Source organism: Thunnus maccoyii, chromosome 6 (genome assembly GCF_910596095.1).
Source record: "Thunnus maccoyii chromosome 6, fThuMac1.1, whole genome shotgun sequence".
NCBI lineage: Eukaryota > Metazoa > Chordata > Actinopteri > Scombriformes > Scombridae > Thunnus > Thunnus maccoyii.
In genome coordinates this window covers 2,140,852-2,212,940 of record NC_056538.1, presented here as the reverse complement: position 1 = coordinate 2,212,940, position 72,089 = coordinate 2,140,852, and the positions used below count along the sequence as shown (strand labels likewise).

At 40.2% G+C, this 72,089-nt stretch overlaps 3 protein-coding genes and 2 long non-coding RNA genes across 5 annotated transcripts; 2 read left to right on the top strand and 3 right to left on the bottom strand.

Annotated features, from left to right (window-relative positions):
- The first annotated feature begins 19,077 nt into the window (after positions 1 to 19,077).
- On the top strand, positions 19,078 to 33,032 carry LOC121898564. The gene is made up of 3 exons (XR_006096507.1): positions 19,078 to 19,404; positions 27,125 to 27,195; positions 32,945 to 33,032. It is a non-coding gene; the product is annotated as an uncharacterized LOC121898564 (long non-coding RNA).
- On the bottom strand, positions 31,572 to 39,542 carry LOC121898563 (dehydrogenase/reductase SDR family member 13-like). The gene is made up of 5 exons (XM_042413756.1): positions 38,125 to 39,542; positions 36,589 to 36,707; positions 35,700 to 35,823; positions 35,228 to 35,554; positions 31,572 to 33,165 (listed from the first exon to the last, which is right to left on the bottom strand). Exons 1-5 carry the CDS (start codon positions 38,249 to 38,251, stop codon positions 32,906 to 32,908), a joined length of 957 nt encoding a protein of 318 aa, XP_042269690.1. The 5' UTR covers positions 38,252 to 39,542; the 3' UTR covers positions 31,572 to 32,905.
- On the top strand, positions 37,943 to 43,676 carry LOC121898566. Its single transcript, XR_006096509.1, has 3 exons — positions 37,943 to 38,106; positions 40,359 to 40,387; positions 42,948 to 43,676. It is a non-coding gene; the product is annotated as an uncharacterized LOC121898566 (long non-coding RNA).
- A 1,243-nt stretch (positions 43,677 to 44,919) lies between these two features.
- Positions 44,920 to 50,184, bottom strand: LOC121898909 (dehydrogenase/reductase SDR family member 13-like). Its single transcript, XM_042414427.1, has 5 exons — positions 49,448 to 50,184; positions 47,721 to 47,839; positions 47,263 to 47,386; positions 46,483 to 46,809; positions 44,920 to 46,255 (listed from the first exon to the last, which is right to left on the bottom strand). Exons 1-5 carry the CDS (start codon positions 49,572 to 49,574, stop codon positions 45,996 to 45,998), a joined length of 957 nt encoding a protein of 318 aa, XP_042270361.1. The 5' UTR covers positions 49,575 to 50,184; the 3' UTR covers positions 44,920 to 45,995.
- A 3,120-nt stretch (positions 50,185 to 53,304) lies between these two features.
- On the bottom strand, positions 53,305 to 65,994 carry phf12b (PHD finger protein 12b). Its single transcript, XM_042414759.1, has 15 exons — positions 64,767 to 65,994; positions 64,275 to 64,456; positions 62,286 to 62,358; positions 61,703 to 62,159; positions 60,866 to 60,986; positions 60,640 to 60,772; positions 60,381 to 60,545; positions 60,121 to 60,264; positions 58,802 to 59,504; positions 56,455 to 56,559; positions 56,143 to 56,325; positions 55,960 to 56,055; positions 54,906 to 54,988; positions 54,663 to 54,801; positions 53,305 to 54,487 (listed from the first exon to the last, which is right to left on the bottom strand). Exons 1-15 carry the CDS (start codon positions 64,830 to 64,832, stop codon positions 54,039 to 54,041), a joined length of 3,099 nt encoding a protein of 1,032 aa, XP_042270693.1. The 5' UTR covers positions 64,833 to 65,994; the 3' UTR covers positions 53,305 to 54,038.
- Between the last annotated feature and the right edge of the window lie 6,095 nt (positions 65,995 to 72,089).

The window sequence follows — 72,089 nt, the reverse complement described above, 5'->3', positions numbered from 1 at the left end:
AGCTACTGACACACACAAAGTGCTCCCAACTGACTCTCCATAACCTGTTGTTCCCCTTCTCCTTTCTACAAAGTTAGGTTGTAAAAAATAGGCAATAAATGAAAAATGCAAAGCAAGAATCACCTTTGAAGTTCTTCTACACGTTACACGCTGTGTTGTCTCTGTGTTATGGGTGTAAAAATAAATAGAGGTCTGTCTGCACGCCAGTGATGCACTTGGTTTTAGCTCAGTAGTCAGCGCAGTCGTCTATGATCTGGGAGACTTGAGTTGGAGACCTGGTGTGGGGACCTCCTTTGTAAGATAGTTTATTCATAAATACTTATTTTAACACTGTAATATCTTAAAATTAAAAGCGTAATAAAAACAAAAACTGGATTTTTATGGCTATTTCCACTTTTATTCAAATATAAATACAAATACTGGGCTCTCTGCTCATCCCTACTGTTAGGCCAAAAGGAATCATAAGGTTTTTGAAAGAATGAAACTTTTCTTCTGTTCCTGGGTTTGTTTTTCTACAAAGAACATCCTCAAACAGTTACATAAAATAACACAAATAATATAACAGCTCAGATTACTACACAACCCAAAGATAATGATTCAAACAACATGCAAGTATGTGGTTTCAGCGAGCACATTTCTCACTAAATGCACATTTCTCACTAGAAATGTTATCAAAACACATTCTAATGCTGAAACTATCTTATAATATTGCATTTTCCACTGAGAGTAAAAAGAAAGGCAGCCATTTTGTTTGTTTGAGCAGACAAAAAACTTGACGGTCACATGATGTGGATGCAGGCCGATAGAAAAGAACAGGCCAAAAGAAATGTAGGTATCTCACAGTTTTAGAGCCATTATTGTGAAACTAATATGTTTTGCGCTGTGGACCAACATAGCTATTACACATTTTGATGTGAGACTGGGTTGGCTATAGCTCTAATTGCTATAATTTGAATTCTCAAAACTTTTTCCCTCGATGTTCTGACTTTATTCAGAAATTCAAATCCGAGATAAATCTCAAACGTTAAATAATTGTTTTTATATTCCCAGGTTCCTTTTTTTGTAATAACATCAATATCAGTATTAATCCAAAACTGTGCTTCATGTGCTAAATATTATAGTCCATTGTTTGAAAATGTGATTTTGCACTGGCTGAAAATAAATGACTAATAACACATACTGTCCACATTTAGCTGTTAATATTTCCTTAGTGAAGGAGATGTTATCTAAAGAGTTACAACCCCCACCCCTCCCACCAGTCTTTGATTTTTCACAGCACCTCTGTTGTTTTAGTGTGTGAGACAACACAATGCGTCACAGCTTCAGGCATGCAATCAAGACTGGGGCCCCTCCCCGCTCTAATTAATAACTATTGAACATGCCAACAACAATCAACACTAATTAAAATGTGTGCTTGTTGACAAGGGTACAAGCCTTATCAAAAGACAGGAGGGTGTGTTTTGGAGTATGTGTGTGTGTGTGTGTGTGTGTATATTTCTATGTGTGTGTGTGAGAGAGAGAGAGAGAGAGAGAGACAGAGAGAGAGAGAGAGAGGGCGTTGGTGAGGGCCTCTGTTTTCCATAATAAGTTAACGAAATGCCCCAAGCCATTGGCTTAATTCAAAAACTGCCGTCGCTCTGTGACGCTAACTATTGGCAAAGGAGAGCAGGAGAGCTCCAACAGCTGCAATGGGACTGACATTTACTGTGTGTGTGTGTGTGTGTGTGTGTGTGTGTGTGTGTGTGTTGTGATATGATATTCACAGGGATCACTTGTTTAAACACAGACAACCCGCAATATGTGAACAAAAGACATGTTTTGTCCATGGTGATCCCATGACACTTCAGTTTGTTCCTCTTAACAAATCACACAACACAGAGGAAATGTGTCAGGCCACAGAGTGTTCAATAATATGGCTACCACTTTCTAATAATGAAATTTGAGTTTTAACTAATAGCTTTATTAATGGTAATAATCAATACTAATGTTTTATAGATCAGTCATAAGCCATTAATAAGAGCAACTGTTGGGTTGTCAGAATGTGGAAAAAAAAAATCTGGTTGGTGAATCATTACTAGTTAAGTCGTAAAAGCATGACTTACACTAAAACTTAGTAAGGTGTAGAGTCACTTTATTATACTATCAACAGATTCTGGTCCTAGTCCATAGAGTTTATTGCAACAGCTATTTATGTCTCTTTATCTGGGGGAAATTAAATAATTCTGACTGCAGGACCAAAAATAAGAAACAAAAAAATTAAAAGTAAATAATCTTTGCAGAATATATACTCTCAGTGGTGTGAGAAGATCTATTTCATTCCTCTTGACCACCACAGATGGTGGACATACAGGTATTACACCATCTCTGGTGATCATCCAGAGTTCATAGTGCCATGGTTGCATACTTAGCCTTCGTTTGTTGTTGTAATTTTAAAAAGAGATCAAGAGCACATGACCAATAGTATTTTGGTTGCAGTTATGCGTGAGTAAAACATGAGCTGTTACATCACAGCTGTGTTGATTTAAGCATGTGGTTAGCCTAGCTTAACATAAAGACTGGAAGCACAGAGAAATAGCTAGCCTGGTTCAGTCCAAAGTTCAAAAATATACCTACCAACACCTGTAAAACTCACCATTCAACTTGTTTGATTCATAGACTTTGATATGCTGGAACTGTGTCTTGATAAACAACAGTTTATCCTTCTGCACAGTATCTCTGGCCATAGCACGAGTTATTAGATACAGTCAGTGATCACAGGTTTTGGTCACTGTACAGGCACAACAGTACCAAACATGGTTGCGCACAGGCACTGTGCCCAGTATGCCTATAAGGAGGAATGGATACCAGGTTCAAAGATGCTGCCCCATTGATTCCTACGAAAGTTATTCATCGGAATGAAAGAGTATGGGCACTGGAGTCTTTCTCCAGCTGAGCCAGTTGAGAACATGTGTCCAAGATTTCCACTGGCCAGCTGGCTGACTTTCTGTTGGCTACCTGCACAAATTAATGAGATAAAATAATTTAATCATACAGCTCCTCTGTTTCCAAATGTTATTGGACTGAATGGACTCAAATTCTAATAATAATTAAAGCTGCAAGCAGCGATGATCGGGCCCTCGCACCCCAGCGCATGTCGAAGTGACGCTCAGTCGAAGGGCTTTTGTCAGTGACTTGTTGTGTAAAGTTTGAGGCAGATCCAACCATGTACACTCAAGTTATATCAATTTCCTCTGTCATGGCGAAACATCAAAACTCAACGCCACGCCACGGCCAAACCATCATGATCATACACTAGTCTAGATGACACACACTGATTTTGAAGTCCTTACGATGAAATCTGTAGGAGGAGTGCGTTAAAATACAAGGTATGCGAAATGGCCAAAAAAAGGCGAAAATTGACCAGTTTTTCAAGATGGCCGACTTCCTGTTCAACTTACAATAAGGCGTCAACAGACTTTTTTGTGCGTCTTGACATTATACATGTGCCCTGTGAATTTCATCTCTCTACGTTAATCTGGAAGGCGGGGCTTCAATTTTGAAATTTTAAAGGGGGCGCTGTTGAGCCATTTTGTTACGCCCATTAAGAGGAACTACATAGGTTTTTAGCTGGTGTCTCTCCAGACATGTGTGTCAAGTTTCGTGACTGTAGAGCAATCCATTCTCCCTGTAAAACAGTATTGTATTTCATGGCGAAGGATGTGTCGCCATGGTAACAGCATTCAGTTTTGGGTCATGAGCTGCCAAATGTAGCATCACCAAGGTCTTGTTTATTAGCTGACTTAATTTCAGGTGCATCAGCCAAATTTCCTAGGAGTAATTAGACAAAGTACGACACGTGTTACTTCATGTTGCCAGTAGGTGGCGCTATGACTTTCGCTAAATATGAGACTGAACATGTGTTCAGACCGAGACTCTTAACAAGCATATGAAATTTGGAAAAGATCAGACCACGTGGAGTCAAGTTATAAGGCATTGAAATTTCATGGCGTCACATCGAAATTCGCCGCGTCACCATGGCAACACCTTTCAACGAAGGGTCACCAACTTCATAATATAAGATCTCCAAGGTCTTGAGGCTATTCTCAGTAAATTTCAGCTGGATTCGATCACCGTGCTGCCCACAGGGCGTCAGAGCGTAAAACATGTAACTTCCTGTTGCCAGGAGGTGGCGCTATGACTCATATCCTGTATTGTCACATGGACCCGTTCAGGGCGGGACTCTAATGAAGCACAAAAGGTTTGGCTCTCTTAGGATCATGTATGCCGGAGTTATAGCCGTTTCATTTTTCATGGCGAAGGATCGAAATTCGCCGCCCAGCCACGCCCCCTAGGAAAGACTAATGAGAATTGTTTTAGCAACTTTTAATCTCCTATGCCTGTAGATGATACGGACCGAATTTGAAAGTCCTGGGGTCAAATCTCTAGGAGGAGTTCGTTAAAGTATGCGGGCTGGAAATGACAAAATCGGTGCAAAATTTCAACTTTGATACAAAATGGCCGACTTCCTGTTGGAGTTAGGCTATGTGTCCTTGAGACTTTTTGGTGCGTCTGGTCATGATACATATGCATACCGAATTTCGTTCTCCTACGACAATCTGTATCGAGGGGCTCAATTTTCTTGACTTTCTAGGTGGCGCTGTCGAGCCATTTTGTCCCGCTTTATTTCGAGACCCATAAAATATCGAAATTTTCGCCAGTCCTGACATCTGTGCAAATTTTCATGAGTTTTCGTGCATGTTTAGGCCCTCAAAAATGCGTTTGTTTCGGAGGAATAATAATAACTCCTTCAGTTTCAATAGGGCTTCGCACCGGTCGGTGCTCGGGCCCTAAAAAGTCATTTTGGGAGGTTTGTGATGCTCAGCAAAAACATATACGTAGTTTTATAGATTCTTCTTTTACAATAACTGTGTATGGGAAAAATGCTTTTTGTGCCTCTTTCACAAACTGGAAACCCAAAAGTTGTCCTTAATAATGGCTTAAAATTGGTCTGTAAAAAGTATTTTTAACCATTAGTAACAACTGAACTCTTTATAAAGAGTATAGAGGGTGGTACTCTGAGATGACATGTCATATAAGGTCATGCACATATGTATTCAGTGATGTCACATGAACCTACAACCTCCAGCTTCACATTCATTGAAAAATTGATTATGAACATGACCTAGAAACCCTTTCACAGGCCTGCTGAGGCCAAGTCTGATTGTGCCACATTACATCCACTGACAGTCCACTGGGTGCTGCAGTCCCAGTGGAGCCTCAGTAAATGAAAAACAAGTAGCTTAGCCTGTTCAAATGGGACAGTTGAGGGATTTAAAGAATCAAGGTCAGTGACACACAGAGCAGGACCACAGCAAACAGGTGCATTTGTTAGTGTGTGTGTGTGTGTGTGAGGAGAAAGAGAGGTACATAAAGTCTTGAGGGGTCAACAGGGAGTCTGGAAAGCCAGCGAGTTGTTTGTGTGCGTGCGTACAGTAATTGCTTGTCTTGAGAAACATGCCGGAGAACTCTAGGATCGTACAGCTCTAATATTACAACTTGTGCTTGGATCAACAAAATCAAAAGCCCTCAAGTTTACAAGTGAGACACTTGACCTCAACATGCTTTCACTGGGCTTTATGGGCCTGAAGGCTGAAGCTAATAAATCAGCACTTTCCCTCAGACTGAGGTTTTAGTAGTCTAAGGAATAGGCAGCATAGGGTTAGACAGTAGCCTATACTGCATTTTCTGAAAAATCAAGGATGGAGTTGTTTTTTAAGCCGTGAGTCTAGGGATGGGGATAATTGTTGGTCTTTGATTCAGACTTAAATATTGGAGAATTACCATTAAATTAAAAGCCCACTGAATTTGGTGATCCCTTAACTTTTCATCAAGAACAGAACAAAATTATAGTTTGTCAAAGCCTTTGGTTAATGACCAATTACCTGCAAAACTAATGACATCCACGTCAACCTCAGCTATATGCTGTTTAGTGCTATTAGCTCATGTTAGCATGCTAACACACTTAGTTGTCCTATACACAGGTCTCTCTTGAAAAAGAGATTTTGATCTCAAAGATGTTTAAATAAAGGATCAAAAGAATTAAGATGGTGAAAATTACACCTGCTAAACTGTATTATTACTGTAAGCAAGTTAGCATGCTGAAGTTAGCAATTGGTTCAAATCTAATCACAGTACCTAAGTTTGGCTGTTAGGCCTCTAGTTTCACAGTAGTGTGGTATGGTGGAATGTGCTGGTGGCAAGAGCGGCAACAGTATGTGCAAAGCCAGCGGTAATGAGACTGAAACATTGGACCTAATTAAAAAATAATGCGCTGTGTGTTCTTCTACCAGCCATCTCAACTATTGATATCATGAAGCTCATCACAGTTTTACATTTTATCTGTAAAATTTTAGTTCACCACTGAGATCTATCAGCCTCCAGACAAACTAATATTTACTTAAGCTGCTGTCTAGAGGTGGAAACTATGAATCACTTATTCAAATCAAATAACTTTGTTCAGTTTGTAGTCGCTGACTATGCAGTTCGTCCACTTCATTCTTAAGCTAAGCCATTGCAACATCGTTCGAATGCACTTCACTATGTATGTCAGTAAGTGAACACATTATAGTTTGCATGGCCCAACAACCAGCTCTGATTCTGACTGCCTTTAGTTCAGTTGTATATTGTCTGTTAGTCCAAGCTGTCCATACTTGCCTATACAAGCACTGCGCAAAGCAGCCTGTTATTTATGATAATCAGAGTTATCAGATTGTGGTTGTTTCTGTGGCTTTTGCAGTCTTTTAATATGCTTTAACGAGGGTGTAACTTACTGTGAATCAGCTACTGATTCAGTCAGTGACAATGGTGATTCAATAGAGTCAGTTTACTTTGAATAAAAATGTGTTCATACATGTACTGAACACCTCTACTTCTGACACAAATGTGACGACAAACTCAAATCCATCACACCATCTTGGTATCTCATTTCATTTAGCAGCTTATTTCAGAATCAGTATTTGAAATCCATTCCAGTTCCAGACACATAAAAGCCTTAACGTGACATTTTTTGATTATGCCAAATATATTCCATGAAGGCAGCAGAGAGATGAGGGGAAAAAAGCTGAAGAACTTTGCTTAATTTATTATTTCAGGCACTGAATAATATTCCTACAGGGACTTAGAACATATGTGGCACATAGTTTAGTCATTTACAGCATACTTAGATTCTTGCATTTCTTATGTCACTTGAAATATTTTCTGATATTCCTATTTCTCTGTCATATGTATTGTATTTATGTGTTGTGTTTTTATTAATTTATCTCATTATAATGTGACAGGGACTGTCAGTCTGTGCAGCTTGTCTAGATATCTTGCTCTCCATATTTTGTGGAATAGTTGTGTGCAGTAATCACAGGTGCAACCACACTAGTCAAAATTGTATGTTGTAGGTGAAATATTCATAACACCTCCACATCGCGATCAACACACCCAGAAAAGGAGAACACCTGCCTGTTTATCAACGTGAAACTAGAAGAGTTTGTCTCATTTCTCAAAAGATTCACAGCACAAAAAGGTGTAAGCTCTGAACATAGTTCCTACTGTGTAATGAACTCATTTTAGTTTCTTTTTTTTCTGTCCTGCTGCTTATCTGCTTTCATGTACCTCTATTTTCTCCTGACAAACTTGTACATGTAGCAGTTTTGCCCACAAGCATTTAACCTCATTCTTCTTCTGTAAAAAGAGGTTGAGACAGCATTTTCAGCATTTCAGTTCTAACTCAGAAGAGCAGCACATGTACGGTATCAGCAGAGATTGATAGTGTACACACTCACCAGCCACATAGTCTTTCACTTCTGTCCTGCTTGTGCTCAGACCCATAAATTGTCAGCTGTTCAGATGTCACGTTTGGTTTGGACAAATCCCAAAAACAGTGCCTATGTGAACAAATTTTTACTATTTTTTTTACTATGAATCAATATGTATTTGAATAAACGTAACTTGGCAGTTCTGGGCATCATATTTAAAATCAGACATGTCTATACAGCACAAACTGCCCCTCTCAGACTGACCTGGCCTACTAACAGAGCAGCCTCCTGGCACCGAGCCCAGACTGGAGGCTTAATTCTGACTGACAGCTACCACATGGACAAAGTCCCCCAAGTATCGACATCAGCCGCTTGTTCCCATGAAAGGCCCCGGCCACAGACAACTGGGTTGGCCTGTGACCCTGAATAAACAGCCCTCCCCCCTTTCTCTTCCCACCGCCACCCAAACACACACACACAATGCCCATCCTCATCAATGAGCTAATCAATAGCTAGTGACTGATATTGATGACTCTTCCTCATCTGCTGTCCATTCTCAGCTAGTGGTGGTGGTGGGGTCACACACACACACACACACACGCACACACACACACTTGTTGACAGTTATGCTTCTGCTGACAAATTTACAATATTGAAGGTGGACAGTCACGCAAATCCTGAACTGTGTTCTTTCTCACACACACCCACACACGCAGAGAAAGAGAGAGAGCGAGAGAGAGAACACACTATGAGTAAGAAAAGCAGCCTTTTATTTTGTTTTATCTATCTAGTACATTTATCAGCACCCCTCTATGCCATTCCAATGAAGCACTAAACTTATAATGGGTAAAACATAATTTTTAATAATTAATTCACAGGTATTGGCAGGCAGCAGGTGAAATTAACAGGAGAATGAGGAATGAAATAAAAAAGAAATGAAAATAAAGGTTTTTTTTAAATATCTAAACCAGCTGATTCTTACTCTTTCACCACTCAGTTCACATTCGGTCAAGTAATAGGACGTCACTGATGAAACAGCAACGTCGGCTAGCAGCTAGCAGATCAAAATTGATAAACTAAACACATAAATAGCCAGCGGTGAATACAAAATTGTGGACAATACATCGTCAAAGGCCAAGTCAGAAGTACAGGAGAAATTTGATGTGCTGAGCGACTGTGAGAACGAAATTGTCGGTGGCATTGCTGCTTGTAAAAATTACCAAGAAGTATTAGCTTTTGATAGCCACAAACTAGGCATGTTGTTGTTAAGGAAACACACCAACAACTGCAGGAGCACAGGTGCTGCATCATTCAACAGATACTTTTCCAAGAACACAACTCTAAAACCACCAAAACAGGAGGACAAAGAGGCCATGACTCAGTTAGCGGTGACATTTGCTGTTGTATTTTTGTATATTTAAGCAATGTGATCAGACATCTGTTTAGCCTCAGGCTGTTGACAAATTGAAAAATTGGACCCGTGCAGAACTCTGCCTTGCCACATCTATACAATTAATAACAAAATTAAGTATATACACTGAAAAAAAGAAAAAGTTGAAAAAATCAAAATTTCAAGACAACAAACTTCATTAAAATTTTAAGTCAGGTGATTTAACTTAATTGCTTAAGTTTAGGCTTTGAGTTTATCCGACGTAGAATTTTTACTCCTGTTAACTTACCCCATGTTAGAGTAACATTATTTTATATCATCACAATTCAGAATTTCTACTTCTGTTATTTTACTTTAAGGTCCACAAGAAATTCTCAACTTTCATAGTAAGTAAACAAGTCATTGGACATTCAGTCAACTGAATTCATGTTTATAAGTTCTGGAAGTGATAATTAACCAATTTAAACTTGAAAGTGACAAACTTGCCTGATTACACTGAGCTGATAATGAAATAAGAGAAAATTGTTTTTCCTGCAATTCAGGAGAAGACAGGAAAAAGCCATATATAAAATATCCAGTAAACAGATTTTAGTGTTCTCAGAAGAGGGTTGGTGGCAGGTCACTAAAAAAAGGAAAAGAAGAAGAAAAGATAACATTTTATTCACAAACCATTCTGGTGCCCTGGTCTACTCCATACAGTGGTCTAATAAGATATGGGACTGTGGATGAAAACATTGTCTGAGCTCTCAGGTGCACCAGGTGGCTATGTCAGAGCTCATCTACAGCAGCTGCCAGAGTCAGAGCTCATCCAAATATCTACAAGGAGGTCCCAAAATGAAAATGCAATTGGGAGTTCAGCTGAGGGAGGCACTCATCCTGTTGCCCAGGTGCATCCTTGTTCCACATTCTCCTCTCAAGCTACTCCTCATCCCATGCTGCATATGTCCAAGCATGGTCTCCCTAAATTAAAGTTCTAAACAGGCTGAAGAGGCCGACATTGCAGAGTTATTAAATCATAAATCTAAAAACAGCTGGAACAGTTACAACCAATTAGCGGGAAATTAAACAGGGAATGAAGAGGCAGTACAAGATTGATATGAAGGAGCTGCCTCATTTGTGTCTTAGACTTCAGAGCTCTATGAAAGAGACTGGCAGTTGGTATTTGACTTGCATTGAAATTGAAAAATGAATCAACTTTAGACAATTTGCATTTGCTTGTTTGGTTTACTTCTGAATTAAGTTGAAATAAAATAACTGTTAACTATAGAGGGACAAGAGTCTTTCACTGATTGGTGTGACTCCTGTCAAAGCAAAGTTTTGAATTTTGCAAGCTTTCTAGATCCTTTAAAGCAGTGGTACCTAACCTTTTTGGCTTGTGACAACTTGAAATGAAGTAAGTCAGTGCTGTGGACATGGGTTTTAAGAACTTAAAACAAGAATAATTTTTCCCTCTTGGACTGTTTCATCTGACAGATTTTCAGAGGCCTGAAAAGGTGAAAATATCCAGTATTTCACAACAAAAAAGGTAAAAAATAAATAAATAGAAAAAAATTAGAGACAAGTCAGATATAATTTTATGTAACAGAAACAATTATTTTTTTCTTTCCTATCCTGATCTGGTGACCTCTCAGATTTATCTTGGGATACCTTTGGGGACTCCCAGGTTTGGAACCACTACTTTAAAGGTTCAGACTAAACAGTGAGGTGAATTATAGAGGAATTACAAATAAAGTCAATGCATGAACATCTGTTTACTCTGGGCCACATGAACTTAGGTGAAGAAATGTTCATGCAAGATTCAAGATGAGCAAAAAAAATGTATCATTACCCAGAGACATTATACCTCCGATTCATTAACGTGCAGCTATAATTAGTAAAGGAGAGGGAGGGGTCTGGAGGAGTTCAGGGCTCCACTCTCCTCCATTTACATAAAGCCCTTTGAGTCTCCAAAGGGAGCTGTGTGAAATCTGATAAAATACCTCAAGTGATGTCACTCGACTCAGTGTCGGTTGGGGTTGAAGACTACAAGTTTGAAATTAATCTGGTTGTGGAGATAGAAAGAAGTAATGCCGGGATTCCACCGGGCGCATGTGCACCGCGTTCTGGCTCCGATGCGGTTTTGCTCCGTCCTCTGCACGGCGCCCTATCCCACCGGGAGCATGTCAGAAGCGGAGCGTCTTGACTGTAGGGAAGCCATCCGCCATTTAAATTCAGTTGCACTCCTACTACAGCAATTATAGCAGCCTAGTCAAAGCTGATAAAGTGCCTTAAGGCTACTGTAATTACTGCAGTAGCAGGGCAACTAAACTGCCCAATTTTGTTAACTTGCTCAGCTTTCATTGATTTGGTAATTTTCCTTGATTTTTGTGCTTCTACTATGGTTAAGTAGGCTATGTAGTTAAATGGTTTCTTTATTCATCTGTTTTAATTGCGTTTATTATTGATATACGATCAGGAGTCTGCACTGGGTGTTTTCTTTTGAAAATTGACCGGATGCTCAATGCTGTTTCTGTGTCTGACTTCCTGCCCAGCTCGATCTGCTCTGTGCTGCTTGACGCGGCCTCCATCAAAGATAGACGAGGTGCCTATCTTTAGTGCAGCGGACGGGATAGCCGCTTCTGGGACGCTTCTGAAACGCGCCACAGCGTGCCCGGTGGAATTTTTGAGTAAGGTTACCAGACCTCTATAGTCTGCTCTTCATCTCTGCTGGAGGCTAGCAGCTGCAGGCTACATTGGCTGCTACAAGCATAACAGGAAGGAAGAAGGAAGAATTTGTGGAAAAAGATGGTATCCCTGACAAATTGATTGTTATCTTTTTTTCAAACTGTCCAACGTGAGTCTGACAATGTTATGAGTGTAATGCTAAATTGGTGGAGTACAAACTACATAACTGTATGGGTGAGTTCCGACTTTTTCGTTCCATCTACAGAATTTAATTAAGAATCAATTTTTTAGATTCTTCCTCCAAAGAAAAGAGGAAATTTTGTCAACTTATATAGACCTCATTTCAACTGCAGCACTGTCAGCGGACAAAATTACTATGGCCACTAGATGGCATCTGTCACTCAAACGTAACTATATGTCGTTTTTGGGCAACTGATATTATGACCTATTATATTGTTTTTCTTGGAAGGGCAGTCTTAGAAAAAAAGAATCGTGATTCTTACGTTAATCTTTTTTTTCCCCACCCCCTACCAAAAAACTCCCCTACCAAAAAGACCTGATCTGACAGGTCAGTTTTTATCTGTTAGCACTGGCCTTGAGCTAATGCCTTTGTTGTTTATGCTGTAACTAAATGTGTTGGCAGAGGACTTATGTTACCCTAACTGGCACGACAAATGCAGTCTGAGTTATTGTACTAGCATTAGAGGTGCCAAAGTGCAAAGTGGCAAAAACTGCTACACAGTGTCAAATTTTATGAAATGTCCTAGGTGTGTACATCTCAGACAGAACTCCATTTGTGCAACCCTGTCTCCTAGAAATTCCATTTATATATGACTAAATTGCAACAGCAAATACGTTTTGCAGGAATCATAATGCTAAGCGAATTAGCATTATGATTTTGCATTATGTTTGACAAAATATTTAATTAATATATTTGGCAAGTTGCAAAAATGTTAATACTGAACTAGGTGTCGCGATATACCTGTATCGATGGGATGTTTAAAAAATGCAATATTGATATCATGTTCATAATACACATATGATAATACCGTGTAAATAATACCTTAATGTTCTGACAGCCTGTCCATGGGCCGTCACACTGTTAAGTACACAACTATGCTATGTACATAACTCCTGTCTTTAAGTAAGTACTCATGCAACACATCTTTGGAAAACTAAGATTAATGTCTTTCCATTGATGCAAACCATTTCAAGATACAATCACAACAGCAGGTATAATCAACGCCTCTGTCAGACCACCAACAAACAAACAAACAATTACAAAATGTACGCTACTCACCTATGAAGACTTGTATTATTCCACTGACTGATACAACTAGATTGGCAAAGGTCTAGTCAATCCAACCCAGTAAAACATTTAGTCCAAAACACATTATTACATCAATAAATGTCCATGAACGGCTGTTGCGTTATTTTAAATTAGCCGGCAGATGTCCTAATCTTCCCACGCATTCTCCATCATAACTCACATTAGCATGTAAACATTAGCCACATCTCTGTATCAAAATGGCGGCTGCACTCTGACCTTTCGATTGACACCTCACTTGACCCAATAGGAGCTTCCACGTCCTGTCCACAGCCTACAATATGCAACGAGAGTCCGCGCTGAAAGGAGGTGCCTGCCCCTCTTCTTTCATGTAAAGACCAAGCCAGCAGGAACAGATTCTGCCAATGACTAGCACTCCAAATAGCCAATGAAATTCCAAAAATGACCATATGCTGCTTTATTGCTTTTTATAAAACCACAACATGGAAATTATGTAAATATAAATAGAATTTCCACCATAGCACTTGATTTGATTCTTTTATATGCACAAAGTTTAGTTTCAAGAAAGGAACAAAGCACTATGATGTGTTTATGCTTCAGTTACTCTGAAGTCTCTAAATGGTCTTATTTTGGAAGACGGTCAGACATATCCTTAGAGAAACGTGTAAAATATTAATTTTCTGTAGTATGTACAATTATGATTACCGACTCTTTCTCCACCTCCCTACACTTGTATTTTGAGTGTTATTCATTTGCCAGAAAAGAGGCAAAACACACAATAAACAAAGTTAAAGATTATCTGAGTGACAGCAACTCAATGTAATTGGGAAAAGAGTTTATGAATGTAATTTCTGGGGGAAAAGGTTCATTTGTGCTGATTGCCACAGAGAACACAGCAGTTAAAAACTGCCCAACTAGAGCTGAAATTGTTAAAAACCAACTCATCACAAACCAAAATTCAAACGTAGCCAAATTCCACAGATTGAGTGCGAAGTAAGAGACAGTGTGAACCAGTGGAGGCTGGTCCATAGAGGCAGAGGAGGTTGCTCCTCCTCTATTTTTTGAGAGGCAAGAGGAAGATCAAAATATAAAAAAGAATATTTGGTTGAGATAAACCATTACCAAATCTCTGTACTATATATAAAATATTTTTTCTCTCTTCTGTGGAAAAAAATCCATTATTGACATTCTGGTTAAAATGCTTCAACAGCGATACCTGCAGGGCAGGAGGAGAAAGAACAGTGTGTGTGAAGTGGTGGTGGGGAGCAATGGGGGAGAGTGGGGGACAGAGGAGGACGGGTGTCTGCTGTCCTCCTCAGGGCGGGATCTCTTACATCAATGTAATGTACTTCATTTTTTTTCATGCTAATCTATGATTGGCCAAGACACGTAAAATGACGCTCCAATGGAGGCTGTCCTCCCTAACCAATTAACGTTGGTCCAATGATAGTTTCCAGATTTCATCTTCAATTCTCTCCACTGTAAGGCAGAGTAGCAGCAGTAGATAGCTTGTTGCGTTAGCCAATGCAACAGTTAGCTTGTTGTAGCAGCCTGAAGGACTCTTTATACATCCATGGAAGGACTGTTAAGGACTGTTGTTAAGCTAACGGGAGAAATGATTTGGACTGTGCAGAGCAGCAGTGGCAGGACACCACCAGGGAGGCTGGAGAGAAGTAACCGGAGAAACAACCAGGAGAGTTAGCTTGTTTGTCATTGTTGCTAATGATATCCACAGACTGTATAAAAATATGGACATAGTTACCATGACGTCACCCGTTGGTTTCTGAAGAGCGGTTTTGAAGCTCAAAGTTAGCCGCTCCGGCCGGCGCCATCTTGGCAGTACGTGACTTTGCCTAACTCCCAGCCAATCAAAAATGGGCAAAGAGGCGGGCCGAATAGCTGAAACAACCCACCTAGCGGCTGGCGGACCTGTCACTCAAAGCAGCCATGTCCTTCATTATGCATAACTTTACGGCTTAATAAAATTTAAACAGGTGAGTTATAAAAAAATTCACCCCACGTACAGTTGTCATGAAAGGGGAAATTAGCTATAGAGACCAAAACCATTTTTTGTACCAGGCTGTAAACACGTTTATTTCTGCTGTAAAGTTGGGCATTTTAGCATGGGGGTATATGGGGATTGACTCGCTTTTGGAGCCAGCCTCAAGTGGCCATTAAAGGATCTGCAGTTTTTGGCATTTCCGCATTGGCTTCATTTTTCAGCCCTGGAGGTTGCCGCTTGATGATATCAGACGAGTTAACCAGCTGCCATAAAGTTCTGTTAACTAACAAACAAGATGACCAACAGCCATAAATGGATGTTATGACATGAATACTTCATCTCCATGATAGAAAGAAGACATTAGATAACGTGAGTCAGATACAGCTTGTCTCTCTCTCTCTCTTTGGTCGCTAATTTCATCTCTGATGGTTAAATGTCTGTGTGGCTGTTGTGTGAATTTATCTCCTTAAAAAGAATGCAGCAGAGATCATATAATGTGCTGTAGGTAGTTTGCTTTTTGAAGTTACAGTGAGCTGTCTGGACTCACTCATTCATTTGGAATTGATCCAGTTTTTAATTGAGTGGTTGTTCAGTCACCTGTTGATGTTGTGTGATTAGTGAATGAGTGTGCAGGAGGTCTGGCTGCTTGTTGTGACAATTAATTCAGTTTTTTTTTTAAGCTGAATCTATATTGAGTAATAAGCTTAAAGTAACTAGAATAACAAGTGTTAACATGTCAGCTTTGCACACTATATTTTATATGTGGTGCATATAGATAAGAGTAAGTCATGTATTTGATACATGCATTAATACTTTTTGCGAACCTACACTTTTAGATCTGTGAATGGTTTTAGTGTTCAGTCTTTCTAGTATTCAACACTGATCTGTACCTGTATCAGATTATAAGCTTTGTGGTACTTTATATATTTCTGTATACTAAGAAAATATATAGGAAACACATGTAAATAATGTGATATGCAGTCTGTTTTTGATGAGAACATAAATCTGTTGTCACAATTGAAAAATACTATAAATCTAAATTTCACTTTGTTGGTAAAATGACACATTCTGAACCACTCCACAACAAAACTTTTTTGTTTAGAAACAATATGTATATGCTAAATGTATTTAAAGAAGCAGCCTTTTCACCACTCAGGGATTTTTTGTTTTTGAAAGCAAATTGTTTTATTGGCATATAAAATTGCCCTCCACCCCTCCGAATTCATCAGGTGGGGGACAGTGATATAGTATGATGCGATTTGTTGTAAGATTCCATGTTGGTTTTCCTCTTGTCCTCCCCAATTTTTTGAGTCACCAGCCGCCACTGGTGTGAACACACAGTAAGACCAAATGGATGTTTTGGTGATGTTAGGTTTAGTCATCTTATGAGGTGTGGCTTTAGCTGTCTAACCTTCAGTTCTCTAAATGACACATCTTTAAAGGAGACTGTCCTGAATTTTGGACACACAACATGCACTGCACACAAAGAAAGTGTGCATGTTTATTTGTGCACATGCTGTATGTCTGTCTGTGTTTCTGAGTGTGTGCACAGTTTGGTTAACTATGCTTCTTAACCAAATCAAAACAACCCAAACAACTAAAAGTGGAGTTTCAAGGCAATGTCTTCATTATACATGTTCGTCTGATCTATAATGCTGACCTAGTTTCAGATGTCTTAACTGATAGAAAGGCGGAATGTGAGCTGTGTAAACAAGCCCACTTCACAAAGGGAACAGCATTCCTGCACTACACTCTGAAGAAAATAGGCCAATAGCTACAAAAGGACACTTTTTCTTTCAGGCCACTGTATATCCAGCGTGTTCATTGCACAGATAGCTGACTTCGATCTGTGACTGCCAGCTTGGGATGTTTGGCTTTTCACACCAGGCATAATCAGGTGCGAATTCACAAAGAATGGATTGCAGCTGCTGATAGCACCATGATTTGCACATCATTTTCAACCGCTATCTGTCCTGTCTCAAGGTCCAATTCACAAAACATATTGTGCTATTGATATGCCGGTGCAAACACACCCATAAAGTGCAATTTTGAGTGCAATTTGCCCTTGTTTTGCGTCTGTTTGACTGAGTGGAGGTCCCTCCACCCTACTACCTCCACCCTAATCTCTACCTCCACCTAATTCAAACTGCAGAGAGCACAAAAGAAAACCAACTTCTTTAATTAGCAAACCCACTTTCATGTATTTTCCTTATTTACCTCTCTAGTATTTTGCATTTATAACATAATCTACTCAAATGTCAAATATCAAACTACAGCTGTTAATATGACTCAGGCAGGTCTGAAGCGTGTTAGATTAATGTCTGAATCTTACAGTAATGTTGTTCAGGTGTCACTGAATGTATCCCGGATTTCGCAGAAATATCAGTACTGATGTTCTGTTTGTTGCCCACAGCTGACTGTGTGTCACAGCTAGCTGCAGCATCACACAGTGCATCTCCAAACTGAGAATGAGGCTGTGCGCATTTACGCACGCGGCACAGCAGCGGATCTGATGGTAATTGATTATCTGTTTTCTACATCTACACAGCTCAGCTGCTACACACAGATTTCAGGTTTTTTATGGTGGAAGCGTTTGTAATAAAGCAGCTCTTTTGGATGAATCCTGAGCTCCATCAGAGCTGTCAGGATATTTTTAAGTAGCTGAAAGTCCGAGATAAGCCTACCACCCTGTACCCACTTGAACGCCCCCCAACCCCACCAGCCAATGTCTGACTGGAGATTTCGCCCCTGATATCATTCAATATCAATTCAATATCATTTAATGCCTCACAAGCTTAAAGACTTGAAGAGAAAGAGAGAGAGTGAGAGAGAGACATTTCTTAATAAATAACCAAATTTTTAAACATACTACAATGTCAGTTGTATCAGTTGTCCTGATGCTAATATTCACTATCTTACTATCTTCATTTTGAAATATACTGTTCCCTCAAAATGTCTGTTCTTGTCAGGCACTGCCAGGAAGTTCCAGTCACATCTTTGATTGACAATTTAGATCAGTGAAATTTTCATTTATTAGGCCACATTTTCCATCCACAAGACTCTTATCAAAGCTTACATGTGATACATATCTGTGGACCACAGAAACTAGTAGATTGTTATCAATTCAAACTGACAGATCTTTAGTCTTGTGTTGCACCTCATCACCATTTTGAACAACAAAGGATCCAACAGTTCTCAGGAAGTGAAGCTGTTGTGACTGAACGGAAGGACGTTGCACAAACAACTTGACAAAGACATTTTTCTGTGCAGCTAATTGGCAATTTGTTACCATAGCAGCGGACATAACAATATCATTTCTACCTAATTAATAGCTATTACAGCAGTAACCTATCTGGTATGTTGCTGTTTTACAGTCTCTGCTCAGCAAGCAGCATTTTCTCATTAGATTATTACAAATTGCAAAAAGCATGAGCGCAGGCTCATTTACCTAAGTGCTGAAAACGAAATGTATGTTTAAGAGCCTTTTATAAAACTGGAGGTTGTATTTCTCTCCACGTCTGTTTCACGTTGTTTCCAGACACAGTGGGTAACAGGCAGGATAATTAAAATACCAACAAGACAAATGAAAAGAGTTAACATGATTAAAATTTCTATTAACACCTGAACAATGAGCCAGATACTTTTATACAGTCATTTGTCAGATTATCCCAAACTGTTCGTTGATTCCAGGTCAGATTTATATGGAGCCCCTAAGGGGACATGGGGGAGAAAAAAAAGATGGGTGAAAAAAAAGATTAACACTTGCATTCCCCTGAGAAATATTTTGAGTGGAAAAAAGTACTTCCAGTCAAAACCCAAGGGAGAAAAAGAAGAGCGCAAACCAGTGTTAACACTCAAAGTATCATCATTCGTAATGTTACAGAAGTAATTAATGTTAAGTTCTTCAGTAAATTAACGTTAATTCACTAACATCATGTTACAGCTTTGATAACTTTACTCTTTCTGCTAACGTTACCCATTTTAAAGTCTGTGTTTATTCTACTAGCAACTTTTGTGAGCTTACTGGGCAATGCTAACTAGCTTCTGTTAGTATGCTAACATTTGTGTCTGCATTGTTAGCTTAACGTTACTTAAGCCCCTTTTATACAGCCTGTTCAAGGTGTGAATGTTGCGGCGTTATTCTGGGCCTAAAATGATATAATGTTAACGTTATAACAGTTATTCTGGAAAGAACTGCCATGGAGGAGGATCTTCAAAACTTTCTACAGTCGAGGGAAGTCCTAGAAGAAGACATAAACCAAATGAAAGGAACAAGGTATTCATGGTCTGTTTAACAGCTAGCGTTATAAACATGGACATGATTTTAAGTAGGGAAGTATTGCCCTATAACTTCTCAGATGATGTAATTGCATATGTGTTTAAATCAAACAGTTTGCACTGTTTTCCACTGGATGAGAAATAGACTTTCTATTGGTGTTTATTCTACTCCTGCCTCCCTTACATGCAGCTGTGTGAGTGGCTGTGGCTTGAGTTTGCCTAACGTTAGTAGACGTGTCTAACAGAACACACCAGCATGTTGTCAGTGCTTCAATGGGCCATAACATTATAAGACTATCAAATTATGTTTGTTGCTAATATTATTACAATGGATCACAGGTAATCACAGGTGATCACAGGTGATCAGCCTTTCGACTGGAAAGGCCTCAAAACGCTGCAACATACAGACAAGATCATGGTCAATAGTTGTCCTGTGATCAGTCTGTGTATAACTTCTCTGCTAGAGCTGATAGTATCAGCGTTTCGAGGCTGTGTTGTTTGCATGTACGGTGGCTCTGAGTGGTCAAACAACTCTGTAAAGGCTTTTGACGGATGCAAAAAAACAAAATCGAACCTGCTTCGAAAACTTTAATGACAGACGAAACTGTCGGAGTCGGTGTGTAAACGTGATTGACACAACGTGATGTCGTATTTATCTTTTAACGTGCGACAATTTCGGACGAAAAAAAACGGACTTGGTGTGCAAAGACCTTAACAGTCTGTAGAGCCTGCTGGAAACAAATAGGCAAGTCTGTGCGTAATGCATTCTGGCCAACCAATGGTGTAACTTCATAACTCAGTCAGTCAGTGAGTGACTCAGTGACGGACAGACGTGGTTATAGAGCTGGCCCTGCTATTGTGGTCCAGCCAAAAATGTATGATGACTTGGATAACCAGAACAAGAGCTGTGTCCATGTTCTCTGCAAGAAATCTCTGTGGGCACTGGTCTCTGCCAAGGTTGTTCAGTTTGTGAGGGTCATGGACAGAATCTCAAAGTGTAGGTGTGGGATAGACAGTGTCCATATTGGTGATCTCACAATTGGATTTCTGCTTTTTGTAGATGATGTGATTTTGCTTGTTTCATTAGACCACATCCTACAACCAAATTGAGGTGGCTTACAGCAAAGTTTCAAGTGAATCAGCATCTCCAAATCTGAGGCCATGGTACTCTGCCAGATAACAGTGGACTGCCATGTTAAATTTTGAAATGAGTTTCTGCTCCAAGAGAAGGAATTTAAGTATCTTGTGGTCTTGTTCAGGACTGAGGGTGATATGGATTGGTGCAGTAGGTGTTTCACCTTACTGCTGCAGTGAAGACAGAGCTGATCAGGAGCCTAAAGATAAATCTCCTGATCTATGTTCCAACCCTCACCTATCATCTGTCATGAGCTTTGAGTAATAATCACAGATGGCTGGATTTACCCTTAGAGACATAGTAAAGAGATCAGACATCTGGAAGGAACTTGAACTTGAAGTTGAACTGCTGTTCCCTTACAGTGAAAGGTTGAGGTGGTTTAGGCATATGATCAGAATCCCCACTAGACACCTCTCTCTGGGGGTATTTTAGTCACATCCAACACAGAGGAGACTCAGGGCACCCAGAACATGCTGGGTGGATTACTTATTGCATCTGACCAGGGAACACCTCAGGATCCCTCAGGAGGAATTGGGATACATAAATGGGGAGAGAGACAGACAAACCCAGATAAACTGCTGAAAATGGATGGATGGTGCTACAAAACAGGAAAATCAGGAATCACCAAATTCGAGTCTGTCCTCTCAAGAAAAACGACACTATAGGTAGTAAATTTGGTCGCCAAAAATGGTGCAAAAACTAGCCCAAATTATCATAGCCTGCCCAAAAGAACATTAACCCACCAGAGTAAATAAAAAGTAGCCAGATTGTGTGGAAAACCACACAGTCTAGCAACACTGCACACAGTAGACCTACGGGTGACAAAAGGTTCATATACACTGACCAAGATAGAGTTCCTTTTGGGGACACTGAATGTGCTCAGTAAATCCCACTGAAATCTGCCCACATTTTAATATTTCTTACAAGTGGAAGTTTTGAACTGATGGATGGTGATGGTGAGAACTAATAGAGTGAATGAAGTTGTGTTGACTTCTGAACTACACCTTCTTTTTCACATTTTCTGACAACTGCCAAGGTAACCACAAGTGATAAAACCAAATCAAAGCTCCAAAACATCCCTTCAAAAACATAAGGGAGACAGGAGATGCATGTGAAATGTGGCCTTACCTTAACATAGTGACATATTACATACATACTTTTATAATGATGTTCACTTGTACCTTAAACAAAGATCTGGAGATCTGATACAATATGATGGATTAATCATAATTAACTTTCCAAAGCAGCAGAGATTCCCAATTCAATTAGTTTTATTGTCAGAACACAATGTGCAGTGCAACATACATGGTATAAAATAAACAGTATACAGTATATACACATAGTAAGACACAATATAGTAAATATATAGTGATATAATATGGTAAAAAAAAAACAAAAGAGAGAGATCAGGGTGTGAATGTTGGTAAGTGAGAGAACATGATGTGTGTGTGGGGGGTGATAGGCAGGCACTCCTCAGCCTCCTCAAGAAATACAGATATTGTTGGGTCTTCTTCACAAGGAAGCGGGTATGTCCCGGAGAGGTCTGGTGGACTCCAAGAAATGGAAAGCTAAAGACACACTCCACTTTGGCTGCAGCTTTTGGACTTCCTGAAGTCCATGATCAGCTCTTTCGTATTCTGCACATTGAGGACAAGAGTGTTGGAGGCACACCATGATGTCAGGTGCAGGATCTCGTCCCTGTCGGCCGTCTCGTTAGGGTGACCAGATGAGAATGGGTGAAATTCGGGACAGGGGAGTTGGAGGTACATTACATTCAGGGGCAATTCACAAAATGATTGCCCAGCATTTGCTGCTGTTAAACCTGCATAAATGAGACAAAAAGAAGCCACATAATTCACAGAGCACCTGCAAAGGATTAAATGCAGCCCAAACTGCGTTGCCAAGCAAATAGCATCTCAGTGCTCCTTTGCTATTTGCACATATGTAAATTAGATAATACATATACATTTAGTGCAATATTGACCCCTTTCTATGCAAATGAGCCTCATTGCAAAAACAGACCAATTCACAAAGACCAGGTTCAGCGCCACACTCCAGATTCAGACACCAGATTCATCCATAAGAGCTGCTTTATTACAAACAATTCCACCGTATAAACCACCTGGAATCTGTGTGTAACAGCTGAGCTGTGTGGATGTAGAAATCAGAACATATATTACCATCAGATCCTGAAAGATCCGGTGTTAAAGAAGTTACCGCTGCTGTGCTGTGTGCGTAAATGTGCACAGCCTCTTTCTCAGTGACACACAGTCAGCTGTGGGCGACAAACAGGACATCAGTACTGATATTTCTGCGTAATCCCGGATACATTCAGTGACACCTGAACAACATTATTGTAAGATTCAGACATTAATCTAACACGCTTCAGACCTGCCTGAGTCACATTATTCTGATGGCTATTTCAGTAGATTATGTTATATGCAAAATACATGAAAGTTGGTTTGTGACTGTGGCCCCTGTTTACACCCGGTATTAACATCCGCCTCGGGTGATCCGATCACAAGTGGACAGCTCTAAATACAGGTGTGAACGCATTCAAGACGCATTGAGGACGGATTGAGATCCGATCTCTCAGACCACATTCGGAGGTGGTCTGGGCCACATGTGGCCACATTCATTTAGCAGTGTAAACGCAATGCGTCCTGGGCCACATTGAAGGACCGCTACTCAACTGACGTCCTCTATTTTCTGGCAGACTAGGAACAGGACCCTCAGTCCAGTAAGCTGTTCAACTGGTTTGATAACAAGATGAACAAATTATTTTCGTTTTTCATGTGAATTAAAAACGTAGCCCACGTCCCGTTTTTTGCTGTTTTTCTCATTTCCCTAACCGGTTTCCCTCTTCAAATCAACAATTACAATAGATATTAAACCATTAATTTTTCACTTGTCTGTCTAAAAAAATATTTAAGAAGCTAAACATTGCTGGATAGTTTCCTCTGTTCTGTCAAGCTGATAACTATAGTTTTTAGTTTTGCTGCGCTGCTCGACATAATGAGCTCAAGATTTATCAGGAGGACAGCTGCTTTGGATGCGTAGAAGAACACAGAACATTAATTAACATTCGATCCTGACCCATGCTGTCGGTGTGTCGGAGATTTAAATAATAAATAAAGTAATGCTGCTGTGTCCTGTGCGTAAATGCGCGCAGTGTCTGAATGGAGAGCTGCGGGGAGATCACTGCATAACTCTCTCTCTCGCTCTCTCTCTTCTCTCTCTTACTCTGTAGAACAGAGCTTTGGATGGAGCGGACCCCTGCTCCAGTTAATAACAAACGAATTTGGTCTTTGAAAACGGAAAATGATGTCCGTGTTTATTTGCAGGTAGTGAGATTGGATCACAAGTGGTCACTCAGGACGCATGTGGAGACGCATGTTAATACCAGGTGATGCACAATTCATGATGCTATTAACAGCCGCAATCCGTTTGTGAATTCACCCCTCAGTGTCAACAAATAGTAAAACACGTGAAAGTCAAAACTCAACGCTAAAATGTATTATTTTTGTTCATGAAGTCAACTGTCTGTCATTAGGAAAAAGAAACACATTGACTATGTTGTATGTAACAGTGTGTAAATCTTTATCCGTAACATAAAATTCATTTTATTTTACTCATTTCATCAGTGCCATGTCTATCATATCTGTCTATGTGACATGCATGTCAGATCACTCCTTCTCCATGGCTGCCTGCAGCTACACTAATCAAAACTCAGGTTTAGTCTAATTTTAGGGACAAACAGGACAGGATTCAGGATTTGGGTCACACTATGTCTCATCATTGTTAGTGATTTGACCTACAACTGCAGCGGCATCTGCAAATTTTATTCTCGAGTTTGAGTTGTGAATTGGTAGTCAATCGTGGGTAAAGCGAGAGTATAGGACCAGCCTCAGAACATAGCCTTGAGGGGCTCATGTGCTGAGGATCTGGGTGGAAGGAAGTCCAGTTACAGTGGGGGGGGGGGGGGAGGGGGTAGTGTCATTGATGTGGGCCAGGACCATTCTCTCAAAGCACTGCATGGCAATGGGGGTGAGTGCTATGGATCAGTAGTCATTCAGACATGTGGTTGATGATTTCTTGGGGACGGTGATGACAGAGGTGGTCTAGAAGCATGTGGGGACTATGTACTGGAACAGTATCGTAGAGTAGACCTGAGCCAGATGGTTGGAGCATTCCTGTCTAGGTATGCCATCCGGGCCAGCAGCCTCCCCTGGTCTCCTGGATGGGTGAGGGTTTTGGTGGCCAGATCAGTATTGTCTTTGTCAAGGCGGGCATAGAAAAGATTCAGCTCGTCTGGGAGGGAGGCACTGTGGACAGTGAAACAGGTGTTGGAGCTTTTGAAATCAGTGATAGACTGAATGCAATCAGTGAACACTGTATTATTGCACCAAGAGTTATTGACATAAATACTCAAACCTCCTCCATTGATCTTGCCGGAGTCCGCTGTCCTGTCGGCATGGAAGGCTGTGTGGCCCGCTAGCTCAGTAGCCGAGTTGGCGATGTGGCTGCTGTGCCAGGTCTCCGTAAACACAAGCAGACAGCAGTTCTCCAGCCTTTTCTGAGGAGATAGCCTGAGTTTTATTTCATCCATTTTGTTAGCCAGCGATCGGACATTGGCCAAAGAAATGCTGGGTAGGTAAACTCTGAAGGGAGCACTGCTTAGCTTAGTATATAGCCTGGCCCTCTACCCCCTCTTCTGTTTACGCTCCCGATGGGGCTGTGCTGCCACTGTGAGAGCGATGAGCGGACGATATCGATGAGGAAATTGGCCTTGACAGTAGTGAGGAGTGTGTAATCCGTTCTAAGGTTTAGAAGTTCCTGATGGCTGTAGGAGAGGTTAACATTACCTAAGCTTGTAGATAAACCTAAAACTAACATAAAAATAATAAAGAAAACATAGCACTGTATCGGGAGCCGCAAGAGCTGCTGCGTCCTGCCTCTTGAATCCTAAGCATCCCAGCAGAACTGTTTAGTTATACTCACTGTTTACAGCCTGGGCTTCAATTGGGAGGGGTTGGTAAATGGAGAGGAAGGTGTGTACTGTGACTCAAGCAGTCGAACACGCTGCAGCATATCGGTAAACACCGTTAATCACAAGTTAGCAGATGGGAGCGTTAATTGCGGTGGAGGAAATAACAAGACCCAGAGGATGCTTCTATTTATCGACACCCCCACTGTTACTGATAAGGCCGGACGGGTGGTGTGTGTGTGTGTGTGTGTGTGTGTGTGTGTGTTCACACTGAAAAGTGAGGAGTGTCTAGAGGAAAGAGGTGACAGGGAGGGATTTAATGTTGAATATGACCTTACCAACACTTTGCTTTGTTACTTATACTGTATGGCACAAACACACACACGCCCATACGCACACACAACCAAAATTACTGGTAGGACATTAAGTCAAACTGTGTAAATGAAAAACACAACTTTTTTGTTATTTTTACAATTTGGGTTCTATTTGGGAATTTTATACCAGTCTTAGGCCCATATATTACCTGTTTTTATAGACATATTCAATTACACACCAGTCAAATGATGGCAGTAATGGAAAAGACATTTTATTTCTTACAGGCATGCTCACAGTTTGTGCATGATGTATTCAACACACATCATATTTGGTGTTTGCCCAAAATGATCAAGAGTTTAAATTACAGTTGTTTACAATTGGTTACCTGCATGGCTCAATACTGAATATATATCTTCAAAACTCTTCACACAGTCAACACAACAGCAACAATTATGGACCAAACTGTGATGACATTTGCATTGCTTTCACACAAAAAACATTCATTGACTACAGCCCTACTTTTCTTACTCAAACACAAACAACCAACAAAACACTGTGGATCTGCAGCAAGGACTGGTCCTTCAGACTTTGGTCCAAACTCAAGAGAACTTAAAAGCGTATTCTGGTTGTCTCTGGACTTGTTTCTAAAAATCATTCATTTTTACTGCATGTTTATAGTTGTGAAACCTGTGCAATGTGCTTGTAGTTAGTATTACACAGCCTTTCAGACAGTGTGCCTCCATGTTGTTTGTCCTCTCTTCAGCTATCAGCATTCTGTAGAAACATACAAAATCTTCTGAATCTGACTCTGAACAGCTCTATATCACTTAAGCAATGTTTTCTGTTTTTTTTTCCTTCATGTTAATGCCCTATGGCAGATGTAGACTGTTAATGTGTTAGCCTGCTAGCAGGAAGTGACTTTGGAGACTTTGGTGACTTATGTGTACAGTGTAATGATGCACATACTCTTTATACACCACCAAACAAACACACACACACACACACACACTGACTGCTAAACTAATATTTTAGCATTTGTGTTAGAGAAAATGTTACTTTGAGTTTGTTTCACACATGTGCAAACACAGTACTGAATGTTGTGTCATGGTGCTCAATAAGCTAATTTAGTAACACTGTGAGGGGTCAGTTGAACCAGTCAACAACTCCATATTAACCCTTTTCAAACATGAAATACATTACATTGCTGGCCTCATTATCTGTTAAAATGATGGCTTTTTGTCATTCAGACACAGGTGACTTTTACATTAATGTTTCTTACAGCTTTATTCAGACATGACAGGACATTGACCAAAAGACAGCGAGGGACTATACAGAAATAGAGAGAAAGAGTGGTGAGTAAAAAATGTTGTAATCTGTTCTTTCACAGGCTGCATCGCTGAAGGATATAAAAACTTATTTTGCTGTTTAAGTCTGACCATTATGACATACATTATTGTATCAATGTCATCACTTCACATTATTAGAGAGCATATTCTGCTGCCTGTTTTATAAAGTCTGACATGCACAAGTATTGACAGACAGGGCGTTTGAGGATAGGTTCACAATTTTTCAAATCTGTCTTAAAACAACAGTCAGGTATCCCAATGAAAACTGAATCAGTTTTTTGTTGTTGTAATCATTCTTCCTGTTCATACTGACCATTAAAAGATCCCTTTCTAGTGTGCTATCAATGTCAGTGATGGGGGACAAAATCCATAGTCCTAGTTTTGTGCAAAAATATACTCCGAAGTTTAGTTCTGAAGCTAATATGCAGTCTGCGTTTGTCAAAATAAGTGGATATTTTCCAACATAACTTCTCTCTTTGTGTTTCCCTGTTGAGCTGCAGTGGAAGGATTGTAACAAAAACAGCAGAGCCTTTGCTATAAATGGTATATTTTTTGATGTGTCCCACCAAACCACTGCTTACTGTTCATTTTAGGAAACATGAGTCTGTAGGTGACACTGAACCATAATAAATGAGTCACATTCATGTAGTGTGTTTCACCTCAGTTACACAGAGCTCTTTAGAACTTAGATAAGTTCAATTCTACTTACCATGAATACTATTATTCCATGATGAAAGGGTAGTTAGAGTAAAGTGAGTCATGTAGGCTTACCTTACACTCTACATTTAAATACTGACATTGATATGGTTTATCTGAAATTTCACTGACAGCAAACAGCATAAATGCTAAAAGTGATTCCTCCAGTATAAACGGTGACGCACTGACACAGAATGAGCACGTTATTAGTACTGTTGATATTGTCCCCATGCAAACAACCTGTGCACGGCTCCCGCAGCATCTAAATCAATCCGCATGGCTCTATGCATCCAATAGCTGCCTAATTGATGCACTAATCCAGTCACTAAGTACTGCAGTGCTGTGGAGTCTGCCCAAAGCAAACACAACACACAAGTCATCAATGACCTGCTTCTCAACTCCAGAGAGTGGAGCAGGACTGACAGAACATCTATGAACTATAGATCAAGGAAGGGAAGTGCATACTCCTGAGCTGCAGACTGGAGACCTTTGGCCTGAAGCATCACACTTTTCTTATCTAATGAGCCTCCAGCAGATGAAGTCCCAACACAATCTTAGCTCCTCTTATGTTTTACAAGTGTGACTGCTAGGTGTACATTAAGTTGGATGGCATCACCTCACCCCACACTGAGGTCAGGTTCTCTCTATTTCTTCAGGGAATTTGGGGGTTTTGGCAACATTTAGGCTTATTCCAATATTTTTAGGTTCAGTATGTTTAAATTTGAGTATTTTTTGGCCCAAAAATTAAATCAGTAAATTAAAAAAAAAATAGTTTGACATTTTAGGAAACATGTTTTTCTACTTTCATGCTAAGAGCTAGATGAGAAGATTGAAGCTAGCGAGCTTAGCTTAGCATAAAGACTAGAGACAGGAAAACAGCTAGTGTGGCTCTATCTACCAGCACCTGTAAAGCTCACTAATTAACATGTTACATCTCTTTTATTTAATTTGCACAAAAACAAAAGAAAAATAACATGTTGGGATATGATAGGGTGTTGTGAAGTGCATTTCCCAAAATGTCAAAACTATTGTTTTGTGGATTCAGCGTTTCTCCAACACTTTATTTTTCAGGGTGCGTAATTTCTTTATAATTTCCTAGGGAGGTTTTCTGGAAAGAACTATGTAATCTTGTAGTAATTAAAGGGAAAATAAGGTGAGGGAGGGGGCAATTGTTGTGACTCATGACCTCAGTATTCCCAAAATCCAACTATGACCCTGGAGCTGTCATGCCTAATGTAGCTATAATACTAGAAGACTGCAGACACTGACGCTCTTCAAGAGGTGTAGAGATATGCATCATCATTATTATAAATGCATCCCATTATTTGTACGATTATATAATACCAGAACAACTGTTAAGCTGTTAACTTTTTACCACCCAGTTTTGTGCCTGCATGACTCCCAGACTGCTGGTATTATGAAAAGTAATAGGAATAGTTAAGTAATATGATTTTTTGAGCATTGCAATCATAAATCTCATTTTAACATGTGTACCTATGACCATGATTTGTGACATCACAACTAGTTTGGAACCAGTCGTGGTCCAGTGTGTATTTTACAGTGTGCAAGTGTGATGTAGAAACTTGAAGCCTCCGGTGCACAAACACTGACTCGGACTTTACAGTGAAGTAGGAGACATATTGTGTCCAGTAGGAAAACTTCTGAAATCAAAAATATTTACATATTCAGATTATGGATTTTTCGAGTGAGGGAAAAGGAGAAGATGTGACTTTAAGGACTTTTTAACAAGGTAGACACAAATTGCTGATCCAAGCAAAGTATTTCTACACATCTTAAAACCTGTAGGAGGTCTTTAATGTAACGTAGCTCTCTGAAACTGAACTTCATCCAGGTTACTGTGAGTATCTGCTCCTGCAGTTAACTGAACAGTTGCTATCAATGTAGGTGCATTTAAATTTAAACAGCTTTTTTATTTTGTTCCCCCCCCCCTTCATTAAATGTGACAATTGTGACATAAAAAGGTAGGACTTGAAATAATATGATTTAAAAACATGAGAAAGAAGGAAGAAAAGACATCAAGTGAAACCAATTATACCTGAGATGTGTGGTTAGTGACAGGAGCAGCAATTATATTATTATCATCACCATCACAGACACAATATGTGGTGCTCACCAGAAACTTTCCCATGCACACTAAAATGTTCTTCATGGGCACAAGAAACTCTTTCTGGTGGAAACAACTTCTGATGCTGGCAAAAGACCATTCAGCTTGGTGCTAGCAGACATTCCTGAGAATGCAAAATATACCTGAAAATATGATCTACCAAGTAGAAGATGATAATGTGAATGATCCTGTCACTGATTCTTTGCAACTATGTTAATACAACTAATTGAAACGCTGTCATCATGCCATGTGACTTGCAGTTAGATGCCTCTAAAACCAGGTGCTACAATGATTAGATGATAGTAACAGCAGCAAACAGCTTGTGCCATTCAAGTTCAAGGACTGACGTTTTAATTGAATTGAACATATTTTATGACTCTCTCTTCTGCTTGTATTTGTCCAGGCTCTCTTCCTGCCTCCACCCCAATACAATGGAGATGATAGAATTGTGTGTGTTGTTCACAGCATTGAAAAATCAACAGCAACATCTTTTTTTCCAAAAGATGTCTTGTTTTCGGGGTTATGTGCAGATCTTAGTGTTGAGAGTTTTCTTAAGATTTCTTCCACTGAAAACTGTAGAGTTAGGGTCAGTAAGGTCTTTGGGATTATCCTGAAACTCTCCTAAACTATGATTTTTCTTTGCTGTGAGCACCACAAACTAAATTCCACTCACCTCATCTGTATTGGGGTGGAGGCAGAGATCTCAGACATACTGTATACGGAAACCCTGTACAAATCAAACCAAAACTATCTGCATGGAGAGATACCAGGTCAGTGAGTCAACTATGGGTTAATGTTGAACCTTATGACCTCAGCTTGTAACAGTTTGCTCAGTGCTCCCTGGAACAGGTGAGGTGCAGCACTGAACTGTAACTCGATAAAGAAAAGGTTTTCATTAATGCTGCTACTCAAGGAGGATTCAAGTTTACCACCGGTCCTTTCAGCATGCAGCGGAGACAGAAGAGAGGGAGGGAGGAGGGTGAAGAAAGGGGACAGAGGGATAGTTGAAGGCAGGAGGAGATAGGAATCGATCGTGGAAGTGTGTTCCTCCCCACCAACAGCGAGGTTAAAGGAGAAGCCTGCGCAGAGGAATGTCCTACTGAGTAATTACAAGAGCACCTCTCTTAACACACACAGCTGACCCGGCTTTCATGCCTACCCGTGTTAATAATCAGTGCTCATAATGAACAGAATCCATAGGTCTGCTGGGTTAAGGTCCTCAACAACCTTGCTCCAAGCAACAACAGCCAAGAAACAGCATGAAGAGACGCTGTGGTTTGTGCTGTTAGAGCTGTGCTGTGCAACGCTACTGCCCCCCTGTGGAGGGAGAGGCTATTGTAGAATCCAAGGAGGGTAAACTTACAGTACTTGAGCCCGACGTGTTCACATTTTCACATGTGGTATAAAATAGAGCTCCTTTTCAAGTCAGATAAAAAACACCCTTGAGATAATTCAGTAAACCTTAAGGAATTTTACACTTTTACCTTATTTCAGTTATTTTACTTTCTGAAAGCCTAGAGGACAATAACAATATAATAGAACACAATAAGTATGTGAAGAGTCAGGATACAAAATGGAATTTTATTTTGACTTCAGCCATATCAAACTGAATGAAGCTGATCCACATTTATCTCCACTGTGGTAAACTGATGGAACACACTCTTCATAAACTTCAGCACAAACAATTAACAGTGTATAAACACCCAATTTAATTGTCATGATCATTTCCCCTATAATTCAAACTCCTGCAGGTGTTCTGATTACATAGTACAGTTAAATAGTAGTTTTGAGAGGCATATTTACTAGAATAGCTGGGATTTGTGACTGATAACAGTTGAAGAGCGTACCAAAATGAGCTGCACTGATATGGTTAAACCACACCTGCCCCCCCCCCATGACATCCCACAACAAACACAACAGCAGAGTATGAAGAGCACTTCCTACCACAGAAAACCAGAGAAACATGTCATTGTTTTATGATAAAGTACTTCACCATTCAAATAGATTATGATAACATTCAAAAACTATATCAGATGTAATTTATAATGCCCACCATAGTTATTAAAATTCAATAGTTCTTGAACTTGGATGCTGAAAGAATGACATGCCCCCTCACTACCATGTAAACCAGCTTCATGATCACTTGTTAGTAATATTACTGCCAAGCTCATTCAAATAACATTATCAACATGAACTAAGTGTTTCACCTTTCACCTCTACATGAGTTACTAATCATGATGATGTGCAAATGAAAAGTGAAAGAAAGAAATTTTATTTTGTAAAAGGCAACCTTGGGTTTATTTTTATTTCAAGTTATCATCTCACTGAGTCATAATTTAGAGAGTCACCACATGTTATCCTGAGCTGCACTGATGCAATAAGAGTATAAAAACATTTAACACTGTAATTCATTCTGCAAGTGAAGAAACTCATCAATATATCAACCATATCTGTTAATGATCAGTGATTTCCTTTCTTAGATTGACACTTTTCCATATTACTGGTTTCTAACCTGCCATGGTATATTATCACATAAATCATACTTGTGTTTATTTTTGTGTTTAGTATGCCATTGTGGCCGCCTGGAATGTGTAACTGATAACAATCAGAGCTGGAGAACATCCATAGATGTATTGCAATGAGAAATGTGGTTTAACCACAAGTGCAATAATGACATCTACTTGTGGAAAATTGGCAAACATTATACACACACACACACATACACACACACACACACAAACGACGCTTCTATGATAGTTTATCATTATTCAAAAGCTCCTCCACCTCATGTAATAAATCAGCCCTTAAACACAGAGACCAGTAAGAATAATTGTTGAGGTCTATGATGAGGCACAGAGCGGTCATACAGTCCTTGGAGCGTCTGGATTGAGTCTGTTATGATAAACTGGTTAACCTCTCACTCACTTCCCACAGCTTCTTTGCCAGGGCATCGTCTCGTCCCTTGGCTCCCACCTGCTGCAGTGCACAGTTAGAGAAGTAGCGTCCGCTGAGAGGCTCAATGCCCTCCTGGAGGGCACAGTGCAAGGTGGTCTGAGACCCCCCGTCAGGGTCCAAGAAGAAGAGCTTGGCAAAGGGCATCATGAGGAGCTGCTGCCACAGGCTCATACTGCGACATAGCTCTGTGTAGATGACCCCTGAGAAGAACAAAAATGATCCAGATAAGTTTGGCTGGACTCAGGGCCGGATTAACTCATTAGGGGTCCCAGGGCGAACATGAACTGTGGGCCCCTGGTGCCCAAAAACTAATTAATTTAAAAATATGCACTATGTACACAGGTAAGATGTAAGAGGTGTGGTAAAGGGAATAACTCAGGATGAATGCCCTTACAAATTCAGTTTATATTGTGCTTTTGTACCCAGCTAAACCCTACTAAAACCTAACTACAATAGAGATGTGAAGTGTAGGGGTTCAGTTTTTTCTTTAAACAATCTCAATGTTACTGAACATAGAAACTCAGGACTCTCCTTGATAATGTAACAATCCTATAGGTTTATATTCTGACCACCAGTTTCAATTATTTCAACTTTCATTTAGGAGAAATCACATTTTGTCTGTGATTTTGGCAGACAACTAAGAAAACCATAATACCCATGAGCCTCGGCCGCTGTTGCTATGGAGAAGCAGCCAGTCAGAGGTCAGCATAATCTTAAACTTCTACCACTGTTTGAGGCGCATGTGACCAAATTTTGAGCACGGTGATTGGCTATTTTCCAGTTGTGGATGGTGAGTTGTGAAGGCAAAATGCAAAGAAATGGAAAATACTGCTTTTGTAACATTTCCTGTGTTACATTTCCATATTACACACTAATTTTGAACATGTTTTTTCTTTGTAGTTTATTGGAATCCTTGTGTAAGGGTTAGTATTGTTGGGTCTGGCCTGATGTTAGTGATCCACATTAAATACAGCTTTCTGTAGTCCTCTGTTCATTCGCTGTAATGAGGTAATGTTTGTAAAGCTATTGCTGGTACTTCCTGATGGTCTTCACAATAAATATAAATGCATTTTAATGTGAGGGCAGTGGAGGCTTTGCTGTGAAACTGCAAGTGTTGGCCATTCATGGTTAAACTTTTACTCTGCACTTTTTCTAAAATCAGAATTATACATTTCTGCACTTTTAGTCAAGAGGTTGTTTTGAAACACTACACAGGTGAAATAGTTCAGTGAAGGAGAGTGGCTCAGAAAACAAGGACTGACTGTTACATCTTATGAACTGATTTCAAACACACTATGCAGGGAGCTATGTTAGCTTAGACCAGTGGCTCCCATTGTGTATTATGTTATATTATATTAGGCTTAATATTAGATTAGATCAATATGAAGTTAAATAATGTTGGCTCATTCTCAATCACTAAAAGCCAACGAGTGCTATGCAAATGTTTAGATATATAATTTTACTTAAACCATGAATAAGTTCATATGTTAAATGTATTGCTTTCATTTTCTTCAGTTAAAATGACTTTATATTTATGGAGAAATGAACAAACAAAATTTAAAAGAAGGTTTGGGGCGTTTTAATGGGACATGTGAGCTGCTGTTGACTCCACTGACAGGACGTCTCTTGTCTTGTTTTCATGTTAACCAGCAATGAGAGAGCCACATAACACTATTATGAATTTGGGAACATGCAATACCACAGTGAATGGGCATGGACAATGATGGATATCCATCTCCCACAAGCAGCTCAAACCAGTCTGTTAAGCTGTTAGCTGAGTAGTTTTGTTCATCCCTGTGTTGAGAGCTGAGATGTTTCAGAGTTCTTTGAGCTGTTTTTTGTGTCAAATCTTTCCATCACTGCTCTGACGCTCACTTTTTTTTTGACTGCTGAGCTCCTGCAAAACTCCCAGGCCAGAAAGTGTGCTGTGTTACTATGACAACCAGCAACAGTGAGTTGCCATGTCCGCTGCGACAGCCTGCATATTAAACAGTTTTTAATATGATGATTTTGATATTTATTGCTTATTTATTCTGTTTTGATATGTTAGAAAATGTAACATAGAAAGTGGTTAATGTAACAGTACAGCACCCCCTGCCCGTCCACACAGAACCCACTTTGGGAACCATTGGCTTAAACAAAAAGACTTTTCAGTGTGGACAAACACATGACAGTGGGCATTTAGCTTGGTGTAGAACGGTAGACCTCCAATACAGCAGCCACAACATAAAGTGCACTGTAGAGAGTGCAGGTTTAACTGACCTGGGTGGAGGCTGTAGCAGGTGACACTGGTGCCCTCCAGCCTGTTGGCCAGCTCCCTGGTAAAGAGCACGTTACACAGCTTGCTGTTGGAGTAGGCCTTAAAGTTATGCCAGGTAGACTGGCCTGACACTAAATCCTTGTTGGAAGCCAGCAGAGGGAAGTCAATGTTGCCAAGGTGGTGCAGAAGTGCAGCCACGGTGACCACACGACTGGAACCGCTCTGCTGCAGTCGCTCCAGGAGCAGGTTGGTGAGCAGGAAGTGACCCAGGTGGTTCACCCCAAACGCCACGCCGAAACCATCCTCAGTGCGTCCAGCGCCTAACACACCTGAAACACAGCTGCTACAATCACTTACTGTGCTCACTAGTTTCCTGTACTTTTCTTTATATTTGTGTAAAAAAACAACTGAATACATACTGTTTATAAAAAGTACTGTGAAAAGGGATATTCCACCCTGTTTTAACATCCTTACCTGCATTGTTGATGAGGATGTCCAATCTGGGTTCAGTCTTCAGGAAGGTTTCAGCAAAGCTGCGAACAGACTTGAAACTTGCCAGATCCAACTGCATGAACACCACCTGAGTGTTCCCGCTCTCCTGGAACACAACAATACTAACTATGAATCACAAATCTACCAGAACTGAACAATACTGAGTAAAAAATAGTCTTGCTGATTGTTCTGCACTTGGAAATATATTTGAAAATACTGAAAAGAAAACATGATTTATAGTTGTGAAATGCTTCCTGTTGTCTTAACTGTGTCAATAATGTGTAATCTCCTCAAAGCTCAGGTCATTTCACAGTTACTGCGGTCAGAGTGTTTACCACATCCTGATGACCACAGCGACCTTCATGCATACTTCAGACAGGTCTGACTGTGAGTATAAAGTCCTACAGGTGACTTGATCTGTATTTGGTATTAACAGCGGCTGAGGAGGGGATGGTTTTGGGATCCAATCTTATTTTATCTGTGAACATTTTATCATGACCACAATTTACAATTTCATGCTATCCAACACAATGTGTAATGCACAGCTGGCACCTCAACACAACACTGTGGCTCAGTTTCTCTCTTGCAGTTATGTCACTAGAAGACAGCTTCTGTAGTGAGAAGGCAAAGCTTTTCCTTATTGCTTCAATGTGTCTAAATTCTACAAATGGTCAAGTAGTCAATGGTGGACAAGTTTAGATGAACAGAAGAAGAGAAATCGATGTGGGGAAATCAGATATCTCTAATCCACTGCACTGATTATGGAAACGTGGCTTCTTATTATATTTAGGAAGTCTGGTTCCTGCAGAAAGCTGTTACTTAAGTGCATAGAAGTGTCAGACTTGTAGGACCTGATTATTTGGTTTCTTACTCTGCGGATGTCAAAAGCAGCAGCTTCAGCTTTCTCCTTGTTGCGGCAGGCTAGAATGACCCTGGCTCCTCTCTTGGCCAGATCCAGAGCCGTGGCCTTACCGATACCCGTGTTGCTTCCTGCGCAGATAAACAATCACACACTGAAAAATAAAACTGACAACAAGGTACTGTCCACAATTCAATGACACCTAACTGTCACTCATTCAAAAAGCCTGTCAGTTTAATGTTGCTTAGTGTAGAATTACAATATGAAGAAATCATTACACCTCTGGTAAACTGGGCATAGAGACACAACAAGCAGCATTTCATTTCAATACCAAGTCAGAATTGACAATAGGTCCACACATTGTTCTTCAGTGATGGCCCCATTGTATGTTGTTAGAAGAGGATTATTATCAATATGATAATACCATTCCACTGGGGAAAATAAATGATCATCATTACCATTGTGAACATATTTCAATTGAGGAATATTTTTAATTTTGTTTTAACCAATTTGAAAGTAATTAAGTTGAATTAACATTAAATAATAATGTGGTCTGCTTGGGATCAGCTGTAGTTTTCAATGGTAGCTGCTGTTACCTTAACACTGGCCTTTTTACTCATTTAAACATTTTATCTTTCATTTTATAAAACTGTGTGGTGAGACATTAACATTTGATCTCATGTGATATTGGGTTATACAAATAAATTAAACTGATTTGACTTGAATTGACTATTTCAAAAGTTAAGGTATAAAAATGAATGAAAACAGGTATAGATGGGTTGAATGAGTAAACTGTGGTGGAATGTATCAAAGTACATTTACTCAAGTACTGTACTTAAGTACAATTTTGAGATGCATACTTTCCATTTAATGCTACTTTGTACCTCTACTCTACTTCAAATGGATACTTTTTACTCAACATTTCACAGCAATAGGGAGTACCTACTTTTCAGATCAATATTATATATATATATATATATATAGCTTTTTAAGTACATTTTATTGCCAATACTTACATACTTTTAATTTTGAATTCTGAATTGTGGTATTGCTAGTATTTGTAGTATTGCTCAAGTAAAGCATCTCAGGACTTCTTCAACCACTGACTATGACAACAAAACAGAAAAATCTTTTCCCAGTTTGTTTTGGAGTGGAATAGGTTCGCGGTTGCCCCTTGTGGCCGTTGGGGGGAAACACATCAACTGCGACTGCGGGTCTCACTAACCATCGAGTGCCAGCGGGTGTTTTCTGCCCTGCGGCCTCAGGGGGCAGTAATGACTCCATGACAGTTTGATGCAGCAGAGATAAAGGACTAGAAAACTTACTTGGACAAGCGACACAAAGGGAAGATTTATGCTTTATCGGGAGTGTTTCCAAACTGCAGGTTTCGGTTTTACAAGAGAAAAGACTAGAAGGATAAAGACTAATTTGTTGGTTTGGAAAATGGACGTCTGGTTATCTTGTCAACGCTAGATAAAGAGCAGCTCTGTTTCTCCGCAGTGGCTGGGGCTGCTCGGTTAGCAGGAGCCGGTGGGTGAAGCTCGTTACCTGTAACAATGGCGGTTTTCCCCGCCAGCTTCATTGTACTTGAGCATCTCGCTCCCCTGAACACTCCGTAGTATACTATCACATAAAAGGCAACAGCCCCTGCTGCGAAGCAAAGCAGCACCGACATCACTGCTGTCAACTAGTGGCAACGTTAAGCTAGCATGCCAGAATCAATGCTTTGTTCCGGTTTGGACTTTCAAATTAAAATATTTTCAAGGCGAATCAAACGTTTCGTCTGTTAAGCATAAGACGTTTATGCTTTTATGATAAAAGTGCCGACATGTGTTAAAAAATAAATGCGTGGACACATAGTTTTTGATAAAGGAATCAATATAGCATAATATATATTAAATCAAATTTTACTGACATTAATATATTAAAGGATTTGTTTTGAAGGATAAATCAAATTCCGACAACTTAATTCACTTCCGGTTGGGCTTCCATGTTCAGCGTTGCTGAACCAGCAGATGTCGCCAAATACCTCAAGTTAAAATTAGATGTGATATTTGTGAAAGAGAATCTACTGACCAATTTACAATCTGAGCTCGTTTCAAAGAGTGATTTTATAGAATGCGTCACAGACAGGGATTTGAACCTTGCAATGTTTTGTGAACGATCATGCTTCAAAATAAAATAATGATTGTGTTTTCTCTGTGATTAAATTACTCGTTACTGTTTTGTCTAATGATTACCATAATGGGACACATTTCTTTCAGTAATGTTTAATTGAACTTTATTGGCATAACAGAGGTGGGAAAGAAGAAAATGAATAATAAATAGTCAAATTAAAGAATATCCTTCAGAACTGAAGAGAAAGCCTCAAGTGGAGTAACACTGTACCTGTTAGAGTTTGCAGCCATTGATTCGAACCAGGTGCTTACAGTATCTGTAATGTATGTATATTACGTGGGCTGGATGATTACAGGACTGGATGGTAATTTCATAGTCTTTGAATCTAGTAACATTGACTGATACAGAGTGGTCCAATAAGAGCTGCTTCTCACCTGCATGTTTGTTCTGTGTCCAAAGTGCACTGATACTGGACACAATTCAAGTTGTAAGAGCAGAAGATAAGAAAAACAAGCATTAATACATAGTGTCCAGTGCTATAATTAAAACAGAACACATACATGCAAAAAGAATAACAACAATAATCACAAACAGCACTAAATAATAATGTGTAAGTGTATATGACTCGTTTAATATTTTAAAACCAACAAAAGAAATCAGATGATCCAGTGTCATGTCCCTGACAGAGAAAGCCAGTCACACTGTGGTAGAGGTGTATTCTGATCGTGGATAGATTATGAGACAATGGCCCTCGTTGCACAGACACACTCGAACCCCTACGCTTGTAGTCATTTCTGCAACATCTTGCAGGTTATTGCTCATTTACTGTAGCCAAAGTATGCACCGTATAGCTATAAATACATACAAAAAATACAACTAAAACAAATAAACATCAGACTGGACTCAGTGTTGATTAATACTCAAAGGGCTCAGATTGGAACCAGGATTACCCAACTTTTGACTGAGCTTCCCAAAAAGAAATATCTCTCCATACAGACACTTTGGCTTAGGACCCTTTTGACTTCTTGGGCACTTGTGCTTGTGCCAGGTAGAATTGTTTGGTAATATATCCATGATTTTAATCCCACCTTTAACTGCAAATAGCCTATCAGAGCACTGTGATATAGCTAAAACATGTAGTTACCTAGGTGTAGATGATGTTTCATGCATGTAAATAGTGTCACTGATAAGACTGTTGAATTAATTACACAACAAAAGCTTATCTTTTAAGTTTTTGTTTTGAAACCTGTCATTTGAAGTATAATTCATTCCATACCCAAGGCCAATGTATTTGGAGGATGACAGCGGCTCATCTGCCAACCGCCTAAGGCATTTACAGTGTTGCAGAATCAGCAGAATCAACAGACACATATTCCTTTTACAGCCCTTCTTGTGCAGAGCATGTCAGCGCTGACAGATACACAGTGTATTGTAGAACAGTGATTATTAGTCTTTGCTGCTTTTTGTTCTCTTAGAGCTCACTCGGTTATGCAGAAATAACATTAACTATTACCAACATGTAGGAGATTGTGCAGCTTTACTGCGATCATTTTTCATATTATGAAGCTTATTTTACATTATCTGCTGATTGCAAAACACACCTTATACTGTAAATTTTAAATATTTACTGTAAAGTTCCACTGTTTTTTTCTTCATCTTATTAGGTGAGGAGTTGAGTGGCCATGCATGCTGGGTGAGTATATTTGGGTGTTCCATTCTTGCAGTCCAGGTTGAATTCTTAGTTCATTAGAAAATGTTTTTACTGACCAGAAGCAGAAGGTTAAGGAACAAAATCTTAACTGTAACCCAAATTCCACTGCAATGAGCTAACCTTTTCACATAAGCAGCATGTGACAATGATGTGTCTGGTTCTTGGTATTGTTAAATAACTTTAGCATAGACAGTTCTCTCACAGGGCAGTTGAAGAAAAGTTCAGTAAAGCCTTTTTCAGATATGAAGTTAGCAAAGGAGAGGAGCAGGAAAGAAGGAGTCTCACGGTGCTGATGCCTCCTCCTCCTCTCTACCCGCTGGTGTTTTGTGTTCTGTGTCCAGCTCGAGCTGAAGCTGCCGCTGCTTCTTCTGGCGGGTCTCTGTGCCGAGCGCCTGCTACCCTGTTCTCCCCAATGTGTTGTTACTTAAAATTGTCTCTGTCTATCTGAGAGAGAGACAGCAGCCTGCTTCCCCACCAGCGGAATGGAGAGGAGGAGGAGGCACCTGCACCATGAGACTCATCCTCCCTCCCCCATCATCTCTCCCTCTCTCTCTTTGCCAGAGGGACAAAATTAGTACTTTACTTTAATACTTAAACTATTTTGATGCTAATACTTATTTACTTTACTTAAGGATCAGAGTACTTATTCCACCACTGGACATGACTGTCTGTTCATGAGCCTGTTTTTACATGAACTGTACCAATGATCATTCATCAATTCTTGTAAGAGATTTTTGTTTCACAGTACAAATATATAGACTATAAGTTGGTTACATGCTGAAAGTTTTGCAGAATCTACATAAATCTAAACAGAAAAATAGAAAATGTTTGATAAGAATGCCCAAACTAATTCTTGAACGCACTGATACTGACTTTGTTGGCAACATACCCCCAATTTCCAAAGTAAATGTGGTCAGTGCTGCCATTCAGGTGCATTTTACAACACAGAGTGACATTTACAGGCAGCAAGAATTTCAACAAATTCAGTGTAAAACACAAAATGAGACAAACAGAAGAAGACTCGACATCCATGTCCTTGCCCTTCTCAGTCCAGCAGACCAGGAATTATTGTGATTGAGTTGGAGTCAAATAACTTTTTTTGGCTGGAATTGAAATGTGGTATTTGATCAATGACCTCTCGCAGGTCACAGACTCCTCTTGAGTCTCTTTCCCTCTTGGGAATGTCGGAGCTCTCAACCCCTCTTGGGTTATCTGACTTAATCTCACCACCCCAGTTGCTGTATTTTAGTTGGGCTGCACTGCACTAAGAAAAGCTCTTCTAACCTGACCTAACACCAATACTAGTTTTCATCAGACTTATTCTAAACTGACCTAATCTAAACTAGAGCCAAATTCTTTTCAGCCAACTGTTCTGTACAGAAGTCTGGTTTTGGTCATCTACCTGGTCTTTCCCATGGTTCTTTTGTGTCTGCGAGGGTTGCTGGACTTCAGTGACTCTCTGGAGCAGCCTCCCAACACACGGTCACTTGTTTTAGTCACATTGGTGTAAGGAACTTAAAAGCCTTACCTTTTGAGGATTGCCAGCTGTCACCCTGCATAGAGTGGACCGCTCCTCGGAGCCTCCTCCGACCACAGATTTTTTCCTTCAGAGGCTTTGCTTTGTGACACCAGCTATATCAGGGTTTCAATTAAGGCTATATTAAAGATGTTCACACCAAGACACTGAGACCAGAGAGATGTGCAGACAACCAACGGGAATTTATTTCAATACACACAAACATACAGAACTCAGAAAATCACAAATGCAACAGCCCCTTCAACTCACACCCATCCCCTATTTATACCAAAGCGGATGTGACTTTTGGAACTTCCACTTCACTTGATTCTTAACCAATGGGAGTAGGACATTTCTTAATTTCATCTTTACACGCTGTGTGCAAAGAGTATTCCCAGATGTCTCCTGTTTGTCTGGTGGCCTGACATCTGTTGAGTGTGTCAATGATCAGTATAGGTCAAAGCGACCTGGCAACAAGAGTATTTGCTTTTCCAGGGATTGTAACCGGACCTTTCAAAAACAACTCATTATCTATCTCTTCTGGTTACCCAGTTGTTGGCATTACGTGCTCTGTGTATCAGTTGGTACAAACAACTCCTTATGTAACTTCTCTGGTTATGCAGTTGTTTATTTAACCTGAAGTGCTCTGCATATTGTTTGGTATACTTCCACACACTAACATGTTTTTTCGCTTCTACACTATTTTATATTGGTGCGTTTGTCAGACAGATGAGTCAATGACAGCAATGAAACTGTAAGTTTGGGTGTTGTTAAGCAGTGAGGCAATGAGGAAACAAGAGTTGTAGATGGAAAAATGGGTTTTTATTTACCCAAAATGCAAAAACCGTTACCATCCAAGAATATGATAACCAGGCCTGTACAAGAGGTCAACAACTTATATATATAACCTAACACATGACACATGACGGAACATATATAGTGGCTTGACCAAACCAAATAAAACACAAGGGGGTAGACAATATGGACACCAATTAACTAAACTTAAATCCCCCCATGACATGGCAGCACAAGGAGGAGTCCTCAGCCTTCAGTCACACCCTTTGCTTCACCAGGAAGGACGTCCCCCAACAACCGCCATAACACCAAAGACCAAGAAACAAATGATTAATATAACAGAAAATTGCATGTGTAACCCTACAGTGTTCAAATGTGTACACTCCATTTGAAATAATGTCAGGTTAAAGGTGTGAATAAATAAGATTCTAAATCAAACAAACTGTTGTGTCCATTGTTTGGTTGTAGTTGACTGCAAATGAAGTGAACCTGTGTAGGAAAGCAAACTAATGAGATGAGACAGTGTGGACTGATGACTTTTTATCTCAAAGCCTTAAAAGTGCTAGGTCTCAGTGCCACAACTGCCATTAACAATCAGCATTTTAACACTGCCATCAGGGTGCTATTCCAGAAAGAAGGTTTAGTGAAAACTCTGAGTTTGTTCACCCTGAGATGAGGGAAACTCTGGGTTTTCAGTTCCAGAAAGAGAGGGAACTTAAACTCTGGGTCAGTTACCACAGTAACTAAGTCCATATTGAAGCGCATTCATTAGCGGAGGTTTACTGTATGTCAGAATCAACTTTTGGGTATTAGTTTAGTTACTCAAGGACTCTCTTAAGTTACCACTTTTATGCATCATTGATGATGGCTTTTTTCATTCACTGCGCAAGCTTAACTCAGAGTGGACATACTCAGAGTTGATTGAACTCACTCTGGTCAGCTGTTCTGGAACCAACAACTCTGAGTTTCCCATCTCAGAGTTCACAGTTAGGCTTTGAGTTAGTTAGAGGGGGACCTTAAAGAGACAGGAGCTAAACAGCCTGTTTCAGAAAGAGGCTGAACTGAAAGGGTCAGTATAAGAGTTTTTTGAACTGTAAACCATGCAAAGATATTCCAGTAGAGCCCCAGATCAGAAATAAAGATCTGGAAATATGCATAAGAGGTCCCCTTTAAACCTGCTCTCTGAAATACCACCCAGGTCCTTCTCAGCATCAAAACCCAGCTGCAGCTGATAACACTAATTAAGGGTGAGTTTGATTTAGGTTTGTCATTTAGTGAGTGAGAGTGTTGTGAGTGCTCGATATTAGCAGACTGAAATCAAAGTCAGTTTTTTTATTTTATTAGTTGCAGCTGTGTTATTTGTTGCATGACTTCTTTAAAAAGACTCCTTTCAGTAGCTGTTACAGCTACATAAAGTTAGCATAGTTTCTTCTTTGTTTTTCATGACTGTTAATACTACATCTTACTTTACTCCAGGAAATATGGTGTTACATTATTATCATTATATTAGTTGCATTTGAATTATGGCTCATCAGTGTCATTGCAATATTGTTGAAGCACTGCCTGAAATACTTTTCAAGGTACTCTGGAGTTTCTGACCTCTAGTAGGACAACGGGGCTGTTTTTTATATGAGTGGGTCACTGTTTTGTTTGTTATGCACACATGCACATAAAGATCCAGAGTAAAAATGCAGAATACTTAAAAAATCTGAAAATGTTTGCACTTGTCTGAGTTGGAAAAGTTGGTGTATTGATAAAGCTGAGTGTGACAAAGTGTGATGGTAACAGACTTAATAAAATAAATCATGACATACTTGAAGCACTTAAATGTTCACTGATGTGTCCACTGAAGAGACAAAAAATAGCTGCAGACACTTTTGCCTTTTGGGCTTTTGGTCAAAACTTTGTTGCACATTGATGGAATCCTGCCAATGGTTTCACAATATTCCACTGATCTACAGGTGGCTGTTATGCACCAAGAACACAGCAAGAATGATTCACTCAATGTGTTCTACTGAGTAACTCTCAATGTAAACTTACAGGTGCCCCTTACTTAACCTGCTGCTGGATTTCCATGTGTCATATAGTTTGTAGTCATTTAATTTAACACAACTGTATTTAGGAACATGTTCCATGTTATTTAATGGAAATGATACAGTATACAGTGATTAACTATTGACTGAATCAGCTGATGTGAGACACTTGTTTACAGAAAACAACAACAACTCCAGAACAGGTTTAGTTTGCTGACACTAGTATAATTTGTATATACAGTATAGTGTTAATTATGATCACCTATTCAGTGTGATTTCTTTTTCAGGTTGTCAGTGTTTGTTTTTTGCCAGCAGATTATATTTATAGTAGAGTGTTATTAGGTTTATGGGACATGGTTCAGTCTCTCCTGTAGTGGTGTGTGGATGTATCACAACAGCATTCCCTGCCGTGGGAGAGGTAAGTATGTAATCAGCATTATTTACACTGGGGGATGTATAAGGAGGATTATACTGCCAAACCACCTTGAAGGGCGCCATTAGTCTGGATTTCAAATGAGTTTCAATGTGCCGTGTCATATTATGTCCTTTAAAAGCATCTTCCAGGGAGAATTCAAAATGGCATGACAAACAGATACATGTCCCTATTCATACTGAATATTTCTCATTCATAACACACACACACACACACACACACACACACACAGGCCAACAGTCATTCAGTAAACCCATGTGAGAACAGAAGTCTGGAGCAAATGTGAGCAGTCCCTAATCTTACTCAGCAGGTTGCAGACAGTGAAATGCACGTCATCGCCTGTAACAGTGGCTGCTGCTGCTGTGTGGAGCAAACAAGCAACAGGTAGCAAAGTCAGAATGTAGTATACAACTCTGTTCTTCTGTGATATGATAAACCATGGCTCTGAAAATAGATTTCTTGTTAGTGTGGTGTTTATTGATTAAATGCTTTTGTACTATGTGCGACAGCTCCACTGTAGCCAACACTTTACACATGAATAAGAATCTACACTGTAGGCTCTACAGTGTAGAGTGTAGACTACAGCACTGTTTAACTTTTAAACAGCACTGCTTAAATTTTGAACAATCCATTCACACTGGATGTTATCTCTGTTATCTCAGGAGAGGAGTGGTGTTGCAATGAGGGAGCTGCCAAACTTAGATCTCTACATGAACTTTTGCCTTACTTGCCTATGATCAGGCTATGAGGACATCGTCTTGTACTCTAATATAAAACTATGACAATCCAGTGTCCAGAATCCAATGTGAATCTTTATGCAAGACCACACAGTCTCTCACTGAGCTCCCACAGCTTCTTAGCTGCAGCATCATCCTTGGCTTTAGCACAGACTTCTCTCACAGTGCAGTTGGAGAAGTAACGTCCGCTGAGAGGTTCAATGCCCTCCTGGATAGCACAGTGCAGAGTGGTCTGGGATCCCTGGATGGTGTTTTTGAGGAAAAAGGCAGTCAGGAATTTCAGGAGGGGGTCCTTTACGAAGTTAGCCTTCCTGGTCAGCTCAGTCTTGATGACCCCTGCAGAAAATAAAATAAAAGTGGTAATGTTTTCCTAACCTTAACCAAGTGCTTTTATTTTCCTATACTACCATTCAACGATTAGACACACCCCAAATCCACAAACCTTTTCAGCTTGATATAGAATTTAAAAAATCACATCACATAAAAATTCCAAAATATATTGTCAAGACTGTATTCCCTGTCTCTTAACTCAAGTTGCATGGCAACATGCTCTGACTACTGACCTGGATGGAGGCAGTAGCAGGTGACCTTGGTTCCCTGCAGTCTTTGGGCCAGCTCATGTGTGAAGAGGACGTTGCACAGCTTGCTATCAGAGTAGACCTGTAGAACCTCCATGCCTGACGTCCCCAGTCCTAGAGCTTTGTGAGTGTTCAGGCAGTCAAAGTCAATTTTTCCCATGTTATGTGCCGCTGATGACACATTGATCACCCGGCTTGGTCCGCACTCCTTCAGCCGGTCCAACAACAGGTTGGTTAATAGGAAGTGGCCAATGTGGTTGACGCCAAACATCATTCCCAGTCCGTCCTCTGTCCAACCCTGCAGGTAAATACCTGTGATGGACATGGAGCACCTTTAATCCTATTGTCAGAAACAATCACATGTTGCCTGTCCTCCAGCACACATAAACTGAGATTCTGCCTCTATGATTCCCTTCACAGAAAACTGACTCAACACATCACATTCCTCAAGGTCCAAAATCATCAAAATGCTAAATATTATACCTCCAAGCACAGTCAAGGCATAGTTTCATAGTTATTACAACTTAGGTCTAGGTGCTTTAATATGCTTGGAGCTAGACATGTTTGACAACTTTTTAATAGCAGATATCGCTTTGCCCATTTTAGATATAATTTAGTTAGACTTAGATATTTTGTCATCAAGTGTAATAATAAGTTTGGTTTCTGTAACCAGCTCTACAGGGTTACTCTGAATTGTGAGATGCAATTTATGTTTTTTATATATGCTTATTACATAAAATATCAGGCTGCAATGAACATCCTTACCTGCATTGTTGATGAGGATGTCCAGTCTGGGTTCAGTCTTCAGGAAGGTTTCAGCAAAGCTGCGAACAGACTTGAGACTCCCAAGATCCAACTGCATGAACACCACCTGATTGCTGCCACTCTCCTGTGAGGGATATCAAGCAGCATTTTGACTGATTAAACATATAAAGTAAAATAAAGAAGCACTGAGACATTTTGGCAAATACTCGCTACTTGTTTTTGTGTTCTTTGCAATTATTTTACTAAGGTTGACTTCTATAGATATCAGTGGTCATTCATTCCCAGTATGATGGAGCCTGATGTGGGTACATTTTGCAACAACCAGTACGTATGGAAAAGAGTATCATTCTGTGGTGGTAAATACCAGCTCCTTGGACAGGACCTACTCTTGGTTGAGGAATGACAGTAAATAAGTGTGTTTTAACAAAAGAAACAAAGCATGATAGATTTCTTCTCACCCTCTTGACTTCCATAAGAGCAGCTTCTCCTCTCTGCTTGTTGCGACAAGCCAGAATCACTCTGGCTCCTCTTTTAGCCAAGCCTATGGCTGTGGTCTTCCCAATGCCTTTGTTGCTGCCTGGAGGTGAACAGAGGACATAGGTGATATATTTTGTAATTTGCATGAGTAAAATTTGTGGAAACTAGAAATCACTCCAAGCCCATACCTCCACCAAGGCTTCACAACCTTCTAAATTTGCTATTTGAACAATAGCAACATTAAGTTTTTATCTATTTTCAAATTATTTTAACAGGAAGATCAACTCGAATACATTATTATCTTTAAATGAGGACCTCCTCAAAAGTATATGTCAAAAATATTTTTTTTAAAAAATCTAATGTCATGTTAGGTTTTCTAGGCTGTACTTTTGTCAACTGGCAGATCTTTATGATATATAATACAACGACCTTGAGCCTTAAAGTTTTAGTGACAGAGAAGCAGCACTGGTTCAGTTTCTGTCTGAATGCAACCAAAGTTGAGTGAAAAGATATGAAATGTACTTTATGAGTTGCTTCCTAATGCAAAGTCTCTCAAAAACACTAATTACACTCAGGCCCAACCAATCAGAAGGCTTCCTTTTTTGCCGGAACATCCACTGAATAGCAGTATCTGATTACGTGACCAATAAAAATGAAACCATTCTTTTTTCTTGCTTTTTGTTTACCATGTGATGTGTTGATCAGTTTTTTTTTTTTAGTGCCAGAGCATTTCACAAATGCCAGATTGTGAGTAGCTCTTCCTCTTTGACTCAGTGCACAGCCTACGCCTTGCACAGAGGAACAGAAGCCTTCTGTCCACTAGCTAGCTGCTTTTAATGTAGGTTAAGATAAGAAACATGGTGAAACAAAGCAGTCACAAAAAGACGTCATGAGGAGCAGGAGGAACAGAATTCAGCTCAAGTTCAGTGATCATTCTCAACCCAGACACCTCCTCCTGCACCAGTTTCTCCTCAACAAGTGCTGAGTAGTAATGACACATACGTGGCTGCTAATTCAGCCCTTTAACCGTCAGCAGCAGCATGTGACTGAGAATTTGATTCTCCAACGACAACATCCAAGAACTGACTGAATCATTTGACTATAATGAAATAATTTCAGTGTTCAGCACCAAGCCCGTCATCTCCTGCTGTAATTATCAAAAGTAAGCTCATTTACAATTTAGGACTGCAGTAGCCTATTTCAATATTATTGTTTATTGGGTATAGGTTTTGCTGGGTGTACAATTGGATTTTATGCAGATGTTGCTGCGTCTGCCATCTGTGTGTGTGTGTGTGCATGTATGTGGTTTATGTGGCTGCTGTGTCAGGCTATGGTCAATTTTAATGTTATTGAGCATGTTACCAGTGTACCTCTATCCATACGCTTGATTGATGATGCTCTTGTGTCTGCCAGCTGTGTGTGTGTGTGTGAATATGTGGCCCCCATGCCAGGCTATGCCATCTTGGCGATGTTCATCTTGGTGCCTCTAACATTACCTCTGATGATATACAGTATATATACAGGCTTGTATGATCAAACTGTGGTGCGTTCAGGTAAGTATAGTTGTAATGGTCTTGGACGGGCTAGACCCACCTGATTTTCTCTGTGCCCACCCACACTGTGAGATCTGCCTACAGTACTGGATTGTACAGCACACACAGAAAACAGTTAGTGGATATAACACAGCAGTAAACAAACCTTGACTTACCAGTTACAATCACAGTTTTGCCATGCAGCTTTACTTTGCTTGTGTACCGCTTCCCCTTTACCACAACATGGCGGTAAATGTAAGCAGCTCCTACGACGACACCCACAACCAGCAGGAGGGTAGACATTGTTCCAATCTCCAGTCTGACTTCACACCAGACTGACTTCACTGAGGAAATCAGACAAACTTATGCTTTGAGCCTCAAACATTCAAACATACAAACCCCTCCCTTTCCTGGCTGGGCGTGACAACGTTCCCTCTGTTACAGCAGAGTTAAAGGACTGGGATTCATAAAGCAACAGACCATGTGTCTAATGATTACAGGTCAGACATGTTTATTTAAGCAAATGAAGATCATCTGTTTCAATTTTGACCAACTTTTGACAGGAAAGTTGACAGTGAAATCACATTTTCACACTGGTTAATCAACTTGGACACTATCAAAGGCTGAATTAAAATAACGGGATGAACTCTTGTCCTCCTCTCCCTCCCATCCAAAATAATCCAATAGGACAGTAGCACCACCTGCAGACCTGCAGATTCTGTGTCTAATAGTCTTTTTTGGTTTTCCCTTTTATACTGCATTTCTGCTTCGTTTCTAGTCATTTATTTCTTGATGTATAACTTTTTCAACAGCACACACCTCTACCGTGCTAGTGATTGGCCCACAGCTTAATTGATTGTTTAATTGGTTTGCATTTTTTATCTGACTTTTGATTGGACTTTAATTGAAAGAAGCTCATGCTTCTATGAACAAAAATTATGTCATTGGGCCTATCGGGCATGTGTGGCGCTCTTTTGGTGTTCAATAGTGATATATTGATTGTCCTAAAGGATGTAGTTTCGCAACAAATCTGATTTATCTGATTTTTATCACCACCACAGGAGGACACGCTGTCTGGCATTTAACTTCTGGGAAAAGTGTGAGAAACTTGGAGTGATTTAATGCATGATGCAACATGGTTTAAATACAATATTGAAATATTTCAGTAACTATGGGCTGCAATCACTTTTTGGCATGTTACTGGTCGCATTGACCCTTGTAAAAAAAAAAAAGGACTGGGTGGTTTACAGTCTTTAATATAACCCACAAGAGTGAAATAAAGTTCATTTGAAGTTGAAGTGAATTTAAAGTTTCCCACAGTTATTACAGTATGTTGAGTAAAGAGGGTTGAGAAACACGCTGAGATTTCAGATTGTGCTGTAAACACAATTTGTGTAACATTTTTGGGTTGATGACACAAATACACCAAAAACCAAGAGCAGCTAAGGTTGCTCCTATTTTTTTATTTCAATATCTCACAATTAGATCAGTTACTTTTCTTCCACAACCACCATGTGTTACATTTATTAATTCACTGATTTGCCATCTTGCAAATTTCCATGAGTATCTGGCTTAGTGACATCTTTAGCCTAGCTTAGCATGAAAACTGTAAACAGGGTTTAACTGTAATCCAATAACTCTAAAGCTGTCTTATTTACATATTGCATTTGTGAATTTAATCTGTATAGAGATAAAATGAGATATTGTTATTTAACATGCAGTTAGTTTATGCACTAGAGCTGTTTCCACTACATTTATAAAGAGGTAAAACATCCTCAGGGACAGTGTGGACTGGAAAACTCTGAAACTCTTAAGGGTCAGCAAAGAAAGAAAACATCTGTTCATCTTTGGACCGCAGTGGTGGAAAGTAAGTAAGTACATTTTCTCAAGTACTGTACGTAAGAACAATTTTGAGGTACTTGTACTTTACTTGAGTATTTCCATTTTATGCTACTTTATAACTCCTCTACATTTCAGGGGGAAATACTGTACTTTTTACTCCACTACTTTTACATGTAACTTTAGTTACTAGTTACATTTCAGACTTAAATTAATAATACAAAATATGACCAGCAAATAAATTGTGATGTATTATTATAGGTTAAGGTAAGCACTAAACAGCTGAGTAGTTAGTTATTAGTCACTAACAGTATTCAAGAAACAGTAACCTTGTTAGTATGGACCAGTGTGTTATTTGATTAGCAGACTTGATACTGACTTGTATGTGTGTACAGTTCATGGCTTGTGGTTATAGAAACAATGCAAATGTAACTCATTACCAAGTAATTCAGTCACTGGGAACCAGTTTACTTAGTGCTAAAATGCAGTATATTGTATGAGTGTGTACTGTTGTCTGCCATAGTGTCTTTTTTGATACTTCCACTGGATGGTGCCAGAGTCAGAAATGTACACATATTGGCTTCCTTGTGTAAACTCAATCCCAGCAGAAACTATGAGCACGCTCTGCCTACCAGTGGTAGAAAAGGTGAACAACACTAAGCCTCCAGGCACAGTATGGGTGATGTGATTTTGACATTATGGCAGTTAAAACTGCAGCTCATATTATGACCTGAGACCAAGACAGACTTTGCACACATACATGACAAATGAAATGTTTGTAAAATTAAATAGATTTTCCTGAGCATCACACACATAGAAATTACCCTGAATTATCAAAATTTCAACTATTAGTCACAATATGTTATCAGACACAGAGTTATATGATTTTCCTGTACAGACTCGTGCACAGTTGTGATAAGAGGCAGCAGTGAGGTGGAATGTCATTGTTACATTCTGTGTATGAACATCTATTCAAGTCACATACTGTACATTCAAACACTTTAAATATATAGACATAATTAAACATGTAGACATAAAAAGATACAACAGAATGTAAGAAATAAAAAGCACAATTGATCTTCCTCAACATTTTATGATTAAACTAAATATTCACAATCAATTTAGAGCATTCAGTCACAAATGTTTTGTTCAGTCCAATAAATCTCCATGAAATCAGAAAACTTCAGTCATAATGTGAAAATCAAATGTCCTTTAACCTCAATTCAAATTAAATAAGACAGATAATCTTTACGTGACGCAGGCAATGTGTGAGTTGTGTGTGTGTGGAAATGTGTGAAGTTAACTGTGTCTTTGTCCTTTTAAATCAGAATGAATTCAGTGCAGAATTAGATTGAATTTGGTTGAAGATGAGTGAATCGGTCTGAGGCAGGAGAATATGGGAAGCCTGGAGAGTTGTAAGAACTTAACTTTCTGTAGGTCCAACAGAGACAAAGAGGTCCAAGCAGGTCAAGATTTATTCAGACTCATCCCAGCTGCACATAGTTGACAAGGGAAGTCCAGGAAATTGATCCGGTTCTTGAAACAACTGCCATCTTGTATTTATTTTCTGAACTACTTCTCTTTTTGATGGTGTAGATGTCTCTTTCTGTTGGTATTACTTTAGTAAAGGGCACATAGTGAAGTTTCAGACTTGGACTTACTCAGGACTTCATCGCCAAAACTTGACACTTGCATGACCTACAAATATGACAAAAACTGTTTGACCTCCACATGTTTATCCCATAAAATGGTGAATATATCCTTTTTTTACTCATTGAAGATATTGTAAGAATATTTCAAATAGCATGTCAGATTATTCCTTCTGCTGTAAGAACTGATATTTTGCACATGAACTTGTTTGAAGGCTATTTATTGGACTTAAATTAGACTTTTGATATATGTAGCCGAGATACAGAACACTGAGTTTAAATGTATCAATTAGCTATTCATAGTTTCCCAAACTATAAAAAAATCAGCTGCCTGGTCACTCTGTGACTCTCATTTCAACTGATTATTTTCTCTATTACTCCATTGCTTTATTTTTGAAATAGTTAACAGCACTTCCACTGTCTACGTTTTCCATGCAGTTCCTTTATCATGACCTTTCAGAGTATTAGCAAGAATCCTCACTGGTGCTGTTGACAATCCAAATCCAAAGTCAAACTTAGATCCACACAGGACACAGATCCATTGATTTTGTTCTTAGAAAATCTTTCTGTATTTACACGTTTTGAACAGACAAGCAGGTACAGACAAAGAGTGCTTATATACAGAGCAGCACAAGATGTTAAAATGAGTGCTAAAACAATGTGGTATTTACAGATGGACTACAGCGGAAAGTACAGACTAAGAACAAGTTTTATCACAAAACTTCTGGTACTCTACACAGTATCACAAATTCCATGAGCTGTACAGTTAAAAACCAAAAAATGGTAAATCTACATGAAATCCAATGTTTCTCCAATTGAGAGGCACTGAATTATATATATTTACATAATATATACATATCATAGTGTATAAGCATGTATGTTGTCATACATATATAGCTACCTGTGGTGCAAAAGCAGCAAAAGAAATTAGAATGTATGGAATTCAATACTACAAAATAAAAGGTTTGTGCTAAATGGGCTGACTGACAAAGTAATGTTACACCATACATAACTAATATACTGGCAAAAAGAAAAAGTGAGCGCAGGTAAATAATGCTCGCTCAAAGTCCTAGCGGTCTGAAGTGAACAGAAGGTTGCTGTCAGTCATTCAAAAACAGAAGAGATTGTCAATAATACTTCAAGTTCATGCAAAGATATAAACCATTAAAAATGAAAAAATAAACTTTTCCCTGTTGACCAACCAGCTGTGCAGCTTTCCCTTCATTGTGACTCGGAAGGTGCAAAACAAAAGGAGGGAGGGCGGGACTTCCTGTGCGGGTTATGGAACAGAGTTGGAGTGCAGTGCGGGCACTTGGTGAGAGGGGACAGTCTCAGTGTCGGCCTCGTCCTGGCTGGAGGGGCTGCTGGCTGTGGCAGTGTTGGGAGGAGGTGTGGAGGTGGAGTTGGTGGGGGCGGTGCTGGTAGTGCTGCTGCTGGTGCAACCAGCGGCAGGCGTGGTGGTCTGCTCCTCTTTGGGCTGCTTAGTGGCGAACTCGGTGATGCTGAAGACGAACTGGAGGCAGCCCAACTTGATGTAGCTGCCGTGGTGGAGCAGCGCTGTGCCCTCCCAGCCCGCCCCGCTGCCTCCGATCATGCTGGAGCTGCTAGCCTTGCAGCTGCACGTCAGCTCGGAGCCGCCCTGAGGCTGGCTGCTCATCACTCCGCCAGCTGGCAACAAACCCACCACAGAGCTAGGACCCTCGTCCTCCTCCCGCTTCTTACTGCGACCTGCAGAGAGCGTTTACATGTTTAGAAATCAGGCAGAAAGTTTGCATGATTTATGTTTGTGTGCGTGTTTAATAATAACCCAACTGTCCTCTGCCTGACTCTGTGTCAGAGACTGATTGTCTACTATAATGCACACTGGAGGATTTTAACAGTGTTTTCAATGAGACAGACTCACGGATGATGCCTTGGACTTTAGCCACCAGGCCGCTGGGTGGAGACGGCGAGGCCTTCTCAGAGAAATCACAGGAGTAGAGGACGTTGTCCACCGTGGTGCCGTGCTCGCTGTAGTTGAGCAGCTCATAATGCTTGGTATTCTACACAACACAATCAAACCACGTCCATTAACAACAGTACTGCATGAACTGAACAGGTAAGAGGGGAGTAAATGTAAGCAATACAGCACTTTGAAAGCTCTTACCTCATCATAGAATATACAGGCATGTTTCCCCGATATGTAGTTACAATGACCGTAGTTTGTAAGGCACACGTCCATGTCAGCACCTTTACACAAGAAGTTAGAAAGATGCTCACTTGTAGCAGTAGTACAGCAAAACTAGCAAACACATGAAAATAAGAAAGTGCAAAGATTTTATTTCAAAGAAATTCTACACCACCAGACAACATCACTGTATCATTAATAGACCTACTTTATTTTAGTCTCATGCTGGTCTAAATGCCTTTACTAAGATTGGTCCACTCAGAACTTTGTGGAACTGTTGAAACATGAACATCAGTCCAATCATCAACTGCAGCAACATCAGTTCAACACTAGGGCTATGTTTAGATTTTTTTTTTTTACACTGCTGACAATACAGGACCTTATCTATTTCAGTACCAGTACAAATCATTTTTTTTCGATACCCATCTTTGACAAATACAACCATGTTTTTTCTACAAAACCCTTTTTGTCTTAACAAAAGTTAACTAAAGTTTTCAGGCAAAAATATTTGCCTGAAAAAAAAAAAAACAGTCAAAAAATTGGGAAAAGTTTGGTTTAATTTCAGCATTCAAAAAGAAGTGAAGAGCATTTGGTACTTGACAGTTTTTAGCTGTTTTCAACCAGACATTTCCAGGAACTAAACTCAGGAAACCTAAAGACCCTTCTCTGTATTTGTTTGTGTTCCTACTGCAACTGAAGAACCATGGAGAACAGGCGACTTGGACTGATGACAGAGTGAAAAATGATGCAAAGCAGACGTGCAGAAGTAAAAAGATACTGAAAACTCCATAGTCTGTCTGTAGTAGTGACAATGTGCTATTGATTTAGTGCTTGACCAATCAGCCATGTTTAGAACTGCAAATTCTGCCCTAATTGTTCCATTTGTACTATTACCAGAGCACTGTCTTTTTTTAGCAGCACAGGAACTAAAGCTCAACTCTGCTTCTTGTGGCTGAAACACAAGTGAAGTGCCTGAGTTCCTGAAATGGTTGAATAGCAGCTGAGTCACAGTGATACAGTCAGCGTGTCTCACCAGATCCTATGTATAACGTCCTGTAGCACATGCTGACGGCTCCTCCTTTTCCTGTCAGAGGGTAGAAGACGGCTCGAGCCTGCACCTTCTTCTGACCTGTCAGGAGGAGGGTTGAAGAGTGTGAATATTTTGAAGATAATTATTAGATAAAATAAGACTGAACAGCACTGTCAGGAGTCTTACTGTCAGGGCGGGGTGATGGGGTTTTGGGGGCAGCACTGTTGGCTGGAGGAGGAGGTGGTGGAGGAGGAGGAGGAGGAGGAGGAGGAGGAGGAGTACTGGGTGCTTTGCAGGGGAAGAGCTGCTGGATCCTCTGCCAGGCCAGCAGCTTGATCATCTCTGCATCCAGTTTGTCCAGCTCAATCCCTACACACACACACACACACACACACACACACACACACAATCCCATGAGAAGATTATTATACACTTAAATACAGACTTGACATTTCTGCAGTTCAGTGTCACATCTCACTACTGAGCGGGGACACTTACTCCCATCTTCGTCCATCCCCTCTTTCATGCAGCTGGACAAGTTAGTGAAGGAGGAGAGGGTGCTGGGCAGCAGCGAGTCCATCAGTCCAGGACCAGCCTTGATGTCTGCAGAGGAGAAAAATTAAGGGACAACATGTGGTCAATTAAATGAACTTTACTAACCTTATTTTTATAGTCCCTTTTGATTTGTTTAACTATTTGGGCATGTTTTAAAACTGCAGTAGTCAGCTCCATTCTGTTTCTGTTCTTCTTGTCCTATCACATTGTTGTTTTAATGTGACACTTAGATCTACTGGGAAATTGTTGCCAGTGACCAGAAGAGGGAGCTGTTAGACTTTGGACTGCTAGAAAGTGTCACCAGTAAGGGGTTTTCCATACACATGTGCTGGCTTGGTACGTCACCCCGGTGTGGCAGAGATTTGCATCTACAGCAGGACTACCCACTTGGAGGTGTGTCTTTAACTGATGACGTGCTTGTCTTGAGTCGATGGCGTTTAAAAGCAGCGCTCTCTTTAGCTCTGTTCACTCAAGCCTCCAGGAAGTGTGCTGGACTGTGACTAGTGGTCAAAAGAGTGTCTGTAAATACTGGTGGATACATTTTTTGAGCATCACTACCCTCATGAAATGACTTGTGTCACTATCAGAATTTGATCCATTCAGTCCGATAACATTCAGTCCAGAGGAGCCGCACCATTGAATCATTTTATCCCATTCAAAGTAGTGGAGGGCTAAAACCGAAGTTAGCTGGCTCGTCCCTGAATGATGACGAAGCCCATCTGACGTCACTGCAACGCACTCGGAGGCAGGTCAGGCACGCTTTGATCCCACTTGGGAGCTGGGACATCTTGGGCATGACTCAACGCAACTCGGCGTGTTTAAACCAGTAATGGAAACGCAAGTCAATGTGGCATGGTTTGACTCAGCATGAGCGAAAGTGCCAAGTGGAAAAAGCTACAGGTATTTCAAGTGGAGGGCAGATGAAGTGAGGGAACAAACACTAATGAGGTGCAATAATGACCACTGAGTTGACACCAGTCATAGACTATATTCAATTAGAAAGGTTAAGTCACAACTTAGTTCCAGCATATACATTATCTAACTAAACAATGACCACAGTTCTGCTACAAACTTTGAGATCCTGAAAAGATGCAATATTAGTAGTCACAAACACCATCTTTTCCACACAGTGTAAATGTAATGCTATTCCAACATGTGGAAATACCACCTTACTAGCAGTTCACTTTCACAAATACTTGATGTGTGGCTTAAAAATTGCAGTTTAATAGAATTGTGAAAGTTTAAAACAGGAAGTGCTGCATTAAACTCTCAACACTCAAACTTGGAACTGACCTCTTTGTGACATCTGAGCCACTGGAAGATTGAACGTTTTGGTGAATGTGAGAAATTCTAGTTGAGTACTCAGCTGTGTGTGCAGGATTTACATCTGCTTGCTGATATGCTAAAACTTGAATGTATAATACTAATAACACTTTCAACACCAGTTTGAGTGTCACAACAGATGTAGGTAGACGTGCTGTCTGCATGCTGCGCCGTGTGACCCTGCGATACAGTTCCATTTCATCTGAAGCGCAAGCATACAGATAGTTTGAGGTGGTGATATGGTGGAAGACATAGCCATCTGGTAATTTATCAATTAAGATTACTCAACATGGTCAGGATATGAAGAACATATACAATAACATCTACCATGATAGGAGACTGTATCCATATAAGGCTGCAACTAACAATTATTTGAATTATTGATTCATCTGCTGATTATGTCCTGTCAGAAAATAGTGTAAAATGCTTGTTATAATATCCCACTCTCCTTGCCCAGAGTGATTTCCATATAATCTGCATACTAAAGGACCCGCTGTCCTCTCCGCAGCCTCTGGAATGACTGCAGACCAGCAGGGAGCCTCCAGCAGGTCTGCCTCTCTCTGCCCTTGTTTTTCACATTAAACTGGGCTGAGTTCACATTTATATTTAACAAGCATTACGCAGGTTTGGCAGAGATCTGCTAGAACCATAATGAAAATGTTATTTACAATGCCAAAAATGAAAAGTCACTGTCCTGGCTCCATATGTATCTATAGATTTCTTCCATAAAAGAACTGCACATAGCTTTAACTACTTGCTATAATGATGGGATCTGTCAAAAATGCTGTTAAATTAATCCAATTTTGGCTCTAGTAACTAGTGGCTACTGTAGTAGCACTTTCCATTAAATGATTGGTCGTTTTGCCAGAATAAATATTTTATGCACCATATTAAGCAGCTATTTCTGCGGTGCTTGAGAATATCAGATGAAGCCAACTAGCAGTCCACAGGGTGTGTGAGTGTGTACCTGGAGTTGGTGATGATGATCCCAGCTTTGCTGAGTCATGCTCCTGGTTGCCTTTAGATGGTGTATCTGAGCGGGCACTGCTGGTGATGGAGAAGGAGGGTTTTTCGTCGCTGCTCCTGTGGTTCTGCTGGCCGCTGTGGGGCCATATCGTGGGGGCGGCGGGGCAGTGTTTCTGAGCGCAGGCCTCTGTAGTGCTCTCAGGCTCCTTTTTAACTGTTTCTGTTCCTATATGGTTCACCAGCCCAGAGGCAGCAGCTGAGTCTAGGGTTGTGCTGGGCTTCAGTCTGTGCTGCAGCTCCGTCTGCCTGCAGGACTCTGACGCGCTGTTACAGTCTACAGGTCCGTTGGCTTTGGGAGGCTGACCCTCCTCTGCTAGAGGTCCGTTGGGTTTCCTACAGTTCTGGCAGGGTGTCATGCTGCATTTACAAGCACCCAGCTCTGCTTGGGTGTCCTGTGATAGAGAACCCCCCTGGGGGTCATCAGGTGTACTGCAGGGTTTAGAGCAGGGTTCAGGGGAAGTAGTCCTTCCTAAAGAGGCCTGAGTTTTAATGTCCTCTGATGTTACACAAGATTTAGCACTGGCTTTCTGCTCAGAGTCCCACTCTGCTGACAGTGTTACTGATGACAGCGTGGATGAAGCCTTTTGCTTGGTGGATAGGTGTCGCATGATGCTGCACTGGAGGGCGATGACATCCTGAAGCCACTGTTCAACACAGAAGAACCAAGTTTAACCACAAGCAAACATCAGTTCTTTATCAAACCCTGTCTTATCTGATGGAAAAAATGATGTGATATCAAAGAGCTGATTCATCAGAATTTGATTCTTACAATATTGTGATATGCTGTAACTTACACGGTTAGGTAAGCGTTATGGAGATTTTCACCATCTATCTCTGATATGATATCTTAATTTGAGAAATGTAAACATGTGTTTCAATAAAACCCCTTTTTTCTGTAACAAAAGAGGACAAATTTTCCAATGTTACCACAAACACACACACAGCTGTATTTTGCCTAAATAGTCTTCATTTGGAAAAAAATGGCATTTAAATCAGGAGCAGTCTGATCAGAGAATAAGTCAACATGATTACAAATCTGACCACATTTTTTTCCAGTAGTTATTGATACTCCATGTTCAGTCAATGCCAAAAAAGTACTGTCTGATACAGTCCTATCAGTAACTTGCCAAAATACAAACATTGTGCACAGATGTCAGCTGCTTCAAACAAAATGGACACCAGCTGATGCTGCAGGTGACTTTGATTCAATCTGCCTACCATTTACTACTGTCATCAACTGTAAAAGCTTTTCCTTCCTACCTCCTGCTGCTCAGCCTGTGTGGTGAGGTGCTTTGAGGGCTGGTGTTCAGGAACAGGGCTACAGACCAGCTCCAACTGACGCACCCCTGCAGGAAGCAGCGTGGTGGGAGGATTCCTGTACTGAGACTTGATGGCATCTGGCACCTGAGTCCAAACAGTGATTGTTAGAAATAAAGCCTTCCTTTATGACTTCAACTGAAAATAATCAATTTTTGCTGCCATCATTATGCTACATCCTCCCACTGGGGCAGCCAGTCTACCTTGATGGTCCTCTTGTTGTGCTGGTGAGTGGTGCGCCGGTTGGGTGCGTTCTGCCGATGGACTCTACGTAGGAAGTCCAGCTTGACGGCGTGTTGGGACATTCTGTCCTGGAACTGGTCGAAGAGCTGACAGCGGCTGGAGAGGCTCAGGCTCCTCTGATTCAGCTGTGCAATAGACAGCATTTGAAATTAATCATTCTGTTGCCCCGTGCAAGCTTAAAAAAAAAAAAACAACTTAATTTAGCTCTGAGCCTCTTACCACTAAGTGCTCCACATGGTTTGGACACATCCATTTGCCAGCAGGTAAGGCTGTAAGTGGAGGGTCCAGACAGTCCATATGGAACAGAAGGGGACAATAGTCACACTGGATCAATGGAGCCAACCTGCAACTCCTATGAGAGGAAAAGAAGCACAAGGGGATCAGCACGAGATATGACACATTTCAGACTTGTGTACATCTGTGCATATCATCCCTGAGTACCAACCTGTTGCATGAAAAGCAGACTTTAACTGGTAGAGGGACCAGACCATTGGGATCCAGTTCATGCTGAGGCCTCCTGAATGGCTTCCCTAGTAACTCCTCTTTTCTCCTCCGTTTACTGCTGCCTGGAAATCCAAACAAAACAGAAGACAGACATTTGAGAATCTATCCAACCCAGACATCTGTATGCTGTTCTGTATCACAAACCTGATGTTCAATATATTTCAGGAGATATTTTGTTATCGAAGTGCAGTACTTTGTTCTAAATGTACTTTTGCTTAATGGATTTCTAGTTTGGTTTCTGGTAACCTTTCATCAAGAAGGGCTCAGTATCCCACAAGAGGTTACTAATCACCATTTCTATAAAAACCTATTTGGAGCTTTTACGCTCTTGAAAATAAAATACAAAAGTAAGCCAAGCTGAGATTCATTGGACTCTTAACTGATGAAGTCACTAACTGATGAAAAAATTGGTAATTTGGGAAAATTGGGTCCCTGGCCAGAAAATTTTGAGAAACTCTCTTTTATCCCTTGGTTTGGGCTTTCAACAAAACCAAATATTTACCATCGCTGTTTGGAAATCTTGAATATTTGTAATATCAAACTCAATTGTAGCTATGCTGGAAATATCAAAGTGACATCACATCAACTGTGTTTGACTAGTAATCTGTAGGAAAATATAACAACATGTATCTGTGCTTTAATGTTACATCATGTCTTTTTTTTCTACATTTCTTCAGTCATTTAGATTTTTTTTTCTTCACCATTACATTTTAATGCTTAGTTATATAAATACATTATCATTTGACAACGTTCAGGTAGTCATTCTCGACAGACAGACCTGGCAGTGCAGTGGTGCAGGTGAGCTCGCTGGGCAGCTGGAATTGAGTGGGGTTTCTCTCCATAGCGGCTGCTATTAGCAGCTGAAAGGGCCTCTTGAGGAGGCGTGGTGTTGGAGCAGATACTGTGGCGCTCTCAACCTCTGCGCCCTGAACTTCATCTTCAGGCTCCGCTGCCTCCTCCTCCCCGTCGTTCTGCTCCTCTGAGGGGGTTGGTGTGGATGAAGTGTTGGAGGTGGGCGTGCCGGGCCGGCTGCTCGGTCTGCTGCTGGCCCTGCGGTCCAAGAGGCGTACCTGGGCCACTCGTAGACCGGGCCCTGCTGCTCCTGCTCCCGGAGGCAGGCCGTCGAGCCGCAGTGGGCCAGCATTAAGCTCCAGCTCCACAGCTGGGGACGCAGATCGCTTGGAGGAGGACCTTTCCAGTAGGCCGTTGGTCTGTTCTGACTTCTGTTCTCGCTTCTGACGGCAGGGAACAAAGACCGAAACACAGATTTAACAGTCCATAAAGCATTCAGATACTTCTCTCTACATGTCAACAGTGTCATGGTGAAGGATTGTGTGTGAAAGGCAACAACTGCCACAGACCTTTTTGCGAACATTGCAGCGATGACACATCCATTCCCCTGGGGGAAGCATTTCTTCACTTAGAGGTGGGTTGCTGTGGTAAGAAGATAAAACACATCATCAGTGACCAGGTTGACAATTAATGCAGAATGCAGAATAACGCATGATTTTGCAAGTAAGACCTATCTAGTAGTTTCAAAGAAAACAAACAAATAAAAAAAACATTTATTATCTTATTGGTTACAACCATATTCCCAACAATCCTGTGTTGTTGACAGTGTGCAGTATTTCGAATTATCTTTAAATACATATTCAAAATTATTATTGATTTCAGTTTTTAAGACTATGAGCATTAACAAACCAGTTACAATTCAGCAAGTAAACCCCTGTCTCCATCTAGTGGACTGATTATTGTATTACAATTAGGAAAACGCCTGACAATGATGTGCAAAGTATTCCTTATCTCAATTTCTAAGTTGTTTACATTTGTATTACAATTGCTGCAGTGTGAATTAATTATAACCATGAGAAAAGATTTTAAATGTTCTAATCTACTGTACATGACAACAATAATTAGACATTCTCCAGTCATATCCACAGAAAATTTCACCATCATTTCCAAGTAAAACATGGTCAGACAAAATAAAAATTTGAAAAATGTTGTTTTGGTAAAAACAAACATGAGCCAAGTGCCTGACAGAACAACAATAAATCCAGGGGGGCAATGTCATGACTGCTGTATAATGGGCAGGACACACCTGAAGCCAGGACTATCATCTACAGCCTAAAACCTCACAAGCAAGGATTATCATAAGTTGCCCTGTGCAATACTACATTCAAGATAATACACACTAATATAACACTGCAGAAAGTCCCCCCCACTCCAATATGCAGTGATATGAGAGAACTACAAATTGTGAGGATGAAGCCATTGAAAGGCCTGACCATATATGGAGAAAACGTTTCTGTTTGGTTGTTTCCAAGTGACAGTCTCAACTCAACTCTTCCAAATGCCAAAGTTAAAATAATCACGCGAGCAGATGTGTAACGGGGAGCCATACAAAGCGGCACTGGAGAAACGCTACAATGGGTCGACCTCTAACGTGTCCACAACAAACGCTACCATTCCACTGCTCCATCTCAAAAAATGACAAAACATTTCATCCGTGTTATTCATGAACTCCTTTTTTCCCCAAAGCTGAATTTTAAAGGTTGGTAAGATGGCGGTGGGATAGAAAAAAAGAGCAGGGAGGTCGCCATATTGTAAACAGAGGCAGTCTCGACTCCATTTTTAGCAGCAGCAGCTCCGCTGGCTGCAGCCACGGCAGGAGGGGAGGACCGACTGCAAGCTAACTCTAACCGCCTTCACAGACACGGCTACACTTCCACATTTCTTTTAACCCCTGTACGTCTTACCTATATGCTTGTCATTGATAATAATGAATTAAAGTGAGTTCTCCATAAGCTTTGCAACTACACAACAGCCACAATAAACGAGACACCACATTCCCCACATAGTGAGGACACATAACGGTTAGCTTCTTCAAGTTACTCGACACCTATATAAATTAAATTAACTTAAATGTCCTGTTCTCTTTGTTCACCAGACTATATTCAACGTGTCAATATGTGCTGTTAAATTCAACATATAAGTCATTAACACTGAATTGAAATTCAACTTCACAAAGTGCTACACAAGGCTCACTGCCGCCCTCCTCGGTGCAGTTGTACGTTAGGATACAGTGTGAATATGAGGAGAACACCGATGGTTGAAGTTGAAATTTACGGTTAAATAATGTGTAGCGGATATGTGCATACAATAATGACAGGTCAAATATCTTAAGATTACCAGGTGCGTTCGTTCAACACTATCAATGGCAGAATATGATTCACTGGAGTTAGCATTCAGCATCTTTTCATGCATCTAACGCAAACTCACAGTTGCAGTCCCTTGTCTGCTAAACACACTCAGCATGCAATAATGCGTGCAGGACTTGTCCCCAAACTTACCAGCACTGGAGGTGGAAGGCTGCAGGACAGTGATCACAACACAGCAGATCTCCCCCCTCCCGGCAACTGTCACAGGTGTCGTGGTTGGTGGCCCTGCCGCTCCTCCGGACGTCCCTCACCAACTTCCGACTCCTCTTCTCTACCTCCTCGGACTTCGGGGGCGCCAGCAGTGTTTGGATTTGCTGTAAAAGTTGTTTACACTGTTTAGCATAGAGCCACAGCGGTGCTGTCTGACTGACTGTCTACAGTGTTGAGAAAAATGCAGCTTTGTGCCCGTTGTCCAATTTCATGCTAAGCTTGTGGAGAGCGGTACCGATAACTTGTGGCCTCCATTACCAATCCTAACTAGCAAGTTAGCTAGTCGAGAAATGATTGACAGCAGGCTACGGTGAACTGAAGATAACGGCAATTAATATGATGGGAAAGGCATAAAAACATTTACATTGACGGAATATTTCACTTAATTAAGGCCTTCGGGCTGTGCAACCTCACCTCCATTAAGCCCCCAGAGGTATCCAAATCGTACACAATCGTCGGGGTCTCCATTTTGTCCCACATTCATCCAGGAGCAGACGCTGCAAAAGGAATTTGCGATACAAATGCCCAAAGGGCACACAACGACGGGAGTAAATCCCGCAATAAATGTCTTTTTCCAAATGTTTTGACCAACGGATGGCTGGCCAAGCGATGCTAGTTATCGTTAGCTGGCTAAAGGAGCTAACGACGAAGGCAAGACGTCAACCAGTCAAGGTTGTGAAGCTAGCGGGCTCACTAGCTTGTGTTGTTGCCCAAAAAAAGACCACAAAACTCTACGATAATCGTATATTTAAAACGCTGGTGTATTAGCACCCCTTTTCATGTGCTAATGCCAAGCATACATGCAGTATTTTATATCAAAAGACTGTTGCTGCTAGCTACAAAATCCATCTGCGGCCTAGCTGGCCAGCCATGATTCTTGTTTCTGCTCCTGCAAAAAGGAGGCTTGTAAATGTGCAAACCGCTCCGCTCCCATTGTCAACAGAACATGGAGCCAAAAAATACAGAAGGGATTTCGGCGTGGCGCGGTCCAATGCACGGTTCCCGATAGCGTATGGAATGTATAATCCTCAAATCAGGTATGCTGAGATGCAAATTTGGTTGATGTTATTGTTGTGAAAAAGGCTGTGCATCTACACTGGCTGCTAGCAACATCCTCTACCAGTTGGCGCAACCGCGAACCGCCGGACGCGCATGCGCATTGGAACGGATGTGGATAATGACGGAGACGCACATTCTGTAACAAGGAGCGGATAGATGCTGTACATTGCATCTGGATACTATGCATACTGTGCATTATTATAGTGGACTTCACAATTACACGAATATATTACTATTCCTGCCACAGTCGACTTTTACTAGAATCCACTATACTGTCTGTATACTGCTGTATACTGAGTAATACTGCTGCTTGAATCAATAGCAGGCTGCTACTATTGCTAATGCACGTCGCTGATAGGCTACGTTTACCTAACCTGAACCAGTGATACTGACCACTGTAAACTACTGCTTCTTCTCCACCAGATTTAGTACAACACTTTTTAGTTTACACTTTGGTGTCACTGATCCTGAAATCGAAAATTTTAGCACACTGCTGCATCTCTTGGAAGTGCTAACTGTAATAGGCTACTGACTTTACTACTGCTAGCACAACTGCGACTGTGACTGCAAAATAAATGTTATAACTACAATGACTTGGACTGGTATTATTATTATTACTGCAACTGTTAATAGGCCTATTATTATTCCCACCACTATACTTACTACAAATAGTATAATAGTACTATACTGCCACCAGCCTACTACTACCACCATTAAAAGAAAGTGTGATATAGTGAAATGATTTAATGATCCAATGTGTAAGACAGAAAGCTGGTGAAGGTCTTTGTTTTATTAACAAATAACAATATAACAGAACATACACAACTTTTGAAACAAATACTTTTTCCTTTTTGTTGCTTCTCCTGTACTACCGAAAGGACAAGAACAATTCAGCCAGACAGTAACACAAACAGCAGTGAATATAGTCATATAAATGTGTAAAACAAGAAAGGAGACAAAACACAAAATAGCAACAACAATAAATATAAAAATATATGTTAAAAAAAATTCTTAAAGGTGCACTACATGTCCAGTTTGTCATTATTTGATATCTTGAGCTAGTTCTCGACAAAATGATGATTGGGTTCATTATTACATCTCAATATCAATACGATTCTGACAAAAAATGTTAACTCAAGTTGACCGTATGTATATATAGAGAGACATGATAAACTTATATTTGTTTCTCAGCCCTAATTTTGAGTCTTTTGGACTTTACTGCAGGGGCACCAAAACATGTTCAGATAATTCTGGAGAGCAAGGTAAAAGTCAAAAATGAATGCCAGGTAATTAAAGATAATGCACTGGCCTGTTGAGTGATGGGTAATTTGTAGTCCTTGCCAGCAGAGGGAGGCAGCACTCTTTTGTAGTTTGCAAAATGGATGCTCATCACTGAATTTACAGATTAAATTTGATGATCACCTGAGGAAAGTTTGCACAAGTCTCTGTATACATAGAAACATTAAAGTGGATGTAAAGTGGCTTTAACTGAGTTTCCTGTCACTTAAAGTGCTCACACTAGTTGCATGAAGCTGCTGCAGATCAGGCAATGTGTTATTAAGTCATGTGCAATGGTGGAAGAAATACTGAGATATTTTACTGAAGTAAAAGTAACAGTTTCACAATAAAATATACTCCATTACAAGTAAAGTATTTATTCAAAATCTTACTTAAGTAAATATTAGCAGAATGTGCTTAAAGTATCAGAAGTAATGCAAAATGCCCCCATTTAGAGTGTTATATTTGATGCCTGATGAAGGTTGGACAGAACGAAACGTTGTGATTTAATAAATATTCCAGCAGTAAGCCAGACAGTGTGCAGGAGTTCTTCTCATTGTTTTCAAGTTGCACCTTCCTCTGAGGCACCTGTCACACATTTAGGTGTGCAGAGATTTTTTTCCAAATTATTTGACAACATTAAAATGCTGCTTGCAAGTGCATGTCAATGAATCAGTATTATTCCAAGAATAAATGATAGAGTAGAGCTACTTTTAACAATTTACAGTAGTGTAATCTTTAACAATCCTATTTTACAGAGGTTTTTTTTTTATAAACTGATCATATGTTTTACATATAAAATGTTGATCTGAGAAGTAGCTTGGGACTATATCTGAAGTAAAATGTAGTGGGGTAAAACGTACAACATTTCCCTCTGAAATGTAGTAGAGTAGAAGTTCAAAGTAAATGTAAATGAGTACATGTACTTAGTTACATTCCACCTTTGTGTCTCTTTAAGCTGAACACTAGTTTCACATGACACAGATCAGCCTTTCTTAACATTCTACAAAAACATCTGTTTGGAATCAAATACTGAAAGGATTATGGTGCCCAAAGCATGGGCACAATGTCATGTTTTGAACTGAACACATATTTAAAAAATGGAACATCCAGGGGTTCTCTTTGCTATTGAGAACCACCGTTATGGACAATGTGGGGCATCAAAAAAGACATAATAATGTAAATAGTTGATTAAAGAAATATTACCACATACCTCATTTCATTTGACATGAAAGCTGTGGTAGTGTTAGCTAGGAGCAGTTAAACTTTGTCATGTTGATCAAAGAAATATTCTGGTTTAATTTTTGTTATCTGTTACTTGATCCATCTCATTAATCACTGACCAAATCAAAGCTGTGGGCAGCGACTCACAAATCTGGAACCAGGCTAATTTGGTAAGGCCATCTCCTCCTCCAGAGCTGTGAACCAAGCTCAGTGTGACAAAATCTTCTCTGTGGCCAATAGGGTCCTTTACCTGCACAACAATACTCAGATTTCTAGGATAAGTCACATTGAAGGATAGAGCTTGTGTGTTGTGCTGCAGGTTTAGCCTGTACCCTAAGGCTTCCACTGTTTTCAAAAATCCATTAAAGCCTGCTCAGAGACATACTGCTGCCGTGACAAACACCATACATCATGTTGAACAGCAGATGTATTGCAGTTTTTTCATGTCATGACTTCATTACACAGCTAATTATCACATTTAATGGGACTATTTTCACTTCTTCATTACCGCACACTGTTACTGATTTCTTTTCTGGAGGCAGAGAGGAGGCCCAATGAAACCTAATACAATGGAAGTCTGAGATGACTTCATATTCAGTTTTAGCAAAATGGAATTACTCTTTGTATGACTGAAGTCATTGTAGCGCTTTAAAGAAATGTACAAGTGCAAATGATGGATTACTTTAATCAATGCCACAGCATGTAGCTGCCATGTGATTTTTTTTTTGGAATGTGATGGCCCTTCCCACTCTCCCTGTTTGTTTGCCTTGCTCTGCTGCCTGTTTTGCAGATATTGGGAGTTAGCTGTCAGATGGAGCTGGGAGGGTCACCTGCTTGTACCTGCCCATTTGGGCTTGGCTTCCAAAAAGACATAAAAAGACTGCCTTCTGGGAGTCTCCGGCCCAGTCCCAATGTCCCCCCTAAACCCTCGGGACTTAACTGATGTCACCTGGTAAGTGATTCAGTGTGAGAGGCTGCAAGGGCTCGAAATGGTTTAAATAGGTATGAGACAGCACTTTGTGACATATCTTGTTACCTTGATGACACCGAGACATGTTATATATTGTGGGTTTGGGACTTTTTATTCAATAATTTATTGCCATATCAACATGACTGATGGGAATTTGTCTCAGTGAGATCACTTAAACAAAAACAGGAAAAGACAAAAATAGTAAAACCACTCACTCATAAAGCACATAATACATTAAACAAAGTATAAAACAGATAGATAATATCCAACACACAAAATAACCATGCACTCAACCATCAAGTAAGGGACCGACTGCCTGATTTGAACGTCTTCCAGGCTCCTGCCTTGCAGAGTGGATGACAGGTGATTGTCAGATAATCAATTTACTCATTTTTGTCAAAACAGCATCATTAAGCAAAAATTTAAATAAATGGTTGATGAATAAACTAGGTGTATAATATAATCTATGCTTGCATTCCTCTGATTTCATGTGTTCTTTATGCACCATCTTAAATCCTTGTTAATATAGTGTTTCTATGTAAATTTAGTCATACCAGTGCACCCACTATGCCAGGCTTAACACTCACATGCCAGTTTGTTTACCGTTTTTTTTTTTTTTTTGTTAACATTTCTGGGCTTTCCCTGGTAATCCTGTATTTAAGGCTGATTTAACATCACAGTACTATGAAGTGTGGGTAATTCTCTCAGGCAAAGTCTGCAGAGACTTACAGAAAGTGTGCATAAAGGACTCAAAATGTCTGCAGGAGAGCCCTCATGCACTTGACGATTTGACAGTGGGACAGCCCTAAGCCCTCGCGGACTTACCGGGAACGTGCCTCAAGGACCGTGAGTCCGTGAGTGTGGACATTGGGATCGGGCCTCCCTCTCTCTCAGCAGGGTCGACTGCAGGGCCCTCAGCCTTCTTCCTTTGTTTGGTTTGTTGCACAAGCCAACACTCTTTACACCATATTTTCACTCACCCACACACTGCTAACACGACCGATGTCTCTCCTACTTACACACCCCATTAGTTAGTTATTATGTTTATCTGTTTGAGTTAAATAAATTACGTTTTGATTGATATGTCTGTGTGTGGCCTCCCTTCTCATTGCCAGCCTTGAGCCAGGTGGTAACAGGAACAATGGCAGGAACAGGAACAACATACAGTAGTACCTTCTGACTGGCAAATATATTGGTGCATTTACACCTTTCCATTGGCATTAAAAGAAAAATCACACCCATGAAAATTAATTTTGTTTTTGTGCTCTAAGGCTCAAATACTTCAGAGTTCAGAGAACATCAAAGTGTTAACATGAGATAAAACCACATAAAGAAACATGACAAAAAAATGACAGTATAGTGTGACATGATTGGCCTCAATATTAAGAATATCAATAAAAAATATATCAAATATTGTTGTATATGGCCAGGTATGGAAGTTAATTAATGACAAAATTAGTAATTAGTAAGCAAAAAACTAGAGTAGCTATCAGTCTGCAAGTCAACATTTATGAGAGTGTATGTTCAGTTTCATAAGCACAAAAAAAGTTTTGAGAGGAATCAAGGACAGAATAATGAGTATTCAAAGGTTTGACTGTGTAAGACCCTGCTCAGACAGAACACTTTTTAGCAGCCTGAGGCAGCTTTTTGCAATTGTTTTCAATGAGAGTGAAGCTTTTTGTTTGCTGCTTTTGAGTTACTGAGCTCGCATTTTTGCAGGAGTGTCATGAACATCTCGAGTTGAAAAAATCAACTCACAAGCCCTGGACATTATTTTTTCCCATTGTCTAGTCTGACGAATTGAGAGACGGGCCTTCTGTGGTGGCAATGACAACAAGTGGAGATGACAATCATGGAGGACAAACCAGTGGTGGCTGTTGCTGGATACCTGGAGCTATATGACTTTACCAACCGTAGTTACCATGATTTGAACAGAAAACAGCAGGCCTGGAGGCAAATTAGTGTGGTACATGAGATTTCGAGTAAATCGTCATTAATTTAAACTGTATTAATAGTTAACTCTTGGGTAGTGTTGTCAGGTGGTTGCCTAGCAACAATAAAAAAAGATGCAGCACGCTGCTCTTTTTTAAATTGTAGGCTGCAACAAAAAAGGCAGTGTGGTGCGCCTCATGATTTACAACCTGCAAAAAGCATTCTGTCTGATCAGGGCCTAAGAGGGATTGCATCACGATTTCCTTTGCATGTAGCTTGCTGTCTGTAAAGATCCCCTCGAGACATTTAAGAATAAAAATGCTGCTTTGAATAATAATGTGTGTCTAATATGGTTTTTCCACAAAAAAAAAAATCAATTACATTGTTAAAATCCTTAAAATAACATCTCCTCTTTCTCCTTCATTGAAAAATCCATGCAGGATCTAGAATATGCAAATATTGTTCATTTCAAAAGTTTAACTGCTGGATCTAACATGTGGATCAGTGTTACTATGTGCACTGGAGGCTTCAAGTTTCCACAGCACACCAGTGTAAGTTGCGACTGGACCACAATTGGCTTCAAACTAGTTGTGATGTCACAAATTCTCCTAGATTCATCCCTTAATCTCAGATTATAACAAACATTCCCCCTTGATGAATGGGAAAACAAACTCAGCACATACAGTACATAATTCTTCATAAGTGAAGACAACAACATCCAACAGAAGGAACAAAAAGAAAAACACATTTTTAAGTAGAGGGGGACTTTAAAGTTGTAATCTCTTACTTTGGGAGTTTGTATCCCTCACAATGCAAACTCAATTGAGCGCAAATCAAACTCTGTTTGATTTGACCTGTAGGTCAAGTGTCATTCTGTTAGACCCTGCCTTCTAACAACAGGCTATTTCCCAGTGTGCAACCCTGTGTCCTAAAAATTATGTTTATATCCTACTAAAGTGTTTTTCCAAATATGTTTCGGAGGGAACATAGTGGGGGCCTTTCTGTGTGGAGTTTGCATGTTTGCTTGCGTGAGTTCTCTCTGGGTGCTCCGGCTTCCTCCCACTGACCAAAAACATGCAGGTTGGTGACTCTAAATTGTGCCTAAGTGTGAATGTGAGTGTGAATGGTTTTCTGTCTCTGTGATTGACTGGCGACCTGTCCAGGGTGTACCCTGCCACTCCCTACCACCACCAATGTCAGCTGAGATCGACTCCAGCTACAACCCTCTAGAGGATAAGCGGTACAGAAAATGTATGGATGGATGGATGGATGGG

Excerpts from the sequence above, each read along its gene's own strand:
- LOC121898563 (XM_042413756.1), bottom strand. The coding sequence starts at position 38,251 with ATGTCGGTGCTGCTTTGCTTCGCAGCAGGGGCTGTTGCCTTTTATGTG. Across the intron at positions 35,824-36,588 it reads CTGCTTTTGACATCCGCAGA|GAGAGCGGGAACACTCAGGT; the intron begins GTAAGAAACCAA and ends GTTGTGTTCCAG. Across the intron at positions 33,166-35,227 it reads CTGCTACAGCCTCCACCCAG|GGGTCATCTACACAGAGCTA; the intron begins GTCAGTTAAACC and ends TGTTCTTCTCAG.
- phf12b (XM_042414759.1), bottom strand. The coding sequence starts at position 64,832 with ATGTGGGACAAAATGGAGACCCCGACGATTGTGTACGATTTGGATACC. Across the intron at positions 60,773-60,865 it reads GTCTGCTTTTCATGCAACAG|GAGTTGCAGGTTGGCTCCAT; the intron begins GTTGGTACTCAG and ends TTCCTCTCATAG. Across the intron at positions 56,056-56,142 it reads CCCATCACCCCGCCCTGACA|GTCAGAAGAAGGTGCAGGCT; the intron begins GTAAGACTCCTG and ends TCCTCCTGACAG.
- LOC121898909 (XM_042414427.1), bottom strand. The coding sequence starts at position 49,574 with ATGTCTACCCTCCTGCTGGTTGTGGGTGTCGTCGTAGGAGCTGCTTAC. Across the intron at positions 47,840-49,447 it reads CAAAACTGTGATTGTAACTG|GCAGCAACAAAGGCATTGGG; the intron begins GTAAGTCAAGGT and ends GTTCACCTCCAG. Across the intron at positions 46,810-47,262 it reads CATCCTCATCAACAATGCAG|GTATTTACCTGCAGGGTTGG; the intron begins GTAAGGATGTTC and ends TGTCCATCACAG.